We start from the raw sequence: 72,089 nt of genomic DNA, 5'->3' as shown, positions 1-72,089 counted from the left end.
CAATCATGTACCTCATCGCAATGTTATTTTGTGTGGAAGAAAAACAAAACAGCAGAATTTCCAAACAATTATATATATAGCAGTTGCAATGCTAATTCGTAACACAATGAATCTGTTAAGTCCTCATCAATTATGATAAACATCTGATATGATATTTGATATAAATTTATCTTGCTGGATTTTGGAATCGGACCCAAATCTGATAAATAATGCTTTGCTTCTGACAAGCTTACTGGCAATATAAAAACATACTTAGTTACATTTTTTTAAAAATTATTATTTCAATTATTTATTCTTGCCCACACGACTGTTAATATTAAATATTTTAAAATAATCACTTTCGAAACAACCAGTAAGGGGGATAACTCTGTTTGAATTGGAGAATAGAAGCTGTCTACCTAAGTTTTTAAAATGTGCAATCAAATAAGAATTAGTAGCAAACTCTGGACATGCAGCAGTGTCAGCAAAGAACCAAAAGCAATGAAAATATGTCACTCTTCTCGACAGATTTGTTCCAGTTGATTGCCATGGAGACAAGTGAAGTGATAAGCGTTACTTCAACAACCTTGGTTTGTTAATGATGTGACAGACTGGAACCATTATGAATTGACTTCGCTTTACAGGGCTTTAAATTGCGAGTGATTTTTTTGAAGTGGCTACAAGAGATAATAAAATGCTTATCTTTTGGCGATTGTGTTTTTTTCACCGACAATCTTCCAAAGCTTTTTTTATATAAAACAAACAAAATCAAATTATGTAAACAATAAAAGTTTAATAAAACAATATACTCTTATTTTAACAAAGACTTTAAAATATATCTGAAGAAATTCAAATGTTTATACCTTCAAATGTCAACATAAAATTTGGTGTATATTTAGAATTACACTTATTAAAAATAACGTACAGAAAAATCTTTATGATGTATGTACTCGTCATTGAATGAAGATATCACATTCCAAAAATCATGCGAGTTTGACTAGTAACTTTTCTATTTTGCCAGTAAACGAAAATATTTAGTTGTTAAAGGTCAAGTAAAAATAAATTTGTCCATAGAGCTCTGCTTTATGTGCACCTCCCCATCACTACTATTTGTAGAAAGGCCTCGAGCTTGCTCTTGGCCTGCCAAGCCAATAGGACATATTAGTTTTGAAAAACAACATTTTATTAAATAACTATTGTTTTTTCTTACATTTCTGAATTGTTCCTAGTTACATGACAAAATTATATATATTGTTGGTTTTTAATGGGGAAAATTCCAGCTCACAAAAATAGTAATTTTGGATTGGAACAAAATAAAAATTGCCTTGGACTAGAAAGATTTCTCTTTTACTGGCAGAGGACAGAATAAACTAATTGTAGCATCAGAACAAATAACTACACTTGCTTCCTAGCTAAAAAGCCAAGGACTATGCTATATTCCTGCATTGTTATTGATATTGATATCTTTGTTTTTGTTAATTTTTTTCATCTGTAGTTTCAATTTTTGTTAAATTATGTTTTCTTTAAAAATAAAATTTAAAAACTAAAATGACTTCACTATATTTCAAGCAACATTGTAATTCCCTAGTTCGCATCTCACGGCTTTCAAGGTATTCAAGGAAGAATTAAGTGCTAAGATTTCTGAACTTTTTAATCCAGCACAAAGTCATCATGATGCAAGCCACTCTCATCCAATATTTCAGTACTTTGCCGTAGTTCATGGTCTCTTCATCTCAAACCAACCAATAGTACACAAAACAGCTATCTGAATAGCATTTCAGCTGACAAATAAATCTTTGATTCTAACTAGCCAAGTTTCAGCTGTTATGATTATACCATGTTGTTGGCACTATAAAAATATACTTTGCTACAGTTTATTAAAAAGAAATTTGTAATTCCACCCAGACAACTGGTAATATGAAAACAATTTAAAAATATAAAAATTAGCAAAAAAAAAAAAAAAAATCAGCAAGATAACTCATTTTGATTTTAGAATACAAAAATAATTATCTCCCTTGCAACTAAAATTTTATTTATCTTTCTCCATAAGTTTTAAAAAATATGCAAAGAAGTTTAAAAAAAAAAACTTAAAAGCTGAGATAACTTCACTGTATCCCAGACAACATTGAGTAAGTGTAGCTAGTGCTATCATAAAACTCTGCTGGGAGATAACACATTCAGGTAGCATGTTTGTTTCTCTATCCTTTAGAATGAATGTGTTATGTGGGCAAGTAGAAACTATGTAATGACAATGCTTTTATTTTTATCTTCAGTGAAGAGCAACTTGCCTTAGCCTATAACAACCGAGGTCATCTTCGTTATCTCAGTGTTGACTTTCCTGAGGCTGTGACTGACTACACTGCTGGTCTACAACATACCAAACTGCCCGTTACATATTACAATAGAGGACTCATCTATTATAGACTAGGTAAGTAAGCTACACTTGGTTATTCTAGTATTTATTCTTTTATCTCACAATCAATGTATATGTATACAGTGTGTGTGTGCATATATATATATATATATAATGTATAAAATCTACTATCATATAAAAGGAACTTTGTGTCTGAGTTCATTCTTTATAGATTTGAAAACAACTGGGCCGATTTTTATGAAATCTATATCTATATATCTATAAAAGTGAAAATGTCTGTGTGTCTACATTTCCCTACCAAATAACTTTGTCAATTTTCAGTCTACAAACTCGAAATTGTATACATGGGAAAATCTTGGGAAAATCTTTTTAATCGGGTTTCGACCAGAAATTGTGCTGTTAAGAGGTCAAAGTTCAACGATTTGACCTTTGAAAACTCTACCAAACTCCTCCGCCAATTTTGGGTGTAAACACCTGAAATTTTAGATGTAGGTTACTTTATAATTTGATTTGAGCCCAAAACAATAAATACTAAGGGGTCATAATCGGGGTCAAACTTAAAATAAAATTGACCTCTGCGGTCTCTACGAAATTACTTAGCCAATTTTTTATCTAAACATTTGAAATTTTACATAAAGTGTATTCAGAGATAGAGCAAGCTTTTTAATCGATTTTTGGCCAAAAAGTTGGCTGCCAAGGGGTCAAAGTTCAAAATATTTTACCTTTGCAATCTCTAGCAAACTATTAAGCTGATTTTGGGTCTAAACATTTGAAGTTTTACAAAAAGGGTAATCAAACATGCAGCAAGCTTTTTAATCAGTTTTGGGGCAAAAATTTCACTGCCAAGAGGTCAGAGTTGAAAGAGTTGACCTTTGCAGGCTCTACCGAATTCCTCCGCCAATTTTGGGTCTAAACATTTGGAATTTTAGATGTAGGTTACTTGGACATGGGTCAAACATTTTAATTTGATTTGAGCCCAAAACAATAGCTGTTAAGGGGTCAAAATTTTTAAAAAATTGACCTCTGTGGTCCTTACCAACTTTTCTCTATGGAAGCCTATTATATGGAAAGGCATTACAGTATATATGCACACTTTTTAATATATACATATGCACATAAAGTTATGAACAGTACACAGGGCCTGAGCAAAGCCAGGCTGAATTGCTAGTTTTACATAAAAGTACTTTATGTGCCTGGTAGTGTTCTTAGATAGGTTTTGTATTGGAAGGTCAATAAGTTGATTGATTATAGAAATAATCTGATGAAAAAAAGAACAGGCAATTTTGACTAAAGTTAACACCTTACACAGCCTAACATCACGAATGCATTTAAGAAGTTTTATTATCACATAAGCTGAAAGGCCCAACATATAAAATCAACAGTAGGTTCTTTGATATGATAGGGGCACATTCGAAATGAATGTTTCTGTTTAGAACACAATTGCACAATATTACTTGACTTTTTTATTTTAAACTTTTATTCAAGCCATTATATATAAAAAAATTTTATAAAATCAACAGTAGGTTCTCTATTGTGCAATGTAGACTAAATGTTTTGTGAACTAAGTCACTGCGGGGAAGCATGTGAAGTTTCCTCTTGGTGCACTGTGATGGGCCCCCAACTAGACAGACAATTGATTTGATTGAAAAATGGGTGATTTTACCGATTTCGATAACAGTAAAAATATGGGAGTGTGAAACATTCGTTGATCATCATTCAATTCCAGGCTGGTATATATATATATATATATATATATATAAAGATTCAGAACGGAAGCTGCTGAGGAAAAGAGCCGAAACAAAGATGGTTGAATAACCTACAATAAGATCTTCAAACAGCCAGACTTCATTTTGATAAATTCAATTCATGTAACTTGATTATGTAGTAGAGCTGAGATCTATTCAATGTAGTCACCTTCAGCCTCAATCACTGCTTCGATATGAGTCCAGAACTGGGAGCATGCCTTTTACACAAGCCCCAGTGGGAGTTCGGTGAATACTTGGCGGTTGACGGCGATCAGTCTGGTTTTGGTATTGTGGGAAGTCATGCTGGTGATGTTCTTGACATATGACCAAACAAAATAGTCCAGCGGGTTCAGGTCGGGGGAGAAGGGAGGCTAGTGAAAGAAGGGTACAAAGTTGTAGCACTTTTTCTGAAGCCAAGCCTGGGACTCTTTGGATTTGTGTGGGCTGGCCACCTGATTGCACAAGGGGATCACCACACTGTTCAGCATATCCAGGTATACGTTGGTGTTGACTTTCAAGCCGACTTCAAAGATGTAAGGTGGCATGATGTGGCCCTCACTTGAAACCACACCAAGGCCATAACCATGGCCGGAAACTTCATTGAGCTGTGCCCTAAAATGTTGAACTGTCCAGATTTGCATTTTGAGAGCGCTGGCCATGGTCCTGTTATCATAATTTGTGTGACAAGCCCGTTCTGAGGTTAGCTTTGTTATCCGATCGTGATAAATTAATTTAAAAAAAAATAATAATTTCCTCAGGTTGCGTGGAAGAATGTGAGAAGCTACGCGCCAGCCTGTATTTTGTTGACTTCCTCTGCCAAAAAGAGCATTTTAAATGAGGGTAGCAATTATCTGCTCTTCTCAACTTAAAACACAGACTCTAGACTTGCGGTTTTATAAAATAGATGTTAGATGAATGAATAGATGTATTGAGTAATCAGCTATTCTATCGCTGTAAGAAATGGTAGGTCAGAGAAATTTCAGCATTTTAACATGAAAAGACAACCAATTCAACATGTAGATATATATATATATTCTTTTTTTTTATCCTTTTATTTTATATATAATGAACAGAGTCAAAGAACGAATAGGTAATATATACAAATTTCAAAAGATGATAATATATATATAAAAATTCATAAGCCTTTCGTCTCTTTTTCCTTTTTCTTTTTTTTTTTTGTATACATATACATATATATAGATATATATCTTGCATACCAAACTCCCAATAAAAAATAAGAGAAAGACAAATTTATAACAGAAATAATTTACGGAGTTGTGCCCCTTACATCAGTATCTCTTTTTTTTTTTTTTTTTTTATAATAGAACAAGGGAGACTACTTCTGTTGATTTTTCCCTTTTGTTTATTTGTTTTTTATTTCTCCTTTTCCCTTTTATTTTTTTTCTTTCGCGTGATATTTTTTTTTATCAAACTCTAGCAAGATTTCTGAGTTTTTGACATTTAATAGTTCTCTTAAAGTGGTCCGATATATCTTTATAACTGACAAATGAAAAGAGTAAAAGACAAACCGACCATCATTTACGCTGATGGATGCCAAGTATGTTTTCCTTCACATTTCTTGTTTTTATCAGCGGAGTTGTTTAGACGTCTTCCCTCCTTGGAATCTTTTCTGCAGCTAACTTGCATCTCAATTCTTTACGGTTAACTTTCCTCGGTGGGAACGCTGATGATATTTTTCTGTATTTTAAGTATATCAGCGTTTCTTCTTTTTTTTTTTTTTTTTTTCACTGTAGCCGTCGTTGTCATGGCGACGGTTCACTTGGTCATTTTAATTCCTTTGCGTCTCGGAATTTTTACCATTAAATTTATTTATTTTTATTAATACGATATTGACATATCTCAATATCGTCACACACCCTCACACATTTAAAAATAGAAAAATGATTAATTTTTCTTTTACTCCAGTCTCTGGAGCTCAAAATCTTTCACTCGATCTAGTGTTTAGTTTTTGTTGACCACTCCAGGGAGTTCTGAATTTCTCCAAATCGCTTTGATGGCATCTAGATAGGCAGTCTGCTACATGGTTCTTCTTTCCTCTCACGTAGTTTATCTCCAAGTTATATTCTTGTAGACTGAGATACGAGTTCTGTAACCATCTGTTTTTATTCCTCATTCTGTTCAAGAAAACTATTGGGTAATGATCGGTATGTACTTGAGTGGGACTTTTTCCTGCTGTCTTTTTCTATTGCTGAATAGGCTTTTTGATATTTATTTAGTTTCTTGGAGAAATAACTGACTGGTCACAATTGTCCATTCTGGTCATATTGAGATAATACTGCGTCAATTCCATTTTCGCTAGCATCCGTGTATAGGCTAAACAGTTTCTTGAAGTCTGGTGCTAATAGCACAGGTTCGTTACTCAACATATCTTTTATCATATCAAAAGATTCCTGACATTCCGGTGTCCATTGGAATCTTATTCCTTTTATTAAAAGATTCATCAAGGGGGTTGCTATCTCAGAGAAATTTTGACAGAATTTTCAATAATATCCTGCCATACCTAAGAACCTTCGGACTTCTTTTACATTTCTTGACATTGGATATTCCTTTATGTTTTTTACTTTAACTTCACTAGGACTAACGTGACCATATCCTACGATGTGCCTCAAGTAATGCACTTCTGCTTTCCCAAATTCACTTTTCTTCAGGTTGATAGTTAAGTTTGCTTCCTCCAACCGATTAAAGATTTGTCTTATACTCTTCAGATGTGCTTCCCATGTTTCATTATAGATGATAATGTCATCTATATAAACACCATGCCTGTTAAACACTTATTCATTAGACGCATAAAGGAGGCTTGGGAATTTCTCATTCCAAAGGGCATCACATTATAGTGATGTTCCGTCCGGAACTACAAATGCAGATTGGAGTTTAGCTTGGTCTGTCAGAAGTACTGACCAGTATCCTTTCAGAAGATCGCACTTGGTAATAAATTTCGCCTTTCCAATTTGGTCTGTGCAATCCTTCATTCGTGGGATTGCATAGGAGTTTTTAGTGACGTCGTTCAGTTTTCTGTAATCTGCAGAATCAAACAGATACGTCCGGTTTGTCCACCAATACGCAAGGAGACGCCCACAGGCTTTGGCTGGGTTCGATTATTATTTTTCCAACATATATTCGATTTCCCTGCATATTACCTCCCTTTTTCTAGGGTTCACTCGATATGGGTGTTGCTTGATGGGTTGATTTTTGGTTAATTCAACGTCGTGAAATATGGTATTTGTTCTTCTAGGAACATTCGAGAATATTCCTGGAAATTGCTTTATGATCTCGGATAACTCATTTCATTCCTTTTCTGATAAGTGACCCGTTTTTTTCTTCTAAGTTTGCCACTATTTCGGAGTTACATAATTTTATTGGGGTGTCCTTGATCAGAATGCTGTCATCCATCAGTGTGTCTTTGTTCCGGACTGTTTCGACTTGCCCCACGGATGATTCAAGTTCGTTTGTTCGCTCCATGTATTTCTTGATCCGATTTATATGGCATAATTGTATCTTATCCTGTCCGTTTGGGATATTCACTTTATAATTCAGGTCATCAACCTTCTCTGTTATTGTATAAGGGCCTTGGAATTTGGCGTTGAATGGGGACTTTCTCGTTGGTAGGAGAACCATAACCTTTTCGCCCACATCGAATTGCCTGACCTTAGAGCTTTTGTCATAGAGGCGTCGCATCTTCTTCTGGGACTTGCTCAAGTAGGTTTCTGCCATCTACCTGGCATCCTTCAAGTTTTTCCGCAGGTCTTCGACATACTCCGTTACTGGTTGAGGTCACTTTCCTGGGTTATCCCATTGTTTTTTCGCACTCTTGAGAGGATTTCGCATTTCACATCCACAGACTAGTTCAAATGGACTATATCCTAGCGATTCTTGAATTGAATCTCTAGCAGCAAAGAGTATGAAAGGTAATTCTTTGTCCCAATCATCCTGTCTCTCCGTGCAGTGGGCTCTCAGCATACTTTTTAATGTTGCATGGAACCGTTCTAATGCACCCTGGGACTGCAGGTGGTATGGACTTGATATGACATGTTTTATTCCTAGCTTACACAACTGGCCAACTAGTAGATGGTCTGCAACAAAAAAGTTTTCATCAAATGGAAATGGAATCATATCATCTTTTCTAGGGCGACAATTTTATTGTTCCACCCTGTATATATGATGGAGGAAGAAATCCAATGCAGATCCCAAGGAAATGACAATCAATGCTTCAAAGTTTAAAACATTCATGGATTATCTTTTGTAGAGTTTCTAATTACTTCTTTGGATAAAAATAAAGATTGTAATTATTCATAATGTGTATTTATTTGTTTTTGCAGGTAATTTTGATAATGCTATCATGGATATGCAAGAAGCCCTTCACTTGGATCCCAGTTTTGAAAGTGCAGAACACTGCCTTCTCCAATCAACTGAGGACAAAAAGGCACGTGAAATGAAAGCCCAGAATCCCACAGAGAATAATGGACTCTCGTCATAGTTAAAATTCTTGTTGTAAAATATCTTACTGTAAATAAACGTTTCCATCCTTTTATTCTGCTCATTAAACTTTGGTATTTTGAGTGAGTTTTCATTTTTTATTTATTTATTTTTAAATGACTCTAGATAAGCCACTTGATGTAAGGATCTAACAAGAATGAAAGATGATTATTATTGCAAAGACAGAAGATGCCTCTTGACCTTAGTCTTCAAATGACCAAGACTGTAGGTAGGAGGAAAGCAGTCAGCAGAAAGAGACTTCCACAAGCCTGCAGTTCTTTGGAAAGAAGCTACTGGAGTAGGAAGCTGTACTACAATAAGGTATCAAAACAGCAAATTGATGATGACCACTAGACCAACGAGTCAACCAAACAAACAAAGGGAGCCAGGAATAGATCAGACAATTCTGAAGAACACATGCTATAATGGTATTTAGAGAAAAGACTGAGACTAGCAAAATAATATCTGTGAGAAAGAAGTGGTGGAAAAGAAGAAAGAGAGGACCAATCAAATTACAGACGCGTTTTTGTACCTTATCAAGAAACCTTAAATGGGACAAAAATTTGCCAACTCAAATGACAAAAGTACTTCACTAGCTATTTATTTGCAACAGAAATTTAGTTGTTGCTATTCTAATGCAAACTGAGAGGTCGATGTTGATCGTACCTATTAGCTATTGTTATGTTGAATGTGATTAGTCAGAATCTGGAGCGAGTAGTGGAAAAAGTCTTGACTTTTGTCATCATAAAAGAGTGTATTTGCTTGACATTTAGAACTTGGATGCGAGAAAGAACAAGTACTTGCCAGAATGAGAGTATGCAAATGGACTATGACTAACAAATTTTGCCATCCATAAAAGATTGGTTTAATAGAAGTTGCCAGAAAAATTTTAGCACTCAATGGGTTAAAACCATTGAGTGATAGAGATCAGTATTGAAACAGGTGTTGTTGGAGAAAAGTATACTATGTAACAAAGTTCCAGTGAAAAGCAAATTGTTCCTGAGTTTTTTTTTTTTTAATCATCATTTTGTTCTAGCGGAGATATGAGACATATCGAATGACAGACATAACCTACTTTCCAACCAAGAGATCTTTTAGGGCCTTTAAGTGAAATTGCTTGTATTTTTTGTACTTGGTTCACCAGGTATATTTATCAGGTAGATTTTGCAATTCTTTTTCATGAGTCTCGTTGCTTTTATAATTATTGGAATAATGGAGATCTTCCTAAAACTCCCGTTTTGTTTCATGTTTTACATAAGACCTTGGGTATAGAATATGGTGTTTTTGGAGAAAAAATCCACTATGTGATAAAGAACTAAAAATATACCACGTAGCAAACACAATGTTTTCATGAACAAAGACCCATCTTCCTTTCTTTTTCTTCCCTCTTTCTTTTAATTCCTTCAGCCCTCAAGATCTTATTTTGTTTAAATATATTTGCATTTCCTGATTAGTTTTTAATATTAATTCATAAAAAATGCAGGTATATTTGTAATATTGCACTCTGAAATATAAAATGATGAACTCAAAAGCGTTCTAAACATATCATTCAAACACAGTAGTGTTTGAATATATGGTTAAGCAGCAGTTTTAGTCATTTAGAACGTCACTATTCACTCATTTTTTGACCAAATTTGAAACAATTATTACAGTTTATAGATCACCTCAACTATATTGTGAAAAAAAATTTTCAATTTTTGTTCAGAAAACAAAAGTTATGATGAATTTTCTGGTGTCCAAAATCATAAAAAGATGTAAGGAAGTGAGAGACGTTTTTTATGACTGGTTTCCATAGCAACCACGTTGCTTCAGCGACTACTGTTGCTACTAATTCATTGCTGTCGCGAAAAGAGAAATAACAAGTGAAACAGAGAATGAAAGCATGGAAGGGAGATAATTGGGATTTTATTGAAAGATGAGTGCCGTACATTGTTATATGTGTTATGGGGGCAAAAAATAAGACTGAAATTAAACAAGCATGAAAAGTAAAGGACTAGTTATTAAAACTGGAAAAGAAAAGGTCAAGATATTCTAGTAAAAAATATAATAAATTTGTAACTTTAAAAAAATTCTTAATGCTGCAATATCATAATTCAATTTCTAACATTATATAATCAATTCTTAATGCTGCAATATTTTAAGTTATAAATTTATATTTTTTACTAGAATATCTTGTCCTTTTCTTTTACAGTTTTAATAACTAGTCCTTTACTTTTCCATGTTTAAGCTTAACCATATTACTTTTCATGCTCACATTTTTCTATTGTAATAAAGTATGGGTTACCAAATGAGCTTAGATTAAGTCAGTAACCTCAATAAAGTGTGCTTATAACAGGCTTTGTAATGTTACACACTATTTCAACATCTGATTTTTAAGTTTTGTTACTTATGCATGTAGCAAAATGTAATAGGCAAAAATCAGGAACAAAGATAGGAAATAGTCAGTTTCGTCCTGCACCACCCACCTCTAGAAAAGAGGGATTTCTTGGCTGTAATGACCGTAGAGAAAGAAGAAGAAGGAGACAAAAAAAAAAGGGGCAGAAGAAAAACTCGCTTCTTGCAGATTCCTGGTTCGTCACAAAGAACAATCCAACCGCCAGAACCACCTACACACAATCTGCGGGACACTGCCTGACTGCTTCCCAGCGTCCTGCCTTTATAGCGGCCGGGAATTATATATTTGCATAATTGCGTGAGAGCAGACACGATTCTGCAAGAATTGCCTGAGGTCAACGCCGATAAAAACGCATGGATGCCATCTTGGAACTCTCTTCCGCTCGGCCCACAACACAACAACAGACGTATCCGAGATAAGCTCTTTATTTCCCTCCCATTTCAGTTATTGCCAATTCCGCTACAATGTGATACCATTAGGGCACAGTCTGGAGTGGAGTAAGTGCTAGTGCTAGAATTAAGAGTAGATGGAGAAAGTTCAAGGAACTTTTGACATCACTAACCAACAATGTTACCATTGTCAACTAAGGGAAAACCTATCAGTCATGTGATAATCTAGCTAGTGAGAGTTGAGGATATGCATTGCATGGAGAGAAATGATATGATGAATACATAACGTAACTCTTGAAAACAGGCTCAGATCTGATGAAAAAGATTAAATCTGGACAGTATTAAGAGAACAGAAGGCTTTGATGATATGGCCATGTTGAAACAATGGATGAGAGTTTCCAGCTTAGTAGATGTAGAACAATTGAGGTAGCAAGGTGAGTTCACAGGGGAGGACTAAGAAAAACATGAGAGGAAGTAATAAAGATGGACTTGTGAGAAAGAGAGATAAATGAAGACCTGAAAATAGATAGGTTAGCTTGGAAGTCAAATTCTAAAACAGCTGACTACAATATGGTTGTCTTCAAGTCCAATGTAAAGAAGTTCTTGATGAGCCATTCCACTTAAGTTAACAAATGTACCGAATGTCCATTACTAACGATTACTATATTGTCCAATTGACTACTGTACACTCTTTAGCCCTTATCCTCGAGTGACCTCTGGACTTTGATAAGTAGTTATGCCTAGGTAAATAAAAAAAAACTAGCATGTAAACTGAACGTTAAACCAAATATGATGATGATGATGATGATATGTGCGTTTGTTTCCTGCTTAAGAGCACTTATTTCTTTCTAAAGAGTCGCCACTTTTCAAGACTAAAAACAATAGAGGACAAGGGTTAATGAGATGGATAGATTAATACTTGAATGACAATGAATATTCTGAGAGGATTGGGAGCTCCACACACCACTCATTCAAAACAAGAACTGACACAGAAAACAGTTCTTCCTTCTTTATCAGAAGCATTGTTCATGGAATATGAAGTCTAAAAGGACTAAATAGAAGAGGAAATGAGAGTAATGGAATGCAGGGTTTATCAGCGACCATTTTAATTTTGTTCTAACTTAACAGAATGGAAATTAGCTTTGTTTTTACCAAAATATGTGCAATAAGTTAAAACACAAATAAACTTATCCAGGCAGATAGAAAAGTAACTTATCCTGCCTTTGTTGTTGCATATATTGCTTTTGTTTTTCATTTTTTGTTTTTATCCTTTTTTTCGTTCTGTTAGATACAGTAAATAATTTCTTAACAATCAAAGCAAAAATGAAACTGAAATATTTTTTTAGATCAAGGAATATTTAGTGAAATTTATTTTTAAGGGTCCCTGAAGTTGACAACTTGTTAGTATTTAGTTTAGAAATCAGAGCCAAACGATAGAGTGAGTGTGATAGCAACTTTATTCAGGAGACAATAGCTAATAAGAGTTACATCCGGTCCCAGGCAATTTGAGGTGAATAGTATCTGTGTTAGTATAACATATACTGCATAATCATGTTGACACACTGGTTCCCGTGAGATCACCAAAGTTAATCAATGTTGAGCTTGGCCAGCAATAAAATGGGTGTCGATTTGATAATTCCAAGTTGCTGTATGTACTCTCTGCTTATCTCAGCATTGTTTCCAGTCATTCTGAACTTCTTTAACATTGAACTCAAGCAGAGTCAATTCAGGAATTCAGGAGAGGTGTGGTTGGAGATTGTGCAACCCTTGCTTCAAATTTACACTATAAGAATATTCTGAGAGGATTGGGAGCTCCAACAACCTGCAACCACCCTTACAGGGAGTATCCATTGTCTTTTGAGACTGAATGGAGGCTGTACTATAACATTCTTCCTATTTATTTGTATGTGTATATTTGTTGTCTGCTTTCTCTTATATTTATAGCATGTGAGGGTTTTATGAGCTATGGGATACGATCAGTGTTTGTACCATGAGGGTATTCTTATAGTTCTGTCCGATTTAGTTTGAAGTGGGCCATATTTGTTTTTGTCCAGTGAAATTCTGGTGATGTAGGATTTGCTGTTTTCGTTTCCGACATCAATCTCCCTTGGTCTTATCGTGTCCTGTATGGTGTCAGGTTCAGGGATATTAAAGTGAACCTTTTTTGTCACCAGAATTTGTATGGCATGCAAATGGATGTGATTGCAACAGAGTCTAGTTCCATTGAATGACTCTACTATGAGCTTCTAGGTCCTTTGTGATGATGGTTTGAGGGTGTCATGCATGTTTAGAGGAACCTATCTTTTTGTTGGATTGTATGCCAAACTGGAGCACCAGTTTGTGTGTTCCTCAACTTTGCAGATCACATTTTCCTTAAGAAGACTGTTAATTTTCTCCTTCAATTTATCTTTTAGATGCATACTGCATTTGCGTGGAGGGTCGATGAAAGGTTCTGCATCTTCATTTGGTAGGAGATTGGCAATCTCACTAAAATTTCCAATCTTATCAAACTTCTTGGCATATTGTGACATAAGTTGGCTGGTAGAAGAGCTAGGCATATGTAAACATTTTGTAAAAGTGTTTACATGTATAAATATTAACTTCAGCTTTTTGCATGTCAGAAGCACTACAACTACGAGTCCTGGTACTTCTACATAAAATGTTATATTTGTCTATTCTGAGTCCCTATACTAACCTGGAAAGTTTATGATTCCAAAACATTGAACAGTTATCACTGTATGAGGTGAGTTTCACATGTGTGCAAGATCGCAGAATGAAGAAGGCTTTTAATAATGTTCCATATATCTCTTGGAAAGTTCTCAGTAGGAGTGTGTTGCTGGATGCCTCAGAATCGAGTTTCATGTGGAGAGTGTTGTATGTTCTGCATTTCAAGTGAGATCGTTTAATATTCAGGGTCATGTAGGCTTTGTCCCTGTATTTCCTGGTTATACTATCCATGCATTTTACACTAATAGTTAGAGAGTGGAATTGCTATAGGTAATCATCTTTATCACTTCCAATATTGATGTGGTCAATGTTTTCCTTTTGTCTTCTGCGTTCAGTGTTCCTTGGGGATTGGTGCCAGTGATTGCGATATATGCTCCTTTGTCTGCTTTTCTTTCTGTTTTCCCTTGATTTAGTCTTTCTGCAGCACATCACACAATGTCCCTTGCTTCCACATGCAGAGCACTCATCACGGTATGCTGAGCACTGTCAAGACTTGTGGCTTGTATCACAGTTCCCATACTTATTGCTTCAGTTAATATTAATAGCTGATTCAGCTGGTCATTTCCAGTAGTAAGGGCTTCATACTCCTAGCCTTCAGGCAGTACATTGGTTATACCGTAGCCTATTCGTTTGCTGTAGAGCTCATTCTGGAAAGCATCATATTGTGTGGAAAATATGATGAGCTCTGTAAATCTCTCGCTCATCTGTGAAGTCCCATTTTTATGCTAATGTTTTGGCTCATGTAATGAAGTTGTCTAACGATTCATTTGACTTCTGACAGTATTGAATAAGGTGAAGTCTGTGAATCCTAAAATTGACATTCACTTTAAGTTGACTTTCAAAGAAGTTTCATAGGTGCTTGAGTGACTTCTTTTGTGGATCCGTGAGGCCACTAGCATTTAGGTGTATTAAACCTTGGTTCCCAATACTATGACATATTTCCTAGCTGGTTTTGTTTTGTCAGTTATTTCTTTATCTTCTTTGTATAGAGTCATTTTTTTGTTTAAAAAGTGCCATGATTTCATTCATTCTTCATCGTTGGCAGGAGATGTGCCATAATGTTTTTTTTTCTTAATTATTATTATTATTTTATCAAACTATTTTTTTTTTTATCCACAGCGTCAGCTATGCCTTATCTTCTGAGAAGAGTTTTATACTTGAAGGATATGTATGAGGAAAACAATGTTTACTCACGGTTTGCAATATGACGTTGTGTGTATTATTTCATGACGTGTCACATGCTGTTTTATTTTGTGTTTTGTAATACCGTTTGTATATATCTAACACATCCCATCTGTGTTACATGATAAGGGCTGTCCCTTTTTCATGTAAGTATAAAAATATAGAGATTAGTTAGAATGAAAATGAAATAGCAATAGACGAAATTCATACCTCGTAATTTAGGTTTAGAAATAGATTACGTGTGAGAATTTAAAACAAACGATTGCTTAGAATAGAGATCAAATATTTCAAGAAAAGAATGTGCCCTGTCAAAGTTGTTATGAAATTTTAATTGAAAGAATGTAGCTATAAGATAATGTTTTTAACATATTGGAAAAATAGGTTACTGAGTATAGGTTAAAATTCCTTTGGTAGAAAAAGGAAAAGTTTTGGACACGCATGTCCAGAACACGTGAAAGAAGGCACATGTTTTAACATGTGTATGACGTCACGGAAAATAGAAAGTTCTAGTGATAGAGAAAAAACTTTAGAGTAAAAGAAGACAGTCAGTGGGAGCTAGTCAGTGAGAAACTCAGAGAGGGTCTGGGAATTCGAACGTCTAGGAAGCGAGACGATCACTTTGAAACTAAAATGTGAAGCCTTGAATTCTTGATGATGGAAACCACGGCCGGTCGTGAAGAAATAAATTCATCATGTGTTTTGTGATAAAGCTCGTCTTGTCTTATGATTCTTACAAAAAGGTAAAGTGAAAATTGTATTATATATTTGTGTTATAAAATGTCATTACATACACGTCTCGACAACTCATGTCTACACAATGTCTGAACAGTGAACACTATCTCATCATTCTAAGAGCTTTCTTCTTCTACACGTCTAAGGAATGAACTTTTAATATATAAGAATCGTAATAACATGAACAATCTCTTATAAACGAACAATCTCTCTAAGTCTCTTACAACAACATCTCTCTCTAAGATAAGCATCTCTCTCTAAGATACAATAACAAGACTCTCATCTCACTTAAGACTCATATCCTTTATAACATGTAAACAAAAGAACATACATTATCCTTACTAATAAGAACACATTGAAATGTATAACTATATAACATCTGTTCAGTTTTAGTTCATGGTAGGATAGAAACAAAAGAACCACCACCGTTGCCACCATGAAGTAGTTGTTAATATTTAGTTAACAAATCAGAACCGAATGATAGAGTAAGTGTGATAGCAATTTTATTTAGGAAATATTTGACTGGGAAAGGGTAGATCCGGTCCCAAGCAATGTAAGGTAAATAGTATCTGCAGTACTATAACAGTCCCTAAAAGTATAAATTAATTTTAATGGTCCCGTTACACACACTGTGCGTGAAACGTGTCTTTCTTTTCAACAATTGTTCATAGCACTATTATTCGCAGCAACATATAGCTTGCAGTTATCTTTACAAATACTGCTTCCACTTTCCTTACAATTACTTCTCCCATATCAAGAATTTTTTTTTTCCTGAATGATAACGTTATTTTTAGAAAAACCTTTCTTAACATGGAGGGGGCTTTCACCTAAAAATATAATAGTCAAAGGATATTGTAAAAAGGATATTGTAAAAAGTCAATTAAAGATGAAGGAGCAACCGGAAGTGAAGTGGAAACAGTAATAGTAAAGATAACCAGATTTGCTTAAGACTGTTGAAAACCTGTCGGTAACATCCTCCCAATGTAGATCAGCAGGCAAAACATAGCCAAAACTTTGATATTATTGTAGATGGAGACCCTTAGTTAAAAGTTGGTGGAAAAGTGTTTTAGCCTAAAACAATCTTCACCATCCACCATAAAAAATTGAGATTCTACTTTTTAGGTGATTACATATGAACACCTTCAAAAGCTTGGGCGGGAGGAATCAATTATTTTAGAATTAAGAGTGGGGGATCATGTTGCCCCAGCAAGTTCTAAACATCGTATATTGGATATTATCAATAAAAAGCACTTAAAAATATTTAAAATAAGTAAAATGATCTTAATAAGTAGAAAACTTTTATTAGCTTTGGTAATAATTGTGAGAAATTCCATTTACAGCCACCATGTTTCTTGTTTAAGTCGCCTACCCAGTTCTAGTAGACGGCCTGTAATTGGTTAGTTTGAATGAGTCAAGTGAATTGCTTGGCGCCCTTTTTTGTATCATGCTTTTATTTTTCAGTCCACGTGAATCCCTCGGCAGGAAAAGAACTCACAAGAGCGGCTCCCAGGAAAGGCCTTACCAGGAATGGAGCCGCCACTATTTCTTCATCTTATTTCACCAAATTTAACTACTGGCTCCCTGTTTAGGGAGGCAAAACTTCCCCACCATTTTGCAATGGACCAATGACTTTACTTTGTTGTTATTATTGAATAAATTTTGAGTTTGAAGATATAGCTTTTGTAATTTGTGGATTTATTTTGCCTCTGCCAGGGAGTATTGAGTTTATGAGAATTAAATTTTTTTACATAATACTGATTTGTTGACTATTTGTTTATTTCACTCGTTGGAAACCCTTTACAATTAGCATTGATTTTTCTAAACCACTGTAAAAATCTATATTGATAGGAATAATAAAAAAGAAGAAGATTTTTTGTCTAAAATGCTCCACAGAGACTGCTATACCGCAGTAAATAAAAGTTATTTTAAAAAATGAAAAGCACATTAAAATTTTAATTTAACATAATATCTAAAAAATAAACCAAAATAAAATAAATTATTTTTATTTAATTAAATTTGTTGTTCTACATAAAATAGAGAAACTATATTTTTAGTTATTTACTGCGGAATTGGTCACGTAACGAAAGAGCAATCATGGCGGACGAAACGCAACTTAACATGTACAAGTCGCAACTTCAGCAGGTATTTTAATTCTCTTTTTAGTATTCTTATATTAAAAGTGACAACTTAACAACCAGGCTTCAATTTATTTAAACAAATGTTTAATGAATAAAACTATCGCAAACACTGTTCTTTTTTTTTCTCCTCCAATAACTTTCACCGCCCGGATCCTTTTGTGTCGTTGTATTGTTTCTCTATTTTTAACTCGTATTTTCTTTATCATATTCTTAAAAATTTTGTCAGTTTTTATTGCATTTGTTTTTTTTCTCCGAAATAATTATTGGTGTCATTATTAAAAAAAAAAAAAAATCATTTTCATTTAAAAAGAAAATGACACTTTCTTTTAAAACTAATAATAACTTTCAATATGTTATCCCCCTCCCCTTTTATATTCTTAATGTCGAGTATCCATTGCTTTTGTTCTGTTTTGCAACCACGTTTTAAGAAACACTCGTTTTATTAAGATTTTTTTGTTTATCTAAGTATTATCAGTTATTACTGTTTACAAATTTTTATTTTTTCACTCAGATGTACTTCACAAAATAGTGAAATAATTATTAAGATTGGCGCGTATGGCGACATTTAAAATTAAAGAAAATATTGTACCAGTCAAGGGTAAGGGACGAAGATGAAAAATTCCTAATGTCACGTAATTTTATCAAGTATTTTTATTCATGAAAATCAATATTTACTGTTTCGATTAGGGTGGAAAAAGAAAGGAAAGAAAAAAAAATACGGCAAGGGTACACAACTCCAATGAATGTGGAAACTGTCAAAACAATCACTGACTGTCTCCCCTTATATTCTCTATTAAAACATGGCCTCGTCTGTAACTTCTCGGCGAAAATCGACAAATTTATTTTTCGTAAATAATAATAATAACTGCTGATCTGAATAAGCACCAAAAATGGTTGCATTAGGTTTCCATGAAGTTGTTCGTTTGAAAAAAGTACTTCTACAGAATTTGAACTGAATCAAACCGATTTTTGCCAAACTAAACCGGCAATGTTGGCAATTAATGTCCAAGATCAATGCTCAGAAAAATCAAGCTACCTGAAATGGATACAGTTGATTATAGAACGGAACGAAGTACTGGAGTCAAGACACAAAAAACGAAACCGTTTATTTATTTATTTATTTCCTAATTACTTTAGTTTTAACACTTTTTTTATCACGCAAAAAAAGAACAAATGACGAAGGCGGTGAAATCGCGCAAAATAGTCCCATGGTCCAGGGGTTAATACCAAGCAAACGGTAAATTTGCAACGAGTTTGAATATCGGGGTTTGTATTACTATGCAGTGCATAGTCTATGCACAGATTCGAAAAGGTTATTAAAAAACAAATATATGACAAATAAATGTTATCAAAGGCAAGATAAGTTACTTTTCTACCTAACTGGATAATTTTTTTCTGTTTTTATTTAATGTAACATGTTTATTCAGCTTGAAAAACATAGTGTTTACCGATGTATTGGAAAATTTAAAATGGCGCCCGACTCTTTGTTGAACACGGTAAGTTTGGGAAAATGAGTTAAAAATAAAAAAATATACAAAACACTGTTAAAAACCCCACCGAATATATGCCAGCCCATGTTACGGTAACATATATTGAGCGAGTGGAGCTCCGACGGGATTTGCCTCCGCGCTAGCAGACGAATTCCGTTCTAATCACGTGATCTTATTTCGTGCAGTAACTACCAAAAAATGAAATGGAAATAAAGAAACGAAATAAATATAAGAAATGACGCGCTTTTCTTGAATTTTATTTGAGTTTTTACGTAATATATTGTTTTTACGCATGTAATTATGATTTTAGTTACTTTTATATTTACCTGGCTCATTTTTTTTACGATATATGTATATTTTATGAAGTCAAGTGGCTACTCGAGGCGGGAAAAGGGCATATCGCATAGAATTGGTTACTCAGAACTTGACTCGATATGGATGTAACAAGCATGGGTAAGATTTGGGGAACGCATGACGATGCTAAGTCATTTTTAAGAGACAGGGGCATATTAAAAAGGGAACCACCGACGTGTTCCAATTGTCAAAGACAAATGACCGAAATAAAACGGTCAAACCAGCAAATAAAATCCTGGAGATGTCCTTCACATAAAGGGAAATTAATTTCCCTCAAAAGAGGAAGTTTTTTAGAAGGATCAAACCTACCCCTAGAGACCTTCGTCCAACTACTATATTTTTGGGCGTATCAGACCCCCGTTATGAAATGTTCTATAATGACGAAGGTCTCCCAAAGTACAGTGATATGGTATGGGTATTTCCGGGACATTTGCTCAAAGCAATTATTAAAAACCCTATCAAATTAGGGGGAAGTGGTGTAGTTGTAGAGATTGACGAAAGTATAATTTCAAAAATGAAGCATCATCAAGGACGCAGGATACCACAGAGGTGGGTTTTTGGAGGTATCGACACTGCCTCCAAAATTGGGTTTTTAACATTTGTGTCGGATAGAAAAAAAGAGACATTGTTTCCTATTATTAAGGAAATGGTACTGCCCGGCAGTATCATCCATTCAGATGGATGGAAGGCCTATGACGGAATCGCTGGTATATCCGTAACCCCTCCATATGTCCATAAGACAGTCGACCACTCCAAACATTATGTGGACCCGGTGACGAAAGTACACACAAACAATATTGAAAATATGTGGATGCTATGTAAAAGCAAATTAAAAGCCATGCATGGTAGTTCATCCACAACATTGCCTTCTCATTTGGATGAATTTATGTGGCGACAACGCTACGGTCGTTCAGAGATTGATTCATTCAACAATATGCTGCTACAAATTTCTCAATTTTATCAAGTAAATTCAATATGTGTTCCTTTTTGCTTAATTGTTTTTTTTTTTTTTTTGATAAATAAATTGTTCGTTGAAAAATAATTTGACTCCTGTAACTTGTTTCACTAATGATAATATTGCTGCAAATAAACGGATTTGAGGTATGTTTTACAATCCACAGCGAGTCGGAAAAAGTCGTTAAAAACAACTATACAATAATTAAATATCTTTGTCAATAAAAAGTTACTTTGATACTTTCCTACATCATTTGTTGGTATTTTAAGTAGTTTTAAATAATTTTTATTTGTACAACATATCTATTTTGGTTTTGAAAAAGGGGGGAGAGAGAGTAACGAATTAAAAAAGGATTAATATTTGATATGAAACAAACATTTTAAAACTACTTTAAAATACCATGCAGGTAGGTTACAAACTAATTTTTATTGACAAGACATTTATCTGTTGTATATTTGCTTTTAATTTGATTTTATTGTAAATTTGAATGGGAAAATTTTCTTTTGGTTTTCTAGTTAGCCAATAAACGAAATAAAATAAAACTACGTAAACACTAAAAAAAATTTGAAACTACCTAAAAACTCAAATAAATGAGCCAACGTTATTATTTAGAAAACTATTACTTAACATTGGAAGGTGAGGGTGTTTTGTAACTATTCTGTACTTTCACCTAACAATTCAATAAAAAATATATCGTAAAACTTGAAAATGCTATAAAAGTAACTAAAATCATAATTACACGCGTAATTAGCCATAAGTACACGCGCAATTATTTCAAATTGAACAAAAGCTGGAGAACCCATTTATTTGCTATATATTTGAGATAAATGTTTAAAAAAAACAACAACATAATTACAAGCGCAACAAACTACGTAAACACTGAAATAAATGAGCCATAAGTACATTGCGTTTCGTATTATTACCCTTTCACTTTTTTGCAGTCGCTGCACGAGACCACGTGATTAGAACGGAATTTGTCTGCTAGCGCGGAGGCAAATCCCGTCAGAGCTCCGAGCGAGTTTCTTAACAGTATTTTGTATATTTTTTTAACTAATTTTCCCAAAATTACCATGTTCAGCAGAGAGTTCGGCACCATTTTAAATTTTCCAATACATCGGTAAATGTTGTATGTTTTTCGAGCTGAATGAACATGTTACATGAAATAAAAACAGAAAAAAATTATCCAGTTTGGTAGAAAAGTAACTTATCTTGCCTTTAATAACATTTATTTATTTTTTAACAACTTTTTCAAATCTATGTATATAGTAATACAAAGCCTATTTGTTTTATTATTTGATAATACAATAAGTGTTCATTTTTGTTGGTTAAAAGTAATTTTGGTCAACGTGAACTCGTTTGTCCAGCCTCCAAAGGGTGTTTATTTCAAAAGCCGTTCTTAACATGGGGAGGTTGGGGGTGTTTATTCCAAAATGCATTTTCTTATTTTTAACCTCCCCATAATCAACTTCTTAGAGGTAAATCTTCAGGTGGTCCCCCCCCCCCAGTGCGCTTTTGCCGTAATTTTTTGTTAATTTCAGCAAAAAGCAAGCTACTTACTTGTCATGTTGCAATTAAATATTACTGCATTATTACATAAAACAAGTATTTTCATGAGGGAAGCAACTCCTAGTTTGGAATGTTAATAACATTTATTATAATGTTTATTATTTAAGAAAATTAACAATTTCCACTTTATCGTTTTTCATAATATTTAAGTTTCGACATTGGTGTTAATTGAAATTCAATATTTCAATTTTCGCTCAAATTATGAAGAAGCACACAAAAATTAAACAAAACACTGATACTCATTCAATAAATGTCACCAATCATGTAAAAAGATAATATTCTATCAGTATTTTGTTCAATCTTCGATTTTTGTGCCAGATCTTATTAAAGATATATATTCAGAGCTATCACTCTAGAAATAAATCCCCATTGATAGATTCACTGATATTATTGTCAGCATGTCAGCTGTTGATCTTGCGGGTATAAATCCATATAGCTTGTCACTAAGTCGATTGTTTTTTGCTTTTTTTTAATGATTGGCAACTTCTTGATTTATCACAGATTCAAACAGCTTGCTTATGATACACAGTGGTTGGGCAGAAGACCAATGGTTAATACTAGTCTATACTGGGCAAATCGATAAAAATTTCCAGGTAGATGAAAAACAGTTTTTCTTGAAGCAATGATTGAACAGATTTGTAATGATAGGAGCAAGTTCTGACAACAGATTCTAAAACACAATGAGTGGAATGTTGTCAAATCTAGTTGCCTTAAGTTCTTAATAAATTTGGCAATATCCTGAATGGATGTTGCTTAGAGTATTTTCAGTCATAGAAATAGCGACAGCTAAGAGAGAATTTACGGAAACCACTAAAAAGCGCATCGAAGCACAAAAACTAGGAACTCGAGACTTCTGGAAAATCTACAACAGTGTAGTAAATAATGGGCAATCAACAATTCCCCCACTAACCAACAATCACGAGGTTGTCTCCTCAGCAACCGACAAGGCTAACATGCTTGCCAGTCGGTTTGCCTCAAACTCCACACTGGACCCTTCCAACCACCCCCTACCTGACTTTCCTATGCGGACAGACGCCGCACTAGACGATCTGAAAACCACCCCTGCTCAGGTGCATGCTATCATAAAAAACCTTGACACCTCAAAAGCATGTGGACCCGATCTTATCCCAACTGTGCTATTAAAAAAGTGCTCAGCCGAAGTAGCTCCAGTTCTCTCCAAACTCTACAACAAATGTCTTAATGAAGCTTGCTTTCTGGGCTGTTGGAAAACTGCTTCTGTTGTACCAGTATTCAAGAATTCTGGCGAAAGGACAGACCCATCAAATTATCGCCCCATTAGCCTCCTCCCACTTTTTGCCAAAATATTTGAGACCATAATTAACCATGCTCTAGTCCATCATCTTACAGATGCTAAACTACTGACTGACAAACAATATGGATTTAGACAAGCCCGTTCCACAGCAGACATCCTCACTGTGATCTCTGAACGTATATACCATTCACTGGACAAAGCGGGGGAAGGCAGAGCGGTAGCTCTAGATATATCTAAGGCTTTTGACAGGGTATGGCATGAGGGTCTCCTCAGTAAAATCAGATCATACGGTATCACTGGTAGAATACTTAACATAATTAAATCCTTCTTAGATAAGAGAAAAATCCAGGTAGTCCTCGACGGTCGCACATCTAAACAATATGATATAAATGCGGGAGTGCCCCAGGGTTCTATCCTTGGACCTCTATTGTTCCTGATATTCATAAATGACCTCCCCGACAACATTGCCTCTGAGATGGGTATATATGCTGATGACACTACACTCTATGGCAGACACGACAGGAAGACGAATGAACACATTTCTAAAGAAATGGCAGAAACACTAGAGGAAGACCTCCAATCTGTAGTGGGAATGGGGACAAAAGTGGTTGGTCGCGTTCAATGCTGCCAAGACTAAACTAGTTTCATTCAATAATTACAAGAAACCCTCTCTACCACCCATAGCAATGGCCAACGACTCTTTATCTGAGAGTCCATCTTTCAAACTCCTTGGCCTAACGTTCACAGGAAACATGAGTTGGAACAATTACATTGAAGGCATTGCCAGGGCCGCTGCAAGAAAGGTAGGCTCTCTCTACCGTGCTAGAAAACTACTAACACCCGAAAGTATCCTGTACCTCTATAAGGCCACCATTCGCCCATATATGGAGTATTGCTGCCACATCTGGGCTGGTGCATCTGCTACTAGTCTCTCGCTCTTTAACAAGGTTCAAAAGAGAGTCGCAAACCTGATAGGCCCTGAACTGGCATCTAAGCTTCAGCCTCTGTCCCATCGACGAAATGTTGCATCCCTCTGCCTTTTCTACAAGTATTTTAGTGGTGAATGCTCTGACGAACTGCAATCACTTGTGCCCCCACGACGCGAGCACCCTCGACAAACCCGACAGGCTACTAGATCCCACCCCCACACTGTAGAGATCCCTAGATGTAAAAGATCTTTTTACTCCAATAGTTTCTTCCCCAGAACCGCAAGACTCTGGAATTCCATTCCAGGTCACTGCTTCCCCAACTGTACTGACATGCATAAGTTCAAGTGTAACGTGAACCGACACCTTGCTGCCCAAATCCCTACATAGTACCCCAGTAGTTGTTTCCCCTGATAGTAGCCCCCTACACCAAAGTGGCAATTTGCCTTGTTTGGGGTGAAAATGTAATAAAAAAAAAAAAAAAAAAAAAAAAAAAAAAGTATGTTCTGGAAATAGGTGGTCATACTCGCAAAGGATGGAATTTGACGCAAAGTTTGGTTCTTGTCCAAAATTCCCTCTATATTTAAAAAAGAAAATTTTTAATCATGTACAGACCCATGTTTATTTTTATAAAGAAAATCATTTCTCAATTCGTAGGCATTGGAACATAAATCAAGTTTGAGTTATCCCCCTTTGTTTTGTTTTTTTTCCAAAATGATGGGCAAGCCAGTCCCTCCTGATAATCATAAAATTTGATTTTATTTAAAAATATAACTACTTTTCTTTGTTTTTGTTTTGTAATATAGGAAGAATTCTGAACAACAACTTAAAGTTCTATGCAAAAAGTTGGATTCATTAAATGCTAAGCTCACAACTTATCTATTAATGATGTTAGTCTCCAAAACTCATTGGAATCGAACCTCTCTTTAACAGTCTACATTTAACAGATAGCTCATAGGACTGTTTTCCGTTTTCTATAACTCATTTGCAGCAGTTGTTTAAAGGCGACTTTGCTTTCAGTATATCTATTTTACAGAATGCAATTGAAATCGTGGTTGCTGATAGCAATGCCAGCAGCACACTCAGTTGTGAACAATGGTTGACTGTTTTGTATCTCTTGAAATGTTTTAGAGAATATAAACCTCTCAATACTAGTAATTAACTAATTGGATATATCAAAGGTGACCTTGGGCACATTGCTTAAAATGTAAAACAGGAATTTTAGAGACTAAAATCTGAATCTATCAGAATCAGCCCTTGAATACACACTTTATAATGGAAGAGATATTAGAAATGGTCTGGAACCTAGATTTGTTCTAAATGGAGACAACTAAGTGATTGGAAGATCTCAAAGGAGATAGAATGGTAAATGTGAACTGTTCAGGGCAAGTTATCAGGAAAGGATGATGGTTTGTAAATGTATCAGGTGTGCAAATTGATTTGTTATTTTTATTTTTATTTTTTTTACATGGAAGTCACCATTTATCAAGGCCCGTAGGCCACTCGGGGATAAGGGTTATTGCGTGTACAGTAATCAATGGGACAATATCGTAGTAATCGTTAGTAATGGAGATCTGATCAAGTGTCTTACTTAAGGGGGTGGTTTATCAGGAACTTGTTTATGTTGGACTTGAAGACATCCAAGTTGTAGTCAGGTGGGGTACAGGCAAATGGAAGAGAATTCCACAGGTGTGCACTTCTAAGAAAGAAGCTTTGTTCATGGAATCTACATTTTGATTTAGGCTCAGATAAAGAGTGGGGAAAATTACTGACAGTGGTTTCAGTTAGACGGGTGTTTTTCATGAAAGATTGGCGATATGCATCTGAGTCAGCTCAGATGCAATAGCTTTGCCTTCTCTTTTTGAAAGGTGGAGGGAGATAAATATCATATGCAATGGAAAAATCATGATAAAACCTTTACTCGTCACAAGTCTCGTTAGAGTGGACTAGCCATTTCACTTTGTAATTAAATATTAAAATCACTGCAGACATGAATGTTAACAAAAAGGTAAATACGATTTTGTCAATTTTCTTTTTTTAAGATTTGCTCAATTACAGTTAAAAAACTTTCTTTTTTTTTTTTTTTAGGGACCTTGTCAACAAACAGTCAATTATTAGTACATAGTTTAGGGTTGCAAATAAGTCAACCACTTTTAGTTTGATCATTTTATGTTAGGCATCTCTATCTATTTAGAATTTTTGTTCTCCGCTTCTGTTTCAATAAAAGCTTTGGTTTCCAACTAGTTTTGGAAATCTGCTTTGGCAAAATCAGCTTTTGTTTAGTTCAGATTCTGTAGAAGTACCATAAACACTGGAATTTCCAGTGTTCCACTAGATTTTTTTTTTTTTTAAATTCTAAAATTAAAATTTTTTTATTTTAGGTTGAAGCATCTTTAACAAGTGATCCAGATAATCAAGATTTGTTAAAGCTGAAGAAAGATTTACAGGTTGGTACCATTCTATTTCCCTTTACTTTTTTTTTTTTTTGTTTCTCTTTATTGAAGCCTCTTTATATATATTACCAATACTTACTATATACTTAAGTATGTGTGTATGTATTTTAATAATGGATATTTTTATCGCAAATTATTTCTACTTTTTATTTTTTTGTACATTTGTAAAATATTGTTTGGAAAAAAAAAACTATCATGTTGACATTTTTAAAAATATTTTTTATAAGTTTAACCTATCAATTACTTACCACAGATATGATTGAAATAGTAGGGAAGAGTGGATTTTCAAAACTTGGTAGGGTAACTAATCTAAGGTCCTATCGAAGAAAAACAGAAATAACATGACCAAGCTTTATTTTGATAATAGCATTCACAGCTTGCATAGGGATATAGAATTAATTTGTCATGACAGTTCCACTTCAGCTGTAATCATTGCTATGAGTTCATGTTGTCACATATATAATTAAATCTCAAATAACGATGACTAAACTATGTGTATATTGTAATCTCTTGAAATCATTTGTAAATTTCACCAGGGATATATTTACTCCTCCACATTTCAAGGACATATATTAGGTATCCAAAAAGCAAAATTTTATTTTTTATTATAACTAAAAACTAACATGGGCACATAAATCCTTGCAAAATATAAACAATGATATCAATTTTTTTTTTTTTTTTTTTTAAGAACAATTAGCCACTGAATTATGACTGTTCTAAGTTTGTATAAATTAGAAAATTTGCTATTTGTGTAGTATTGGTCCAGAAACGAATTGTCAGATTATAATTAATAAAAATGTGGACTTTGAATAAGTGGAAAATCATTATAAATGTAATGTCATGTTGTGTTCCATAAAAATTAATCATAATGGAAACAAACATTAGATCAAGCAAACCTAAACATTGAGAAAATCTCATTAACTCTAAAAAGATAAAAATACAAAAATGACACAGGAACAAAACTTTGATTTTCCATATAAGATTAATTTCAACAGTTAACACATTAAATCTTTGTATTATAATTTATAGCAGAGTACAGATCATGCTAGATTTTATTTTAATAATAAATTGATAAAAAAAACTTGAGATTTGGGCAATATAAAAACATGGAAACAATCTGATAATGAGGCAAAAATTTAATTCACTAAAGTTTTTAATTTTATGAAAGACAACTTTAAACCTTATTTTAGGCCCACCATATTAGCAAGTGGCCCTTTTTCTTTGAAATGGGACTGTTTTTATATGCATAGACTCATACAATATTGTACACCTGAAGTTGGAAAACATCAACAATAAAAAATAAATTGCCCCTCACGGAAAATTGTAAACTTACTTAACTTGGTGTTAAGTGCAAAAATACTTTTGAAAATTTCACCAAAATATTTTTTTATAATTTAGGATTATTAGTTGTAGTATAGAGTGCCTCTTTCTTCCCCAAAAATGCCACCCATGTAAACATTAATGAAATTTGCAACCCTTTCTGCAATCCAACCTTATTTGGTATAAATAAACTTTAGTCTATGCCTTACTTGTCCACCAAGTTTCAGTCATGAATGTCCAACAGTCTTTGTTTTGTCATTCAATGATAAATACACCTGAATTCAACATAGAAAGTTGTCAATAACTCTGATGTACTTGGCACTTGATAACATTCTACAGTTCAGGAATAACCTGAGAATTATTTTGATAAACACTGGAATTCAGAATCACACCTCCTACGGATGAGATGACCATCAAAGTGTCCCTTGCATTTAATTGAACAATGATAAAACAAAGACTATTCAGTCATTAATGACTGAAATATGATCAAATTGTAGAAAGAATTTGAAAATGTCATTAATAACTGGTAGGGAGACCCCGATGTTGTCCAAGATTAAATAAGGATCAACAAATGTTCCACCCTTCATACTTTTATTGTCATCGAAGTCTGTGAAATTGGCTATTTTTCAATCAAATCTAGTTAGAGACTCCCTTCTCCACAGTGTACCGGAAGGAATCTCCACATGCCTCCTTGCAGTGTCTTAGTCCATAATACATTGTAGTTTACATTGCACTGTAGAGAATTTACTGTTGATTTTATAAAATTATCTGTAAATAATGGCTTCACTTAAAATCAAACATACAAAAGTCAATTATCATGGTTCAATTGTGCTCTAAAAAGAAATATTCACTTTGAATGCAACCCTGTTTTATAAAATCAACTGTAGATTCTTTTTAAGGCTGGACCTTTCTGCTTGTCCGGTGATAAAATTTCTCAAATGCACTTGTGATGTTAGGCTGTATAAAAATGTTAAATTTGGTCAAAATCGGACTTCCTTCTTTCATTGGATTTTTTCAATTATCAATTTTCTATACTTATCTGATACATTCTGATATAAAACCTAGGTAAGAATACTTCCGGGTACATCAAGTACTTTTGTGTGAAATTTAAAAATAATCAGCTTAGCTGTTTCCAAGTTCATAGGGAACAAACTCACACACAAAGTTCCTTTTATGTAATAGTAGAGATTTAATGGGTGCCATTTTTAGGAGGTTGCTCTGTAGCTCTGGTATCTGCTCATTTTTTATATGTGTCAATGCATTTTTATGAGAGGTTTTGTCTGTCAATTAGTATTTTTAGAGGTTACACCCCATATCACAGTAGGGATGTTCTGTTTACCAGTCTGTTATGCTTAGGTTTGAAATAGCAAATTTAATACACATAACTTAAGAATGATATACCTTCTTGTTTTAGTTCTGATTAGTTGGTAAAGATGTGCACTGTGTATATATTTCCTTCGCTCTTATGACCATTGTTATAAAAAGTGTTTAACAACCTTTTTTTTTTTTTTTTAATGCAAGAAAATTTTGTGGTAACTATCTCATTTACATTGCATTCTGTTTTTTTTTTTTTTTGTTCTACTTTTCTTTTAAACATGCAACCAGTCTTCTGAAAACTTAAACAAAAAATTATGCAAAAAAAAAAACAAAACATTTCTGTTTTGTCTATCTATACACACACACACACACACACACACACACACACACACACACACACACATCTACTTCTAATTACTTAATAAATAACTTTTCTAAAAAAAATAAAAAACTGTTTTTAAAAAAACATACTTTTATAGTTAAGGATATATATGAACTCAAATGTACTCAATTGCGATTTACAGAATAGACTGGAAATAGCTGAGCAGTCAATTAGTACCAACATTAAATAAATGTTTTGATTTTTTTCTGACTTAAGATTAGATTTGATTGTCACCATCATGAACATGTTAATTTTATTAAAATTAGATAGTGAATTTTTTTTTTTTTTTTTTTCTTAAGGAAGTTTTTTTAACTTTATTTGGCAAGAGGGACATAAAAAATGTAACTATAACCTTACCTGGCTTTGCATTCATATGCTTTGTGTCATCCGCATAGTAGAGTGTTACTACTTTTGATCAAGGAAAGAATCTTATCAGTTTTGTGTACATGGTGTGATGATATATGAAGGTTGGAGAAAAATGATATGAGAATGATATGATGAATGTGTAATGTGTGTACGAGATATGTTTAGATCTGATGACCTCAGGAAAATGAAATGTGGACATTATAGGGAGATAAGTGCACAATAGGAGACTTTGTTGATTTGATGATGGAAGAATAGATGAGTGTTCATGGATTAGTAGATGTAGAAAAGTTGAGGTAGTCCAGTCAGTTGGCAAAGGAAGGTTAAGGAAAACATGGGAGGAAGTTATAAAGAGTGGACAAGGAAAAGAGGAAGAAAGATCTGGCACAGAAATAGGTTAGTTTGGAAATCAATTTATAAAATATATGCCACCATGTAAAATGGACATTAAACTGAATATGATATTCCAAATTGTAAATTGCTTCAATCATTTTCAGTTTATTCTGTAAACCGCAATCTGAAACCTTTTGAGTTCCCAATAGAAACACCAAAATAAATTGAACCAAAAATCTTTTTTGCTGTAAGTCTAACTGTAAACTATTTGTTTACTTATATAACTAAAGAATAAAAGATTTTGCTTGAAATCACCTTCAAGGGTTGATGTGCTATTGAACAAAGTAACCAAACCAAAATCAAAGTAATATTCTATTAATAAAATCTACAGAATTCTGTGTGGTAAAAGTACAGAATAGTTAACACTCAAGAACTTGTAAACCATTAAAAATAAAAGATACATAATTTACATAAAATGCATTAGGATAAAATTCTCTATTGGGCCAGCATAATATTAACATGTACAAATGAAGAGATTTATTTAAAAATTTCTTTCAAATCGTTCACACATGTTAAAACTGTTCCAAAATTTTGTTTGGTTTAAGAGTTCTTGAATGTTGACTATTTTGTTCTTTTACCAACTCTATAATAAGACCGGTTATTTCCATTTTAATCATAAGATGACACAAGTGGAACAAATAAATTTAAGAACAATTTGATATGACCAAATTTTGTTTCACATATTTACAACACTAGTTTAGGATGATCAGATTCTGACTTGAAATATTGTCAACTGATTAAAATTTCTTCTTGTAAATTACTTTCTCATAACTATAGAAAAAGGTTTTGTCTTTTAAATCAATCCTTTAATGGTTGTATTTCAATCACTGTTTATATTTCCACTGTTTCATATATTTGGATCACTCTATTTTACAAACTGTCTTAATGGAAATTGTCTCTGACCGAAATGTAGAGTATGTGAGTTATCTCATAAAATGTAATTGAAACAATTTTTATTTTTAATAATATTTAAAATGTGATATATATATATATATATATATATATATATATATATATATCTCAAACTTTAAGTCAGCACGTTTTGCATATTCTTTCTAAAATCAAGTGTTGTTTCGACATTTTCTGTACTTAAATATATGTAAGTGAGCAGAAGGTTATGTTGCATGAATGTGTGTGTGCATGTGTAACTTGAAATACGATGACTGAATTATGTGCTACTTTTCCTCCTCCTCCTCCCTCCAATCTATTTTGGTTGAGTCAATCTAATTTGTTCTCAGACTCTTGTATTTCTAGATGAAGGGGCGATACACGCTCTTCGTATGTTTTGAAAGCCTCACAGACGGTGATCCTTGAGTAGTAAGTATATATACTCCACAGTTTGACTACTTGAATAGTAACATTTCTGTGGTGGGATATTGACGTATAGAACATCACGTGATTAATAAATTGTAAAAAAAAAAAAAAAAAAAAAAAATTTTTTTTATATATGTTTTTATCTATCTTGTTCCTCTTCCTGGCCCTCCTTGTTTGTTATTTATCCGACTGTTTCTCGCCGGCTGTACGCCTTCTTATAAATTGCTTTTAATTTCATATTGGCATTTTTAAAAGATGATTTTGTTTTTATAATTTTATTATCTCAAAAGAATGCCTACACTCGGATGAGAACAGTTAATGGGTAGTTTTTATTGTAATCATTTAAATAAAAGAATTAAATATTGCTTTAAAAAACTGATTTTTTTGCATAATATTTTTTGTATCTAAAGTTGTGCATGTTTATTTCTAAGTTCAAGTATTCATTGTTCAAAACCAGGTTTTTACATGGGACATTTCTGCTAATTTAAATAAGAAAATTAGAAATCCTCAAAATACAACAAATGTAATCTAATTTTAATCAACAAAAATTATTAGTACAGTAAGACTACCTCTGTCACATACTTCATTGTCAGCAACCATATCCTGACTGTTGTTTCCTGCCAATATTAGATTTTCATTTACCTCTGCATATATAAGCCATTATACACCTGTTGGGAACCCAGGCTTTATTCATTTACTGGCAAAACCACTTGAAGACTAATATTAATTTATTTAAGAGAGAATAATAATAATAATAATAATAATAATCGAGTATACTTGTTTGCGCAAGAGACAGATGGACAGCTAGTCTCACTATACTTAGTTGCATTTTGTCCCATGGGGATGGCGCTCTGAGCACACATCTTCTCCACTTGGAGTGTCACCTGAAAAGATAGAAAATCTCCATCTGAGATTCACATGGTTTCATCGACTTCCATGACCCTTAAAATATTTCATTCAAATATTTATGTAATACCAATGTTTCAACCTGAAATCTGGCATTTGTCTGGTTGCAGCAATGTGTTCAATAGTTCGATAAATATCTTTTTAAAAAATAACCTGTTTGTCTACATTTCCATCTGCTTTTGTGTTTATATACAGATAACTACAGCACTAAATCTAATATGTACTGAAGCTATCATTAAAAATGCTAACAGATAAGTTTTTATCTAATATATAAAGTGATGCAGACCTTTTTGCATATCTGTAAATGCGCTATAGTCACACTTCTGCACGCTCAATGAAATATTGTTTAGTTATAAATAACCAGCAGACACAAAGCTGTATTAAAAACAAATTATTTTTAATCGGTATATCTAAAGAATACTTCATGTAGATCAGGGATCTTCAAACTACGGCCCACAGGTCAGATCCGGCCCAACAAAGTTTTTAATCCAGCCTGCGGAGCTCTTATGAAAAATGTAAATATCCAGGAAATATTTAAAAATGCAAATGTATGAAAACAGTATGGTGATTTTTCTTTTTGTTCAGAAAATGATTAAAAGAATGAGGTTTTGGAGAACCAGATTCAATAAAATCAAAGCTAATGAGCAAAATCACATAAAACATGTCCAGGTCTTTTTTTTTTTTTTTTTTAGGCCCGCATATCTCTAAAAAAATCAGCATCATGGCCTCTGTTCTAAAAATTTTGGAGATCCCTGATCTAGCTCAATATTCCATTTTTTTCTTACTGATCTTAATAGGAAGTAGGAGGATATTTTACTCATACAAATAAGTATTCTTCCTTCTAATCTCACAAATTCTGAATATTTTCAAATCGTGGAATTATGTAGTAAATCTCATTCTCAAATTTTTATCTTTTAAATATTTAATATATATGTATATGCATACTAGCAGGCTGCTCGGTCGGCTGTAAAATATACTCAAATTTATTATTATAATATATTGGACCCAATGATTTAAAAACTTATAAAAAAATTTAAAAAATGGCTTGTGCGCTACCACCGAGAATCAAAACGAAAACAGTTAGCTTATGATTTATTTTTTCCTTCGACATTAATGCCTGAGCTATGAAGACCTGTTTGATGCAAGACTAAAAATTAAAACATGAACCAATAGCTATTATGTTACATATGCATATTTGTAATGCTGTCGTTCAACCTTCACCTGGCAAATTCCATTCTTTTAATTTTCATATTTTTGCACTGATTTTCCCCGGTAAAAACCCAATTATAAAGTTTTACATGGGTTTGAATACTCTATATATGAAGTTTTATATCTGTAGACCAAAAACTGATAGAGGAGTTTGGTAGGCAAAATTTTTTAAATAAATATATATATATATGCATACATAAATATATATAGAAAGAGGTTTGTGTTTACTGTAATCTTTTTACGCAAATATTATGCAAGTATAAATCATGTAGAATATCTGCATGAATATTATTAAATGTAATAGTTAACTAAAGATGATCATCCCATAGGAAAACTGAAAAGCCTAATAGGGAATTAAAATGAATGTGTAAAAGAATATGCAAATTGGCTAAATCTTTTGCAAATGAATGCAATTCCATGATCCATATATAACAAAGTTGTATTTTCTTTTTAAATAAATAGAAAAAAGAGTTTTTAATATGAATACCAATACACAAAACCCCCTAAATTTATAGTAGCATGGGTGCCCAGGTGTTTGGAGATGTATGTTGAGCAAAAAAAAAAAGTGGTAGTAGGAAGGCAAGCTCAAACCCATACTGTGAAGGAGGAAAAGAACAGGGAAAAAACGTGACGTCTTTGCTGTTACGATCACCGCCAAACCGGAAGTGACATAGGTTTAAATTAAGGCTAGACAATCGAAAAGAGGGGATGACTTTCAAAAATATTGGCAAAAAAAGTGACCCCTCTCTGTAGAAAAGTGCCCAGTTGAGGGTGAAGAAATTAATTTTTTTAGCCAATTTTTCGGTATTTTTCGTCTGAAGGGTCGAGCTTCAAATGATACTGATCTTGTAAAAATCCGTCGCCTCTGTCAAAAGTTTTAGGCAGACATGCAAACATACATACAAACATTTATATATTGATAGCTCAAATTTTCGACCCAAACCGATTAAAAAGCTTGCCCTATCTCTGAATACCCTTTATGTAAAATTTCAAATGTTTAGACCAGAAATTGTCTAAGTAAATTTTTTTAAACTTTAACCCCTATTATGACCCTTAACATTTATTGTTTTGAGCTCAAATCAAGTTAAGTTAGATCCATGTTCAAGGAACCTATATCTAAAATTTCAAGATTTTAGACCCAAAATTGGCAGAGGAGTTTGGTAGAATTCTCAAAGGTCAAATCATTAAACTTTAACCCCTTAACAGCCAAATTTCTGGGCGAAAACCGATTACAAAGAATTTCTCAAATCCCTATACCCTGTATATCAAATTTTGTGTCTGTAGACTGAAAATTGACAGAGTTATTGTGTAGGGAAATGTACAGACAGACAGACAGACAGACACTTTCACTTATATATAAATCTTTATTTTTAATAAGTAGTATAATAACTATAAATATTTGAAGATAAAATGAAGTTTATATCAATTGGAGTTAAAATTTATATTCAAGCAAACATTTATTTTCTTTTATCTATTAAAAAAAAGTTTTAATAGTAATATTTTTATGAATCGGTTTAAAGTTCATAGCCAAAAGGAAGCTCTAAGGTGATTTAATTTAAACTTTTTTAAAATAACAATTAATAAAAATAATCGTCTCATGGATAGCTTGGTTTTGATTTCAATGAAACCAATCATAAATTTATGCAGATAAACATGGAAATAAAACAAAGATTCCTTCTTTACAATCACACCATCAGGAAACGAAGACAGTTTATTATTTCTTGAATAAGCTAATCTTTGGATTGATTATCCAGTAGTTAGAAATTTTTTTGAATCTTGGTGTATTTCAATAAGTAACAAATTTTTTATTTTGGAATTTTTTTAGATGAGGATTAATGATTTCTATTTGTGGGTGTTCATACTACTATTCTCATTTTGGTTATTCCGCAACGTTTTGCACAACATCTGACCTTCATTGAGTGCCTTTTTCAAACTTTGGATTCTACATGCAATTTTGAATTGAATGATTAACAGTCAATTCTAAGTGACAATCTTCTGACTGCTAACAGCTTAATTCTTTCTTCAGGCAATAATTACTAAGAATAATATAAAAATGACACTTCTGTCTGGCTGGCGGAATGAGAATAAGCTACCCCTTGGGATTAAAGTTCATAGGCAGAGAGGATTCCAGGGAATTCCTAGGAGGAATTGATAAAAATTAACCTGAGGAATAAATAAAGACCTGGTCAGAGCTAGATTACTTTAAAAGTAAGTTTCTAAAAGCCGCTCAACACATGCTAGCATGTAAAGTGGACATAAAACCAAGTATGATGATGAGTTTAGTTTGAAATTTCATATTGGTTCCTGAATTTAATATAAAGATTTTCAAATCCAAAACGATGCACATATATATAGAAGGTTGGAGGTTACATCAGCTGAAATGTACAAATGACATTCAAAATCAGATTAGTGATCCGAATAATACAAAACTAGTAAGTAGTTTAGTTTATTTTTCAATAAAATTTTACTTAGTATAATACACAAGGAAGTGATAGGATGGATTTGAGAGAGATAAAGATCTGGCCAGAGACAGGTTAATTTGGAAGTCACTTAAAGCCATCCCACATGCTAGTATATAAAATAGACATTAACCCAAATATGATGATGATTATTATGGATGTTACCATGTTGTTTCTGTATTAAAATCATAAGACTGCATAAGATTCTCACTGTCCTAATGTTTGGAATCTTATTTTTTGTATTTTATGCACATGCACATCTGTGAACTGTCATAATTCTATACAGAAAATATGGCAACACCCATAGTCGTATCATCTAATATGTAAAAGTTTATAAGCAAAAATAAAAAAAGAAAAAGCTGTTATTAAAATGCATCAATATTCTAAGAATTTTTGACTGCTGAGATCCACATACCAAAAATTGGCTTGTTTAAAAAATAAGTTGTTTTCTTCCAATTATAAAGAAGCAGCAAATCAAAAAATATTATTCAATAAAATTTATATTTTATAAGTGTAATTTTTTTTTTTTTTTTTTTTTTATCTGTTAGCTTGTAATGTGCTTGTGTGACAAAATAGTTTAGTTCTTATTTCTATTCCATATCTTCAAAAATGTATTTTCCTCTCCAATTTATGAAAAATATTTCTGGTTTTAATTATAATGCAAAGTCAATTGCAACTAGCAAAAATATTTTCATAAAGAAATTGGGTTGGGTTAAAGAGAAAAAAATCTCCTTAGTGATGCTTTCTGGTTTGACAAATGTGTTTATCAAAAACAGTTACCCATTATATTTTAGATTTTTTTTTGTGGTTGGACGAGGGTTCAATTAATAATTTGTTTTCTCCATTTTTTTAAATTAACACAAACTGGCTTTTATAATTTGAAATTATTTGTTGTTTGTTTATTACGAATAATCAAATCAAGTGGTTTGTTAGAAGATGTATTTTTATTAGACAATTACATGTGGTTTTACAACTTTGTCACTTAGATGTAGGTTTAGTAGTAAAATAAAATTGATTCGCTTGACAAAATATTCATGAACTAGTGAAATTAAAAATTCTGCCAAAATCTAAGCAGTATAAAATTATGAAGGACTTGATTTTGATAAAGGTAACTTGTCAATTTTTGATTTTAAAAGCTGAAACTGTCACCAAGTATACTTTTTTTCTTGAATCAGAATTTTATTTTTATCTACTATTTCATTCATAATGATAACGTTTATCTAAAAGAGAAAAAAATTCTTCAGTTATTTTGATTTTTAAACTCGTGTAAATTATGGACTAGGTCAGTGAACTGTCGTTTACCGAATGTGACCGAAGCAATGATTATCGCGAGAGCAAATGAAAATAGTTGCTTGTCAGACTTAAGCAAACATGTTTAAACTGTTTTTGTGGAAGCGATTGTGCAGAAAGAAAAACAAGAAAAAGGTACAAATAAAAAAACAATAAATGACTATACAAGAAATATTTATTTTTCTACTTATCTATATATATTTTTCATGTGTGCTTACTGATTATAAGACTTATTATCTATGCAATTGTTAGCATTACTTTTACTTAGCCAAGGCAGTATGCCTTTTAAGATGGTCAACAATTTTACGGGGACTTGGTTGCAAATTTCAGGCTTATAGCTAGTAAAAAAAAAAACTTAATGAAACCATAAGCCTAAGTCAATGAGTTGTTTCCAATCTGTTATGGGTAATCCCCTTTTTTTTCTTTTTTTTTAAAATCTTTTAAACATAAGCTTTTTTTGTATTATTGTGATTAATATTCTCATCTTGGCTATTTTTTTTTCTTTTTCACATTTTAACCAATATAATCTATCTTTAGATGCAGCTTTTCAAACTTGTTTACTTTTTATATCAAATTCCATAATCTATACAGAATTTTGAGCAGAATCCTTTATTTAATCAGCAAAATAGATTGTTCTCATTCGGTCACATGGATGCAATAGATAAAAGCATTAATTAACAATCAATTCGAAATGACAGTTTTTTTATAGGTTGAAGGTTCAATCTTCACCACAGGTAATAACTAAGAATAATATACTTATTCAGTTTCCCCTCCAATCTTTTTTTAAAATTTTTTTTTTACTGAGGATGGAGCATCCTGCTGGATGCCAGACATCAACTATTTCAGAAACTCTAACCAAGAGATGTTTTTAGTATTCTAACAGTTCTTTTAAGTACAATTGTTTGAATCTTTCTTGCACTTGTTTAACTGGGTATATTCACTGGGTAGTTTTTGAAATTCTTTTTCATAAGCCTGGTTACTACCATGATTACTGAAATGATGGAAATCTTCCTAAGATTCCAGTTTCTTTTCATGTTGTACATAAGACCTCTCAGCTCTCTTTAAACCAGCATCATTAGCATAAAAAAAATACTGAAACAATTAAATTTCTTTTTTAAAAGATGTCTCTCTGTTAGAATAATAGAAATATTATTCATATAAGGCGAGGAAATCCTTTAATGTTACATCTGCATTTAGCAAAAAGATTTTTATTATTCATCGACCATTTTGTCACCAGGTTTTACATTTTAACAACTAATTCAGATACGATAAATTCTCTGCAATTAATTTAGAAAAAAAAAACCCAGACATCTTCCCTTCTATGAGCCTTTCAACTAATGTTATTGGTTCGATGAGGAGTTTTGTTCTCTTTCTCAGGCATGAAATTGAAAGAATGCACATTGTGTGTGTGTTTATCTCATGAGTGTGTGTATGTGTATCTACTCTAGCAGTGAAGAGGTGTTGAAACTCCCATCTTCCTCATCACAGGGATGCTGACATGTCTGCTCCACTGGCTTTATTACTTTTTATCCGCACTACCTGTTCCTTACGGGTTGTGTTTTCCCAAGGCCCGTTCCAATCCCTTGTTTTCTTTTTGTTTTTCATGATTTTTCTTTGTCTCTGTAAGAAGGCAACCTAACATGGTTTCTTGTCTCCTCAGGAGGTGATCGAATTAACTCTTCAACTGCTGAACATTGGCCCAAATGCTGGTGGTCCAGAGACAGACGACGGTGAAAGCGGCATTGTTTCTGCCATAACAGAAGATGATGTTGATGATACTTTTCATAGTCCTTGGAATCCAGGTGACTCTTGCCTAGCCATTTGGTCAGATGATGGACAGTAAGTATCGTTTGAATATTTTTCTTTATTTACTAAATTATACTTACCTTTTTAATTATTGCTAAACTCACGTCTTAAAGCTGGTTATCATTAATAAGACTAGCAAATATATGCTCTTTCCAATTGAATATTTTTGCTGGCATAAGAAAATGTTATCATGACTAATAAACATATACTACACTAGCCCCAGGACGAGGATATAATAACTGAGAAGATGATTTCATCACAGCTGAACAGACATTACACCTTGATCCTCTAAAAAGGAGATAAGGCCTGGGAGGATGATATTATGATCACAAAACGTCCCCTCCCCTTTGAATTAATATATTAGTCTGAAATAGTATAGTAAACTTTATTGAGCATTAAAAGATAGTACAATTAGTAATAAAGTTTTGGCTTTAGATAGCTACTAAATTTCCATTAATAGTAAATATTAAATCCTTGGGTTTGTATTGAAAACAGGATATTTTAGCATAAGCATAATTACAATAACATTTCTTAAAAAAAAAAAAATGTCAAGATAAAAAAAATTCTAAGAAAAATGTTTTTTTTATATATATTTAAAAATTGTTTTACTGATTTTATTAAATTCAGTATACATTAATGGATCTTATTTATAGTAGTATCTATCATCCACAATTTGATATTTTAGTTTTATTAGAACAGAAATATTACTTTAAAAAAGGTTAGAATTATAAATGCTAGAAAAAAAACTATTGCTTGTATCAAATAAAATAAAACCTAAAATAAAAATGTAAATGATTTAAAATTATTTTTCAAATAAGACAAAGATATTAAAACTTACAATTATAATCTTATCCAAGATTTTATTCCCTGGCCTTTTAACATTGAACACTTTTGATATGTTTGCTTGCTGAAGATCTTTCAGAAGATGAATGGCTGCTTGTGCATTATAATGTTTTTTTAAAAAATGCATTTTAGGTAAAAACACAATGACATACTTATGTGTCATTGCAAAATTAGTAAAAATTCCCAAAATTATGAAAAATGATTGAGTAAAAATAAAATATATTGAATTATAGGTTTATCCTATTGGTTAATGTGGTAACTGCAGTCTATGATTTGACAAATCTGCCATTTCAAAAAGAAATTGTTGACTGCTAACAGGAGAGGCATTCCAAAAGTAATGCCTCCTATTTTATTCCACCTGAATGGATCAGAGGAAATTGCAAAGTTTCATCTCTCTGTTGCAGATATTGACGATATGAGACTCTCAGAAAGCAATACCTATCATGAATGTACATCTGTAGCAGGGATGCATCATTGAATTCCTGGCAAAAGTGCATTAAGAATGGTGGTGACTATGTAGAAAAATAAATTCTGGAGCACAAAAAGTCGCTCGTTTTAATGGTATCACTCTTGTTATCATGTTTCTTAACGTTTTGAGTTAAAAAAGAATAGGAGGCTTTACTTCTGGAACGACCCTTGTAAGATAAAGCGTGCTCTAACACCTATGCACAGTTGTTGTTCATTGCTGGCAAAAGTGCATTGAGAATGGTGTTGACTATAAACAAAAATAAATTCTGGAGCACAAAATTTTGCTAGTTTTAATGGTACCACTTCCATCTTTGTAGCTTTTTAACTGTTTGAATAAAAAGCAGATTTTACTTTTGGAACTACCCTTGTATCTATGTTTTTTTTTTTTTTTTTTTGTAAAATATAATGCTAGCAGATCTTGTACTTTATCATTTTTACTAATTTCGACATTTAGCTAAAATGCATTTTTGAAATGCCATTATATATTACACAAGCACCGATTAATGGTTTTCACAGATTCTAAGTAAATTTTTATTTTATTTATTTTTTTTTTATTTTAGAAAAGATTCATTTGTGATAGAAAGTGACCAAATGGGTTTACTATTTTTTCTTTTAAATGTGCAAAATAAATGATGCTACTCATCGGTGTATATTTCTGATAATTTGGTCAAGCCTACAATTAAATCAGTATCTTTGAGCCACAGATATTTAAAAAAAAAAAAAAAAAAAATAGGTAAATATATTTTTCTTGTGGACAAATTTATTTTTATTCCACTGGTAGCGAAAACTTCTGGAGTTGTTGACTCTTGCCTGATTATGTTCCTCTGCAAAGTTGAGTTTCATTTAAAAGAGCTTCAGGAAACATGATGACTCTTATAGTCTTTCTTACTAATTGTACATTTTTGTTTTAATATATTGTCACCATTTACCTAGACCAAAAGCCACTCAATGATGAAAGTTAATGAGATTTTCAATCAGATGATTACCAATAACATAACTGAAAATGATGAATGATTACTTAAGAGTCCAGTTTGACGAATATTTAACATTGGACTTGAAGAGAATTATATTGTGGTCTGTGGCAAAGCAGGTAGTCCCATGCTAATATGTTGCACAGATAGAATGTTCTTGAAAAGAAACTCTGTTCATGGGAGTTCTGTTTGAAATTAGGTACTCAGAGGAAGAAAAGCAAGTTATTTCAGTGGTGACAGAAAAACAAGTTCTTGCTGTGAATGTTTTACAGGAATGAACCAGAGATTAGAACATAGTCATGGAAATACTTTAGTCATTGTTATGGTTTGGAGAGGACGACCACAATATCATTTTGTCTCTTTTGCTAGAGACAAAGCTGTTTATTAAATGAAGAATTAAACCTTAAATAATTATTAAGAACTTGGTTTTGAAAGCAAATATGCGTTTATTATAGGGTAAGCTGGTTTACTTGTACGGCACAATCATGTTGACACACCAGTTCTCGCCAGATCACCGAAGTTAAGCAATACTAAGCCTGGCCAGTACCAGATGGGTGACCATTTTGGGAAGGATGAATGTGCCTTTACAGCATTTTACAACAGCGATTTGCCCACCGCCTTTTTTTTTTTTTTTTTTTTTTTAATTTATTCTCCCATTTTTTAATACACCTTAAAAACATTCATACATTTTCTTCTACACTATCAGCATAAATAAATGACCCTGAAAATATAGAAATAAAATTATTGAAATAATAACAAAATTTCAAACATCATAAAAAACCTATCCAATAAATAAATATTTCCAAAGTAGTTTTAAAATATTTTTTAAGGTGTTTTCAATATTACTTTAAAAAAAAAAGTGCAAAAAGTGTTTTCAGTAATTCTTAATCAACATATGACCGGAAAAACTCCTCAATTTTAAAAATTTTAAATTTTTTTTAAAAAAAAAGAAAGGTCGGAAAAATGTAATAAAAAAAAGAGAGATATAGGCGTGAGAGAAAAAAAAAGCAAAGGAACTGATTTGCCTTGTCACCACTTCCAGTAGTGCTACGTCGGAAGTATGTTAGTTTACTATAACTGTAACATGTTATTGGGTAGCAATCAGTAGCAGTTATAGTCCCTAGAATCATGATGTGCACTTCTGTAACATACTTTTGCTCATACACCTTTTTGTTTATCTTCATAATTACTGGCCGATAAGGCCACAATAGTATGTTTCTTTGAAGATTAATATCCAAGTTTTGGATCTTTTTCCTCATTAATGACTGGCAAACAAAATACAAACTCATTTTGTTGCTTCTTTTTCAGCTCACAACTGAATAATTGCCCAGGAAAACATCTACTTCCATTGTTTAATGATTTACTTTTTAATTCTAGTCAAGTTTTTACTTGTGTCACTTATAAGTTTTAATTTACATTTCAAATTTTGTTTGTCTTTTAGGTATTATGAAGCTAAAATTGATGAAATCTTATCAGATGGAACATGTACTGTCACATTTGATGGCTATGGCAACACAGATGTCACTCAGGTATGCCAAATGTTGATTTTGTTTTTTTTTAATTGTGGAGGGGGGTCTTTTGGCAGCCTTGTAACTCTTGTTTCCCTTATTTTGTCCTTTAGTTCCCACATTTCATATATGTTTAAAAAGGATGTGTCCTCTATAGTATCAGACCTGACCGAATGGTTACTTGTAGGCATAGACCAATTCATACCATCCAAAAAATTCCAACAAAAACCTAACAGCCAGCCATGGTTCTCCTCTGAATGTGCTGCTGCCATCGCACACAGAAATCACTTTTTCCGTAGCTACCAACGTAATAGATGCACTGAAACTAAAGCTGCTTTCAGGACCGCCAGCAACCACTGTAAAAGAGTAATAAAAAATGCAAGAGAACTATATGCTCAATCCGTTAAATCCAAAGTAGCTGAGCAGCGGCTTGGTTCCCACCAGTTCTGGCAAATAGCAAATAGGATCCTGAACAGAAACATGCGTTCTATCCCAACCATTATCAATGGACCAGAGGTCATCTCGACAGCATCCGACAAGGCCAAACTATTTGCCAAAAACTTTGCGGCAAATTCTACCCTGTGCGACGAAGGCCATCAACTCCCCGTATTTCCTCCTATAACAGACAACACGCTATGCAATATACAAATATCTGTGCGTGAGGTCGCCAAGCTAATCAAGAAACTTGACTCCAGTAAAGCAACTAGTCCTGACGGTATTCCAATTATAGTGTTAAAAAATTACAACCAGAACTTGCCCCCATACTTACCAAACTGTTTAAGCCTTGCCTTAAGGAGAAGTGCTTCCCAACACCCTGGAAAACCTCATCAGTATGCCCTGTATTTAAGAATTCAGGTCATAAGTCCTCTCCCTCTCAGTACAGACCAATAAGTCTCCTGTGTGTCATGAGTAAGTTGCTGGAATCCACAATAAATAGAGAAGTAGTCAATCACCTCAGCAGAAATAACCTTCTTAGCGACACGCAATATGGTTTCCATTCTGCTAGATCTACAGCAGATCTGCTAATGGTTATATCTCATAGGATTAGCGAATCTCTCGACAAAGGCTTCATTTCTTGGGCAATTGCTCTCAACATATCAAAGGCCTTCGATAAGGTTTGGCATAAAGGCCTACTACACCAGATTTCCAGCTACGGTATAACTGGAAATGTTTTCTCGATCATTAAATCATTTCTCTCTGATAGGCTCATAAGCGTAGTGGTTGATGGGCAGAAATCAGAGGCCCACAGTATTAATGCTGGTGTCCCTTAGGGGTCCATATTGGGCCCAACTCTCTTCCTGATCTACATCAATGATCTCCCAAAACACATGCTAAAATCCTTCGTTGACATCTATGCTGATGACACGACCATCTATGGCAACACATCAAAGGCCGTAAATGATGATGTTCTCTCTGATTTTCTCTCCTCTGATCTTGACCGCGTGGTACAGTGGGGAAAGAGGTGGCTGGTTACCTTTAATGCATCTAAGACCAAGCTCCTATCTCTACATCATAAACGCTCTGATCCCTATCTGGCATCAATTGAAATGGATGGCTCTCGTCTAGGGGAGGCCCTATGTTTTTATAAGCTTCTGGGTTTGACCTTTACTCTGATCTTAAATGGAACACATATATCAAGTTTGTGGCCAAGGTCGCTGGGAAAATGCTGGGATCCTTCTACCGCTCCAGAAGATATCTCATTAATGATGCAATTCTCTATCTATATAAGAGCCAAGTACATCCAAAGATGGAGTACTGCTGCCACATCTGGGCAGGAGCTGCTAAAAACAGCCTATCCTGCCTTGACAGAGATACAAAATAGACTTCGTGGCTTAGTGGGGATGCCCTCTTTTCTTCCCTGCAACTCTTTCTCACAGAAGAGACGTAGCAAGCCTGTCTTTGTTCTATCGTTATTTCCATGGCAATGTGCTTGTCTGAGCTCCATTCTCTGGTCCCCCCCCTCGCCAATCTTTTTCAAAAAACACCCGTCTAGCTGAAACCACCGTCAATAATTTTCCCCACTCCTTATCGGTGCCTAAATCAAAACGTTGATTCCACGAACAAAGCTTCTTTCTTAGAACTGCACGCCTGTGGAACTCTGTTCCGCTTGCCTGTTTCTCTCCCGACTTCCACCTGGATGTCTTCAAGTCCAACACAAACAAATTCCTGATGAACCGCCCCCCCCCCCAAGTAATGACACTTTATCAATTCTCCAATACTATTGCTACACTATCCCATTGAGTACTGTACACACACAATAACCCTTATCCCCGAGTGGCCATTGGGCCTTGATAAGTGGTGAACTCCATGTAAAAAAATAAAATAAAATAATAATGTTTATAACAAACGGAGAAGAATTCCTGTTTTCTTGGTCAGAAGCTATCCATCTTATACTTACACATTGGCTGTTTTTTTTTTTTTTACCTTGAAGTAATGTTTTTATATCTTAATATTGAGTGGCTTCATGCTTTGTCTGGAATGATTGCAAAAGAACATTTCTTTTCATGTAAGAAAAAAAGAAATGCAAATTAATGAGTCATTAGGAAATGAAAGAACTAACTTGTAATTAAGTGTATTTTAAAGTTTCTATTGATTTACCTCTACACAAGAGCAAATGTTCTTTCTCATCAAGACTTGCAGGATGACATGACATTTCCGTTTGTACATTATGGTTTGATATTTCTTAAATTTAGTAGAAACCCTTTTTCATTTATTTGTTTTGTTTTTTTATTAAAAATGTACTGAATTATAATCATTGTTTAAAAAGAGGGTTCGAAGTCTAAATTGACATATTTTGCTTGAGTCAGATACTGTTTAAAATCTACTTGGGAGGCAGCATTGGGAAGCAACAATTTTTGTTAGTCAAAATTTAAAAAACTAACTCTGACATTAGAAGTTTTTTAGCCAACTCTCTGCCTCTGATTGTAAGAAGAATGTTTAATACATTAAGGTTGATTTTTTTTTTTTTTTAATTATAAAATTGTTTAGTAATTAAGATGTTCTGTAGATATTGATAATTTATATACAAATGCTTATTGTACTAGATGTAATTTTATAATTTAAAAAATATGGTTAACATTTTACTTTCCTAAGAATAAGGCATAATTTATTTTCTATTCCATAAACTTTGTATAGTATTTTGTGAGATGAATTATAATTTACATAATTGTAAATCAAATTAAATTTCTCATGTTTATTATTGTCGTAATTAATTCAACCTCTGGCTTTTTCTAAATGTCAGTCTAATCAAGGATATTGTGAACCAAAGACATGGACTATAAAGCCAGGTCAGGGATATCAGTCCAATAATAATGTATGTAGTTCATTATTTATTCCAAATTAAATAATTGTATTACTATATTTTCTTGTGTACAATATGAGAAAGCTTGAACAAAAATTAAAGGTAAAAAAGGTTTTTATGATACACATTTTCAAAAAATATTTCTTCTGTTTTAAAAATCTGAGAAATTTTGATTTTACAAATTTTTAAGATTTGACCAATTTTACTTGTTTAGATTTTTTATAAAATTTTCTCTTTAATGAAAGACAATTTTCTCTAATTCAGATTTTATTAATGTAGAAATATATTAAAATAATTTGGACGACATGTTGAATACTGGTGGTAGTTGCGAATATGCTATCGCTGTTCGCTGTTGTGTCGCAAGGAGTTGCCAATCATTGCATCTAGGTAGATTTTAATGCTTGTTCAAAATCCCCTCCCCCATGGAAAAACAAAACAAAAATCTATATGATGTACACACCTGTGATGGAAAGAAAATATTGTATACCAAAAATCTCATAAATTGATTAAGTAGTTTCATTTTTAAAATAAGAAAAACCAAATTTTATGGCTAACCATCAAACGAAGATCTTGCAACACTTTCTTAAAAGCTGTCTGAAGGAACAAGGAAGATAACTCTAAATAATTTTTGACTTTAGAAAATATTCTTAATATAGAGGGGTCATTGGGAAAACTCGAATTCGCTTAAAAATGATTTTCATCGTACAAATAAAACTACTTGATCAATTTATGTGATTTTTAATGTACAATATTTTCTTTACCTCATGGGTATGTACATGATGATTTTTCTTTTTATTTTGTACTGGAGGAGGGGGTTCTGGACAACGGCTCAGATTTCCTTCAGGATTCACCAAGCAGCTGCAAATTGTATGAAAAGATCTCGTCAATTATGCTTAATCAAAACTTAGTATTGATGAGATTATGGATTTTTACACATTCAGCAACTCAGTTGGTTCAGCCATGTACAGTGTACCATCTCTGGCATCAACTTCATAACGCATCTGGATATCTCTGACACTAGGAAGCATGGTAAACTAGAGAAGACCTAGCTCGAGTGCATAGGAAGTGATATAACTACTTGTAATCTGACTGATGTTAACCATTTGGATCGAACTACATAAAGAGCAGACGTGAGACGTCAGGAAGACTCGCAACACCCCTAAATATCAAAAATCAAATAAAGAAAAAGTCATCTAAAACAGAAAAGTATGATTATTTAACAGTTTCAAATGAATTGCCAGATATGTCTAGTTATCAAGTTTCCTTGAAATTTGTTTGGAAATTGAAATTAGTATAACTATCTCGGTTTTTTTTTTTTGTTATACACAAGAAAATGCGGTATATTTTATAAGAAATGATATGAAATGATTCAATCAACTGTTTTCTTTTTCTGTTGAATAGGCAAACTTATTACGGGCAATTGATCCAGATAACGACCATGGAACAGATGGAATGGGACCAGAGGCAAAAAGATTAAAATCAAAGTAAGGCATTTTTCTTTAATTAAGCGTCGTAAATAGTGCATAATTTTATCCTAATTATTTTGAAAGTATAATAATTTGGTTAATTAATAGGATGATGATAACCTTGTTCCTGCATCACCTCTACCACCTGTTACTCTCTGTTTGAAATTCTGCACTGTTGGTTGGGTTGAGAATTCTCCTGATTGGCTGCATTGGGCGTGCAGCAACCAGAAAGGACAACCTTTCTATCATGCATGGTAATCTATGTGATCTGATAATTTTTATCTAAGTGAGTAGAATCTCTGCATAGAGCTCACAAAGGGTGTGTCTCGGTATTGTTTGGTCTGCATGAAATTCTCCTAGTTGGTTGCAGCTATTCGTTAACCTGTCGGATTGCAAATTTTTAACCCTAACATTAACAACAAAACTCAACCCACCCTGTGTGAATGCTGTTACAATTACAGAGTATAGATCTTTTTTTTTTCTTTTTTTTTTAAAAATCTATCTTGTATTTTATTTCAATACTAGCGGGGGGGGGGGGGGTACTCGGCGTTGCCCGGGTTTTTAGAGGCGTGTGTGGTTGGGGGGGGGGATAAAATGAAAACAAAGTGAAGTAATAACCCTGTTTAAATATTATAAAAATAATGTTAAAATTATTTTTAAAAAATCGTGGGTAAAAAAAAACAATTAAAAAATTGAACGTGTTGCAATACGAACGGTCCGGCGGTGCCCCGGTGTTTGAAAAATCTCAAAAAAGTTTGAAGGGGGTGTGGAGGGCTCAAACTCGAATCCTTGAGACGAAAGCGCAACAAAAAAAAAAAGAATGTGCTGAATTAACTAAAAAGTAAATTAGGTCAAATATCAATTCCGCAGTGAAGTTTGTTTTGGTTTAGTTTCAGTAGTCCCGCATCACACTCAAATTCTAAATGATTTTTTTGTTTTCTCGAATTTATTTGGTTTAATTCTAATTTAAGTGTAATGCAAGTGAATTCACGATATCGTTGCGATGTAATAATAAATAGTAAAGAATGAATTCTTTGTGTATAAATAAATGTTGAGTTGAAAGCACTAATAAATAAAGGTCATAGTTAGATTTCACGGTTAGTCGTAAAAACCGGTTGGTCACACAGGTTGCGTCTTACACTAACTAAAAAAAAAAGCTAAAAGAAAACAATAATAATAATTGCGTTTTCGTTTTTTATTTTTTTATTTTAATATGGAAAAAAAAAGCATAAATCAGGGGAAAAAGATATAAAAAACAAAAAAAAAAAAACGGCATAAATAACCCTGTACGATTCCAAACCGGTGTTTCCTCATACTGTTCCATGTGAATGCGTCCGCTGCGGTGTAAATGGGTAGCGGGGAAAGGAGGAATCTAATAGAGAGAAAAGATGTTGCAACTTCTATTGAATCTAACCGATTTTGGCAGTGGACTCTCACCGGAAAAAATATAGAAATGTCCCATTGTCGAGGAACTGTAGAGGTAATAGGCTTATAGCACATCTCAGATAATATGCTACAGTTTGTTTGCATATTATGTCATGATTTTTAATCCTATTAAGGTCAAAGTCGGAGGGGAAAAATAAGTTCATCTTATTTATATAGATAGATATAGAAGATAAGTTTATTCAAGGGGACATAACTCACAAATACTAACATATTAGATCAAGTTAGAAGAATTGGTAAATGACTTCTTTTTTTTTTTAATTTCAGTGAAACGAAAATGAATATTGTTAAAACATTTAAAAAAAATGACCTACCATCTTAATTCAACATACAATTACTCTGAATTTTGTATGTTCTGTGTTTTGAAATGTAACTAATGAGCTATGAATCTAGTTTCCTTTTTTTGAAAAGAAAATACAGTTTTAATACAGAGGGGAAATAGTGTAGATTTTGTTCTTATCTGTCTTTCTAATTTTCTAATGGATATTGTTATAAATTTGTGTTTCTTAGGAAAGATCTTATTGCCCAGGAGCGTGAAAAGAAGAGAAAAAAGGCTCAAAAGAAGGCTCAGCGTATGAAACAACTTGAAGAAGAAAGAGAAACAGAAAAGAACAAATGGTTGGATTTCAATGCAAAGGTAATTATTTAAGCCCATTTCTTATGTAGGAAGAGATGAGATCAACTTAGTTAAATAAAAATTGGACAACTTTAAGAACCGTGCATGGTGAACCTTGTGTTGAAATTTAAAAAGTAACTATTTCAGATGCGAATAGATCAAGTTAACTGTATGAAACAACCATTTTTTTCTTTTCATGTATAAGTTATAAATAATGGGACAGTATATATAACAGGGACAACATTTATACGGAGGATGAGACATTTAGATAACAATGCACATGGCGATGACAACGATTCTTATTAGTTCATATTAATAGAAGGCTGATCTAAGTGAGAAGAGAGACGTGTAATACAGTTCTTTTAAACATGGAAAAGGGAAATACATTATTGAGGAGGGGGACTTAGTTACGCTTTGGAAGGGTGGTGTTTCATATAATGTTCAATATTCAAGATGGCAGATAAAAACACATTACCTTTCAGGTTGAAAGATGACAACGAAGACAAAGGTTTACAAAATACATGATGACATTTATTCCACCAGCCAGCCAGCTAATATGATGATCAGGAATTCAATTGCCTATCAGATATATTTTCTTGTTTCCTTTTCTGGTTGCTTCCAAAGGGGTTTCAGCTAACTTCATTGCTTTCGCTCCATTCTGAACTAACTCCCGAACTCGACTCTGACTGAACTGACTCTCTGAATATATTGTAAATCACCTTTCTTTGTGATGTCAAAATGTGCTTCAGCCATGTGAGAGTCCTCACGTGGATTCTACATATTACACATTTCGACACACCTTTGCAACACAAAGAAAATTCCTAAATTGAATTATTCATTCTCCTAACATAATTAATATATTTACTTATTTCTCAACACAATGGACAATTGCTCTACATTCCTAAAATCGTATCCAAATAGCAATATGTATTCACTTTTAACTTTTGATTACTGGGTTCAATTTTAACCTTTTCCTTTAATAAATATTATTTCAAAACTTATTTACATCGTTCCTTTAATTACTGGGATTTGTCCCCTTCCATATATAACATAATTTTCAATCTATCAAATCCTAAAGGTAGGAGTAACACCTGATTTCCTAGATTAGAAATTTACCTCCTCCCCCATTTTTTTGTATAATACATACAATTGTAGCCCAATGATTACCTCCGTTTTCACACTACAAAAAAAAACAAAAACAACACAAGTTGTTGGTATAACTCACTTGAGCTCTGCGTGTATGATATCACGTAGCATAGAAAAATGAACTCCAAATGTTATCTGTTGATAGCTGCCTGGATGTGTTGTCCTTGGTGATTATCTTCTCAGGCCAACTTGCTCTTGCCCGACTTTTGCTTCAATCTATGTTAGAGGATCTCCAAGTCACCAATTATCATCAACTCCTGAAAACTAAATTAACATAAAACTTCTAAATATATTAACTTCAGGATTAAAAATCCTATGTCCAGATCTTTTCTCTTACTCGGCCACACTCAGCTGACTACCCACCCTCCATCCAATATTCAACTTGTTGCTTTTGTACTCCTTGGTGAATCATTTCTAACCATTGTTATGGTGTTTTTTGTTTGTTTTTTTAAATCTGACAATTTTTATCCATTTTTTTTTTATGAATCACTTCCTAATGGTCCCCAGAGTTTGCATCCGTAGTATCACACAATGGAGATTGTTGCTTTTCTGTCTCGGTTTAAAAACAGCTGCTTTCAGGATTTTTAAGGCTATAAATGGGTTGACAATTTACAATGTTGAATTCTAAAAAAAAAAAAATGTAGAAATGTAAGTAAAAAGAATGATGTATGAAAAATAACAATTTCTAAAATAGCAATGTAAAAAAATAAAAGAAAATGACATTTAAGTGCAATTGTTTGGATTTATCTTGCCTTTAGTTCATTTTTATTTGCCAAGTAGTTTTTCTTTTTCATGAATTTGGTATCGCCGATGTTATTAAAATAATCGTCTTGCTAGGATTCCAATTTCTTTTCATGTTATATAAGACAGGCAAAAGTTTAAAGAAGCTACAAGTAACTGTAAGAAAGACGTAGCGACAGCTAAAACAGTATATACTGAAGCCACCAGAAAATGCATTGAAGCACAGAAATTAAGAACTCATGATTTCTGGAAAATCTACAACAGTGTAGTAAATAATAGGAAATCAACAATTCCCCCTCCCCTATCCAACAATCATGAGGTTGTTTGCACAACAACTGAGAAAGCTAACATGCTTGCCCGTCAGTTTGCCTCAAACTCTACTTTGAACCCAGCAAACTACTTCCTCCCTGATTTTCCTTTGCAGACAGAAACTACACTGATCTGAAAATCGCCTCTTCTCAAGTACATGATATTATAAAAACCTACACATCTCAAAAGCATGTGGACCTGATCTCATCCCGGCTGTACTATTAAAAAAATACTCTGCTGAGGTTGTTCCAGTTTTTTCCAAACTTTTCAACAAATGCCCTAATGAATCTTGCTTCTCTGACTGTTGGAAAACTGCTTCTGTGGTACCAATTTACAAGAATTCTGTTAAAAGAATTGTCCCATTAAATTATCGTCCCATTAGCCTCCTCCCACTTTTCACCAAAATATTTGAGTCCATAATTAATCAAGCTCTAATCCACCACTTTACAGTTGCTAAACTTTTGTTGGGCCAACAATATGGATTTAGGCAAGCTTGTTCTACTGCAGATATCCTAACTGTAATATCTGAACGTATATACCATGCACTGGATAAGGCAGGGGAGGGGAGGGCAGTAGCCCTAGATATATCTAAGGCTTTTGACAGGGTATAACATGGTCTTTTCATGAAAATCAGATCCTATGGTATTACTGGATGAATACTTAACATAATTAAATCCTTCCTAAATAAGAGAAGAAACCAGGTTATCCTCGATGGTCGTACATCTAAATATGATATAAATGCGGGTGTACCTCAGGAGTTGATCTTTGGACCTTTATTATTCCTGATATTCATAAATGACCTCCCTGATAAAATAGTCTCCGAGACGGGCATATTTGCTGACGACACCACATTCTATAACAGGCACGAGGGGAAAACGGATGAACATATATTCAAGGCAACGGCAGAAACCTTAGAGGAAGACCTTCAATCTAATGGAATGGGGAAAAATTGAATGGTAACATTCAATGCTACCAAGACTAAGCTCATTTCCTTTAATAATTACAAGAAACCTTCTCAACCACTAATAGCTATAACTAAAGATACATTACCTGAAAGTACTTCTTTCAAACTCCTCTGCTTAACGTTCACAGGGAACATGAATTGGAACAGATACATCGAGAGTATTGCCAAGGTTACTGCAAAGGTGGGCTCTCTCTATAGTGCTAGAAAGTTACTTACGCCTGAAAGTATTCTGTACCTCTACAAAGCTACCATCCGCTCATGTATGGAGTATTGTTGTCACATCTGGGCTGGTGCATCTGCTACTAGTCTCTCCCTCCTGGACAAGGCTCAAAAGAGAGTTGCCAACCTATTAGGTCCTGAACTGTCATCTAAGATTCAACCTCTGTCCCATCAACAAAATGTTACATCCCTCTGCCTGTTTTACAAGTATTTTAATGGTGAATGCCCTGACAAACTACAAGCACTTGTGCGCCCCTCGGCATAAATACACCAGACAATTCCCACCCCTACACAGTAGAGATCCCTAGATATATGAAAGCCTTCTACTCTAATAGTTTCTTCCCCAGAACTACTAGACTTTGGAATTCCCTTCTGGGCTCCTGCTTTCCCAACTGTACTGACATACAGAAATTCAAGTGTAATGTAAACAGACATCTTACTGCCCAACTCCCTACCTAGTATCCCTGCAACTTATGTCCCTGAAAAAAAAAATGAATCTAATATATAAGAATATTAGCAAGAATCATCAGCTCTTTTGAATTTTTAAGGTTCCAAAGTAACCATAACTATTGTTTGGACTAACAATAACTTGATTTAGTTACTTTCATTTTTATATTTTTACTTTAATTTTTTAAAATGAAAATTAAAAGAATTTTTTTTTTCTTTAGAACTAGTATTTTATCTGCATTATCATCTTATACTTAAAATTATCATTTGAGTTTATGAAAGAATGTTTTTGCTTTTTTTTCTGAAAGGAAAAATTTTCTTCATTAAGCCAAGCACTAAATAAAGGGTGGCATGAAAGTATACAGTTGGCAATACAAGAAAAACTACATATAAAAAATAATGGTAACATGGCGTGTAGCATTACCAAATGAAATGATATCTAATCAAACAAGATTTAGTTCATTTGGAACCTTAAAATACAAACTTGATGAATCATCTTAGTGTTGGCAAAAGTATTGATGAAAAAATATGAATATTTCAATCATTTAAATTTTTTTACTTTTTCCAGGTTATCATTTGAAAAGGAAAATATTTTTTTTTTTTTCTTCTTTAAATAAAAAAAAATATTGAATATGACATCTGATATGATCTCTTATGAATTTTAAAATTATTTGCTTGAACATAAATCTGAACCATTTTATGCTTTATAATTTATTATTCTTACGTCAGAATAGTTGACTCTGACTATTTTATTTTTTATTAAAAAAAGTATTTTTAATTTTTCAGACGTTTTCCAAAACAAACAAAGGAAAAGTGAAAAAGTCGATATTTGCCTCACCTGACAACATCAATGGAAGAGTGGGCATTGGCACATGTGGTACGGGAGGAAAACCTATGACAGAGTATCACCCACAAGAAAAATGGAAGAAATAAGGGGGAGAATAGTTTCACCATCTTCTCATCTCTTTTCTGTTGGACATCCCCTTCTCCTCTACCCACACATGCATAATTTTCTTTCTTTTTATATCCTTTCCTCCTCTTTCTCAACACCATTTTGAAAGCTGGTGTTGTTGCCTCACTAATGTACATAAAACATTTTGATATCTGTTATCAAGTTTCATCTTTTTTTAATGCTTTTTTTTTATTTTTAAGGATTTTTCTGCTGTTTTTTGTTTATGTGCCGAATCCTTTACATCAAAGAATTCTTTCTCATGCAATCGTATAAGTGTAGGTATTGGTAGACTATATATAAATACATACTCTCTCTTTCTGTCTGTCTCTCTCTATATATGTACATACATATAATGTTTCAACGTATTGTACTTAACAGGAAGGCCCAGTTCTTATAATATCTATACACAGCTGTTTCATCATAACAGCTCTTCAGTACAGCAAATCTTTACATATATGTATAAAAACCCGCATTACTTGTTCAACACAACATCTATTTTCAATGTTTCATAAATTAATAATGATGTATTTAATTTAGAAAATTTAGAGTGCTCTTGATGTTTCAAATACTAGTAAAAAGGCAGAAGCTATTCACAATAATATTCGTAATTGCTCCATTAAATCCAGTTACAAATTTGATTTTTCAATTTTTCATGAATATTAAAAACAATACTTATGCATTGGAATTAGGCAATATTAAAAAAAAATTAGTATTTGTGGAAGACAATTCTAGGATGAGAATTTTTAAAAAATTAGTTTACAAACCATAATATCATCTTTCTTTTTCTCAATTTGTTCATGCATTCACTGCCAAATATCAATCTATTTATTATTCATATATCTATTTTTTTAATATTCATAATGCAATTTCAGATTTTAACTTCTAATCTATGGCCAAATTTCTCTTTTGTCTGTAAAATGGTGGACTTTAAATTAATAAGGAGTGTACATTATTGTTGTGGGTTTAGGAACAAAGTTTAGTATCTGTTCTGATGCTACTTATAATCTATTCTGTTCTTGGTCAATGAAGGAGAAATCCTTCTAAACTTCTGCAATTTTTATTTTTGTTCCAATCCAGAGTGTCCCTTTTTGTGAGCTGGATTTTCCCCACATTAAAAACTGATTTTCTGTCTAACTTTGACCACATAAGGAGGCAAGTAAATAGGAGTAATAAGACAGAAAAAATGTAAATGAAAATAATTGAGTCTGAACAAAGCCAACATTAATCAAATGTATTATTTGGATTATTCTTACAATTGTTGCTCTTTTCACATTTTAGCTGATGCAACCCTCAACCTTCAGGTGCATCTGGAATTTATTCCAAATTTCAAACTAAAGTCTTCATTTAATCTATGGAGGTAGATTGTTCTCATTCTGTCGGCCATGACCTGGTAGAAAGTTATCTTTAATATTGTTTAATAATTTGCCTCATCACCGGATTGTAAGAATAAAATAAAAATTAACACTTCTCCCCGCTTATGGCTGATGGAACAAGAACAATTTATGATTGGATATGATAACAGTTTTGTTTAAAATTCTATATAGATTCTGGAGTTTGGAAAAGGTCAGAGATTATATTGGTCGAAACATGAAAATAACCAAGATGAGAATGTTCCTTGGTATCTGTTCTGATATTCATCTTTCCTGTCCTCAGTCAGTGAAGGAGAAATCTTTCTAAACTAAGACAATTTCTATTTTTGTTTCAATCTAGAGTTGCCTTTTTGGATAGAGCTGGATTTTCTCTACATAAAAAATCGACCCTGTCTCTAACTCATGGGAAATTCAAGTAAATAGGAACAACCAAGATGAGAATAGTAGTTTAAATAATGCAAATTATCAATCCATATCTAAAAAAAAAAAAAAAAATGACAAAATATTTAATAAAATAGTTAAAATAAAAAATTATTAAAAAAATTAATATAAAAAAAATGTCTCATCTAACTTCGACATTTGAACATGGATTTTATGAGTTTCAAGTAAATTAAAGAATATTCACTCAAGCAAATAAATCCAGAATATTTTTGAAGATGCCTTCTATAATGACATTAAATACTCTCAGCTTAAAATATCTGAGCAAATCTGAATCTCCAATGGTACGGTATAATCACATTGAAACACCGGTTCTTGTTAGATTACCACAGTTAAGCAACAGCGAGCCTGGTTAGTACCAGATAGGTGACCAATTTAGGAATTCCAAGTACTGTATATAGGAGGATGTCAACATTTCCTAATGTGTGACTGGAGACATTGTAACTTTCATACTCCCATGGAATTTCCTCCTTCGGAGGAAGCCGCTTAGACCCACATACGGTTAGTGCCCTAATTTCCATTTCTAACAAAGCAGAAATAATAGCTTTCTTTATTACTCTTTTTCCCTCACCATCAGATATCAGGTTTTATGGAGGCTAGGTGGTAGGTCTCTTCAGTCTTAACAGATTCCTCAGAAAACAGTTCTTTTATATAACAAGGATGCATTCAAGAATTAATATTCAAGCCAAAAATTACTTTCTAAGCGACGGTTTAAAGGTAAAAAAAATTGCTTTCAAATTTTCAACAGCCACAAAATAAGCACATGCTACTCATGTTTTATATATATATATATATATATATATATATATTACTGAATTAAAAATGGTCAACTTTATTATACCATGACTATTCGGAAGGGATTTCTTTTTTTTTTTTCTAGGAGCAAACCCTATTAAATACTGATATGTCATGTTAAAATTAGTTTTAAAAAATCCAAAAATTACGAAAAAAATGATTGAGTAGAAGAAAAGATGAAGAAACTGATGAAACTGCATTATTCAGTAAATTTTTTTTTTTTTTTTCTTACAATTATTTTTCTGCTTGATCATTTTTTGGAAGTTTTAATTTCGACATGACGTGAAATAGTAAAATGGATTTTTTGAATATCCCTTTAGTTTTTACTATTTGTTAATTTTTTTTACTATTTGTTAATTTCAGAATGACTTTCTAATTTTGAATAGATCATGATGGTAAAAACATATCAGCCATTTAAAAAAAATTTTTTTTATTTAATTTGTTGACTTTTGTATATTGGAGAGATCTTTCAAAATTCAAAAATAATTTTTAAACCTTTAAACTGGAGATTAGAAAATGATTTCTGGCTTGAATTAATGTGTTCGTCAAATCCAAGGAAAACATGGCATGCATCCCTATCTTATAAGAGAACACAAATAACTTGGTCATCCCCCCCCCTTTTTTTTTTGTCAAATTTATATGTATGAAATGGTTCCTCTTATATGTTTACTGCCTTGTCTTGATTCCGCTGTGTCTCTTTAACATAGATCTCTCTCTCTCTCTCTCTCTCTCTCTCTCTCTCTCAATTAGCCAAATGGTCATGGTGCTATTTGTTTCATATTAGTTGTTAGTATACTTACCAATAGTCATTCTCTCATTGATTGCTTCCTTCTTGAATTTTTTCTCTGTCTCGGTCAACACTACCCCACCCAACCTTTTCCCCTATCACTCAACTCGGCAGGTTTGCTAACAGAAACAACTGCATTTATTTTTATTAGCTTGCATGATGGAAACGTTTGTAAATATGATCAATAGTTCTTTTTACTTGAAAATATAAAAAGGAAGAAAAAAGTGCAAATAAAAATAGTTTTCTTGATTAAATTTGTTGCATTTTCTTTTTACTAAAATTCCATTTGATTTTTTTAATTATATATTTTCAATGTTATATATAATGTATGAAGAAGTTTAAAACAAAATGAAAATTGCAGACAAAACAGTATAATTATCAAATGATTATGATTGTAAGAATCAACCGAAATATTTTGTTTCTGTTTTAATGTGTTTGTATCCTTATTTTTAGTCTGCTGCCATGCATATTCACTATTCAATATACTAATTTTCTATATGTATGTGTTTAATATATATATATATACACACACACACACACATAAAATAGTTATCCACGAACGTCCTTCGCCGGATCTATGGCTCATCAAGGGAGATAAATCATGCCAAATTTAATTATCGCTAAAAATAAAACTGACATGCATGCATGCACACACACACACACACTTTTTTTTTTTTTTTTTAAATTCTGTTTGAACTACAGGTGAGTAATTGACCAAATGAACACTGTTGCAGACTATGGAATCAATTACAACTTATTCAAAATCGTGTTGAGTATTGTATTCAATCATGAACTATCCCCTCTTCCTGAAAAAAATAAGAGGATTGACTCTGTAAGCATATTTTGATGGAGTGTATCAGTCGCAGATGTTGCAGGTGATAAATGTTTTGGCCAAAGAAAGGAAGGGGTCCAAAAGAATTGAAAATATCTGGTTGGACTCTGGCCACCCAAGAGATATTTTGTTTATTTGAAGTGAAATGATTCTCATTGAACGGAAAGTCATGCAGGAACCAGCCTTTGTGAGAAAAGCAATGTCCAAGATTATCTGCAGGTAAGCTTTGAATGGAGACTGACCATTATCTTTGATGGATATTTCGAGTGGTCAACCTCTGGATGGTCGGATAGTGACCACTAACAAATGCCAGTGTTAAGTTTTGAGACATTTGTGTTGAACAAAGATGGCGGCTTAGTTCAGATCAGTAACCAAGATGGCGGCGTGGTTCAGATCGGTAACCAAGATGGCGGCGAAGAATTAAATGCGGTCCGTGACGTAGCAAATGGTGAACTGACTGAATCCAAAATTTGACGATTTTTATAATAATTTTGCGACGTTTTGATTGGTTGTTTAGCACAGCCGTTGGTTTCTCATATCCCCCATTAGAAGTCAAAAACTTTTTACAGCCAGAATCAGTCAGAGATGAAGATTCCAGGAGATTGGATAGTGAAGCAATGTCTGATGCACTGTAATTGTCTGTCTGAACTAGAGCATCTGATTGGAAATAACCCTTTGCATTCAAATGAAATTGGTCAGACTATAGTTATTGACCTGTGCATATAATAATTTATAAATATCACAGAGATCAGTATAGTAATGTGTGAAGCATTCTTCAAACTCCAGGTATGTCACAAGAGTAAAAATGTTAAACTATTATTAATACTGCTAATACTAGAAGCACTCATATTCTCCAAAACTTTGTCAGAACTATACCAAATTTGATAGGATGCATTCCTTGCGTTGTATGTTATGGAGGGGGTGCTCAACATTCTAATATGATTTATATAATAAGTTATAGTAAATTCATGTTTGTACATACGTTATCACCCTTCACTCTTTTCTTTTTAAAATATGGGATTGTATAATTGCTTTTCATCTGATGTCAGTATTGTGTCAAACATGAAACTCAAAATAAAATAAATTTTTTTGGCCTCCAGGCTAAGATACAGGTATCTATTATCTGTTCTGTCCAAAAATGGTACAAGAATATTGTCAGGTCTTAGTTTGTGTTGTATATTCATTGCAAATATTGTTAGATTATGCCGGGGCGACACTGGGTTGCTTAGCTGTTATTAAAATGTTAATGAACATTATTATTGTTTTAACTTATGTAGAAAGAGATATGCAGAGAGAATTTTTGAAAGAAGGAATATTTGGTAAAATATTTAGGTTAACTTAGTTACAATCAAGAAAAAAAATGTGGATAAATAAAATAGGTTTAAAATAACAGAAAAACGTGAGTCAAAAGCCACATCTTAAAAGATTTGAGTTGAATTATGTCATAGAAAGGATTAGTTTGAAGATATACAAACAAAAAAAAGGAGCTGAAACGATAGACAGGACATATATATATATATATACAGAGTGGAATGATAAAATTGTCGCGCTAAAGAAAACACTACAGCTTTATTTTAAAACTTTTATTGAAAAAATCTGTTCCGGTAACTTGATTATGTAGTAGAGTAGACAGCTACTCAATGTAGCTACCTTCAGCCTCAATCACTTTCTTGATACGAATCTGGAACTGGGAGCATGCCTTTTCCACAAGTGCCAGCAAGAGCTCGGCAGATGGTGGCGATCAGACTGGCTTTCGTGTTGTCGAAAGTCATGTTGATGATGTTTGCGACGTATGACCAAACGAATTAGTCCAGCAGATTCAGGTCAGAGGAGGAGGGGGGACAGTGGAAGAAAGGTACAAAGTTGTAGCAGTCCTGAAGTCGAACCCGGGTCTCTTTGGACTTGTGGGCCGGCGCCGAGTCCTGCTGCAACACCCAGGGTCTGCCAGCAACCACTTGATTGCACCAGGGGATCACCACACGCTTCTACATATCCCGGTATACTGGTGTTGACTTCCAAGTCGACTTTGAAGATATGATGTGGCCCTCACTTGAAACCACACCAAAGACCATAACCGTGGCCAGAAACTTTGTTTTCATCACCTTAGGCACGTCCCTGTTATTCGTGCCAATCCAGCAATGATTCTGGCTGTTGTACACCTAGTCCTGGCTGAAGTTTTTTTTTGTTTGAAAAGAACCAGAGCATGTTTGGTTTCTTGGGATGCTTCAGTTTGTTGAGCAACATGACGAACTCGATTAACTTGACAAACTTGAGGTTCAGTTAAGAGCTGGCTTGTCTGGTGCCTGTAGGACCTAAACTTCAAGTCTTCCTTCACACATGCATTCACAGTTGTCTGAGATGCCTAAATCTACGGCAATGTGCCAAATAGGCCACTGGGAAGTTTCATCAATGATTGCCTGGACCTTTTCAATGAACTCCTTGGTTCAGGTCGGTGTTCTCAGCCTTGGGCTTTTGCTCCACCGCCTCTAAAATATCATCTGATACATTGAGCTGTGCCATCAAGTGTTGAACCATCCAGATTTGCATTTTCAGGGTGCTGACAATAATGTCATAATTTGGATCAATAGAGAGCATGAGTTGTACAGTGGCACATCTCTGATCTCGCTTGTTAAACATTGTGTCACTTTTAGACATGATAGAAGGCCCATATCGCTCTTGGGATTTGTACACAACTGGCCAACTAGTGGATGGTCTGTAATGAAAAAAGAAAATCGGTTTCCATCAAACGAAAATGGAATCCTGTTGTCTTTTCTCGGGTGACAATTTTCTCATTCCACCCTGTAAATAAATATTATTCTCTTATTTTTTAATTTTTCTTACTAATCGCGCACTCTGCTGTGATTTTCTCCTAATAAACTAAAAAAGTATATATATGCACACACAGAAAATAAATGGTGCAAATTAACATGGAATAAAGAAATAATCATTTGTATCTAGTATACTTTGTTTTTGAATAATAAATTTTGAAAATGTTAATCTGTAGAATCTAATTTTCCTCATATACTGATACTCTATCCTGACTATTGAATATTTATTTCAGGATAAGATTAAACTCGAAATATTGATATTTATATTTACTAGCAGAACACGTGGAAATTCCACCGTAGTTGAAAACATCATCACACAGGCAAATAATAGAATAAGTGTAATATTAGTTCTGATTGGACCGTGAATTAAAAAATAGATATTTTTTGTAGACAAATATGGATAACTGCTTAAGATATATTATTACAAGAAATAGAACTATAGTAAGGCATCACTTTTTTCTAGAGATATAATTTAATCAAAGTGACTTGTAAATCAGTAATAACTATGCCACAATCTTTTCCTGATAATCTGATAATTTATGAGGGGCGTGCAATAAGTAATGCCCCTGACCCACTTCCAATTATCTGATTTAGCTGAAATTTTGCATGTGCAATGATTTATATCTCTACGGGTTATATGGCAAATTACAGCTCTGAACTAATTGTGGTTTCTGTTTTACAGGTGTTTGAACTGAGTCAGGTGTGAAATGGAGCATGTTGAATGTCGAGCAGTAATTTGGTTTTTATATTTGAAAGGACGCACATCACAGGAGACTTTTGATGAAATGAAAGAAACTTATGGTGATAATGCCCCATCATATGACCTTGTAAAACGCTGGCATCGTGAATTCAAACATAGCCGGAAGTCTGTGCAAACAGCTCCCAGACCTGGTCGCCCCTCCTCCTTCTGCCATTGATGAGGCATCTGTCCGTCAAGTTGAGGCTGCCATTTTGGAAGATTGGCGCATTACTATTCGCCAAATAGCCCAACATGTCCAGATTAGTACAGGGTCTGTGGAAACTATCATTTATGACCATTTGCATATGCATAAGGTGTCTGCCAGATGGATTCCCAGATTGCGCACACCATTCCAGAAGCAAGAACACGTCGAGTGCTCGAGGATGAATTTAGAGATGTGCCAAGAAGATGAGTCAAAGTTTTTCAAAAAACTGATTACACAGGATGAAACCTGGGTCCATCATTATGATCCAGTCAATGCAGTGGAAGCACTTGGACACCACCTCCAAAGAAGGCAAGGGTGCAGCCCTCCGCTGGCAAGGTCATGCTCACAGTCTTCTGGGATCAGAACGGAGTAGTGATGACAGATTTCCTGGCAAAGGGTACCACAATTACAGGAGCCTATTATGCTTCACTTCTGAGGAAATTAAGGGAAGCTATCAAAATCAAGAGGCGGGGCAAGATCAGCAAAGGTACCCTCCTGCAGAACAATGCTCCGGTCCACAACTCGCATGCCGCCAGATCAGAAGCACGGGCATGTGGTTATGAAATTCTTCCCCATCCTCCCTAATCTCTTGACCTTGCACCCTCTTACTTTCACCTCTTCCCAGCCACGAAGTTGTTTTTGAAAGGAAAGCATTTCCCAGATGATGCAGCCTTGATTTCTGAAGTCACGTCGTGGTTGGAGGACCAACCCAGGGTGTTCTACAAAAACGGTCTCCAGAGCTGCATCAAACAATGGGAGAAATGCATAACTGCGGGTGGTTCCTATGTAGAGAAAGACTAATAAGTGTGCCAAGTTTCGTTGCTCTACTGCTATGGGAAGTGGGCCAGGGGCATTACTTATTGCACACCCCCTCGTAGCTTGTAAGTCATAAGATTTGTTAGAAACATGTTATATGTCAACTTTTGCAATTTCTCATAGTGGCAAGAAAATGGAATCGACCAGTAATTGGTAGGATTTGATTAATGAAAAAATAAAAGTGTATGATGTTGACAGATGATATGGTTATACTTGTGTATATATATATATATATATATATATATATATATATATATATATATATATATATATTTCATAAAATAAATATTCTTAATTCATTAATTTCTTAGATGAACTAAAATGATCTTTAGATCATAAATTGCTTAAGCCATTTTCAGGACTGACTCCTTATAGTGCCCTCTCTCTTAAAAAATATATATGAAATACAGTGATGTTTAGATAGTAAACTACGTCAGCAATTACCGAAATTACACTAGACAATCCACTCTTCAAAATATATATGAACTAAGTGATTTTAAGATCGTAAAGTGCTTCAGCCATTTCCGTGACCGACTCCTTATACCCCTTCTGTTCTCTCCACCCGTTTTCATAATAATATGAGGAGAAATAAGGTACTTGTATAGTATTCTACCCATATTAGAAAACAATGAAAAGTCATACTACTCAATGATTTGACGTGATTTTCGGTTTTAAAACTTTTATGTACATCACAGGTTGTTTTTCATATGAGTGCTATATCGTACAAGTACCTTATTTCTTGAGTCGATTTCTGTCCTAGTACCTTATTTCGTATTAAAAATGAAACTTTAATTATTTTCTGTAATTTTCTGTCGAACTAACTTTTCGGTACGTTACGGCTAAGAGTTTGCTTGTTTTTAATGAGTGCTATACGGCACAAGTACCTTGGTTATTATTGAAAAGTTTTACTATTTGATGATTTGATGTGATTTTCAGTTTTAATAATTTTTATATACATCAGCGGTAAAAATTTTTCGTTACTGCTAAGGGTTTTTTGTTTTTTTTTCATATGTGTACATGTCACATGTTAACCATTACACAACAAAGAAACAGAAAAATGAAGGGGATAATGCATGGGAGATTACATCGTAACCACAAAACAGATATTACTTCTCTTACCCCTGCCTAAAACAGGTTTGGAAATCCTAGACGGTGATAGCATTTGTGTTGGCGACGGTGGTGGATGACGGTGGCGGCAGCGCCGTTGGTCAGCACGATGGTGGCGATGGAGGTTGCGGTGGCAGCAGTGGATGTGCTGCCTAATGTGGTGGTGGCGGCAGTGGCAGTTGTTGTGATGGAGATTCAGACGGTGGTGATGGTGGATAGTTGATGGTGACGGTGGTAGTAATGGCGCTGGTGATGATGATGCATTAGAATTTGTATTAATTTACACATGACATATTACTAGGTAATAATGTTTTCAATTGAAATGCAGAGATTTAATTATAATTAATCAGAAAAGGACATTTCCAAGGCATTTTATAATTAATTAGAAAATGGAACATTTCCAGGACATCTTATAATAAATCAAAAGGGACATTTCCAAGGCATTCTATAGTTAATCAAAAAGTGAAATTTCTAGGACATTTTATAATAAATTAGAAGAGACATTTCCAGGATATTTTATAATTAATCAAAAAGAGACATTTCCAGGGCATTTTATAATAAATTAGAAGAAACATTTCAATGATATTTTATAATAAATTAGAAGAAACATTTCAATGATATTTTATAATAAATTAGAAGAGACATTCCAGGGCATTTTATAATAAATTAGAAGAGACATTTCAAGGGCATTTTATAATAAATTAGAAGAGACATTTCAAGGGCATTTTATAATAAATTAGAAGAGACATTTCCAGGGCATTTTATAATAAATTAGAAGAGACATTTCCAGGATATTTTATAATTAATATAAAAGAGACATTTCCAGGGCATTTTATAATAAATTAGGAAAGACATTTCCAGGATATTTTATAACTAATCAAAAAGAGACATTTCCAGGGCATTTTATAATAAATTAGAAGACATTTCCAGGACATTTTATAATAAATTAGAAGAGACATTTCCAGAGCATTTTATAATAAATTAGAAGAGACATTTCCAGGATATTTTATAATTAATCAAAAAGAGACATTTCCAGGGCATTTTATAATAAATTAGAAGAAACATTTCAATGATATTTTATAATTAATTAGAAGGGACATTTCCAGGGCATTTTATAATAAATTAGAAGATATATTTCCAGGGCATTTTATAATTTATCAAAAAGAGACATTTCCAGGGCATTTTATAATAAATTAGAAGACATTTCCAGGGCATTTTATAATTAATCAGAAGAGACACTTCGCAGGCATTTTGTAAATAATCAGAAGTGAGATTACCAGAACATTTTTGAATTAATTAGAAGAGACATTTCCAGGCCATTTTATAATTAATCAGAAGAGAGACTTCGCAGGCATTTTGTAAATAATCAGAAGGGAGATTACCAGAATATTTTTTAATTAATTAGAAGAGACATTTCCAGGGCATTTTATAATTAATCAGAAAGGACATTTCCAGGGCTTGTAAATACTCAGAAGGAACATTTCCACGGCTTTTTGTAATTAATCAGAAAAGGCACTTCCAGGGCATTTTGTAAATAATCAGGAGGAACATTTCCAGGGGATTTTGTAAATAATCAGAAGAGCCATTTCCAGGGCATTTTGTAAATAATCAGAAGAGCCATTTCCAGGGCATTTTATAATTAATCAGAAGGGACATTTCCAGGGCATTTTGTAAATAATCAAAAGGGACATTTCCAGAGCATTTTGTAAATAATCAGAGGGAACATTTCCGGGACATTTTTTAAAATTAATCAGAAGGGACATTTCCAGAGCATTTTGTGAATAATCAGAAGAGGCTCTTCCAGGGCATTTTATAATTAATCAGAAGGGACATTTCCAGGGCATTTTGTAAATAATCAGAAGAGCGATTTCCAGTGCATTTTATAATTGATCAGAAGGAACATTTCTAGGGCATTTTGTAAATAATCTTTTTTCTGTTGTTCTTGGCCTTCGGGCAAAGATCAAAGTGTAGTATTTATTCTTCAGGTTCTGCACTACAGGTTTTTTTTTTGTTTCGGGTAATGGAGGAGAAATCCTTCATTACTAATACATTTTTATTTTTGTTACTGAACAGAGTGCTCCTTTTGGGGATCTGGTTTCCTCCACATTAAAAACCGACCTCATGTCTAACTCTGCCCTTGTGGGGAGACAAGTAAAAAAAAAAAAATAATAATAATAATCAGAAGGGACATTTTCCAGGGCATTTTATAATTAATCAGAGGGGACATTTCCAAGGCATTTTGTAATAAATCAGAAATTACTTTTCCCAGGCACTTTTGTAATATTAAAACTTTGTTACATTAAATATAGTACCTATTTACAATGCCTCCCCACGGGACAGATTTAGACACCAGGGTCGTTTTTTTATGTAGAGAAAAGGAATAAAAAAGTGTCTCAGTCGTGAAGGAGTTCTCCTTCACTGAGAGAAAACAAGAAATTGAAATGTAGCATCTGAATAACAGATACTACACTTTGATCTTTATATTTAATTTATTTTGTGAAAATGAAAATTACAATCAAAATAATTCAATGTAAAATTAAAATAAATTAAAAGCAAAATTCAAACTTACAAAACAAATTTAGGCACAAGGCCCTTTAAGATCTGTGTGGGAGAGTGTTGCAGGGTTTTTGTTACTACAGTGAAAATGGGGTCTTTGGCGACTTTACTCTTGACTGGCAACATTTACCACAATACCTCATTCACTCACTCTGTGGACTCTGAACTAATTTTTATTAGCTTTACGTTAAAAGCGACACCAAGTTTTTGTTATTTTAAAGGGGGGTGACAAGGTTTATTTGGAATATTCCACTTTCCTTTTTTAGGGGTGCACAGCATTATAACGGCCGAAGGGAATTTAAATATAATATATTATGAAAGAAAAAAGTCAAAACGATTGAATTGCATTTTTTTCAATTTTTTTTTTTTTATTGATTATTCTTTTAGGTTTTTCTTTTTATTAATTGGCTTTATAAGTTTCACCATCTGGACATCATATAAAGGAAGCGGCTTGTCTTTTATTTATTTATTTTTTTCAAGTTTTCTTTTTTATTAATATTCTAGCAACAATGATACATTCAGACAAGCTTTCAAAACAATTTAAAATCTCTTTTTGGTTGAGGTCTTTCAAAATCACTGAGTTTTTTTTTTTGTGGGGAGGAGGGGAAGTCATTTTTTTAAATCATAGCCTATGATAATCTTCTATATAAATAAACCAGTAGATGTGTGTATGTGTGTGTGTCTGTGTGAAAATATTTAACCAATCAACTCTTAAACTATTAGTCACATAACACTGAAATTAACAGGAAAAAGTAATCATACACCAAGTATAGTAAAAATCTTTGTTTAGATGGACGAATAACGCGTACAGAAATATGTTGGCAAGTTGACATGCAAAATGTTCATTTAAACTTGCCAACATGATTCTATTACTTGTGTGCATGCACAAATTCATTCATAGCTTGAAGTGGTTTGATTTTGAATTTTTCTTATCTATCCATCGATAGCTCAAATGGTAGTGAACGTGGCTGGAGCGCTAAATGTTTTGATTTAGATTTTAGCTGATGGTATCCCAAGTCATTTTTTTTTTTTTAACTTTAGAAAGTAGTTCTATATATTAGGTACAGTATAATATTCAATAAAGGATTGGCTCTGTAATAATACATACAAAATCTGCATGAATTAAAATATATTTTATGACTGGGCAAGCCCCCCCCCCGTATCTATATCTATATATCTATAAAAGTGAAAGTGTCCGTCTGTCTGTGTGTGTATCTGTGTGTCTACATTTCCCTATGCAATAACTCTGTCAATTTTAAGTCTACAGACTCGAAATTTGATATACAGGGTACTGAGATTTGTGAAAATCGATGCGATCGGTGTTTGGCCAGAAATTTGGCGAGTAAGTGGTCAAAGTTCAACGATTTGACCTTTGAGAACTCTACCAAACTCCTCCGACAAGTTTCAGTCTAAACACTTGAAATTTTAGATATAGGTTCATTGGACATGGTTCTAACTTAATAACTTAATATGAGCCCAAAACATTGAATTTTAAGGGGTCATAATAGAGGTCAAAGTTAAAAAAATTGTCCACTTTTTTTTTGGCTCAACATACATCTCCAAGTACCCGGGCAACGCCGGGCTTAAATGCTAGTATATCTATAAAAGTGAACGTGTCTGTGTATCTGTCTGTGTGTGTATTTGTGTGTCTGTCTGTGTATTTGTGTGTCTGTGTGTGTATCTGTGTATCTGTGTGTGTACATTTCCCTACGCAATAACTCTGTCAATTTTAAGTCTACAGACTCGAAATTTGATATACAGGGTACTGAGATTTGGGAAAATCGATGTGATCGGTGTTCGGCCAGAAATTTGGCAATTAAGGGTCAAAGTTCAATGATTTCACCTTTGAGAACTCTACCAAACTCCTCTGACAAATTGGGGTCTAAACACTTGAAATTTTAGATATAGGTTCATTGGACATGGATCTAACTTAATAACTTGAGTTGAGCACAAAACAATAAATGTTAAGGGGTCATAATAGTGGTCAAAGTTTTAAAAAATTGACCTCTGCGGTCTCTACCAAATTACTCAGACAATTTCTGGTCTAAACATTTGAAATTTGACATAAAGAGTATTCAGAGATAGGGCATGCTTTATAATCAGTTTGGGTCGAAAATTTTTAGTTATCAATATATAAATGTATGTATGTTTGCATGTCTGCCTAAAACTTTTGACAGAGGCGATAGATTTTACCAAGATCAGTATCATTTTAAAGTCCGACCTTTCAGACGACAAATATCAAAAAATTGGCTAAAAACATTAATATATTCACCTTCAACTGGGCACTTTTCTAACGGGGGGTGGGGTCGCTTTTTTCGCCGATATTTTTGAAAGCCATCCTCTCCTTTCAATCGTCTAGCCTTAATTTTTAAAAATGTAAAGTCTGGTTTGGCGATGGTCATAACAGCATAGACGTCAGGTTTTTTCCCCATTCTTTTCTTCCTTCGCACTACGGGTTCGAGCCTGCCTTCCTACTACCACTTTATTTTATTTATTTATTTTTTTGCTTTTTTTTTTTTACTCAACAGACAAATCCAAACACGTGGGCAACGCCGGGCTTAAATGCTAGTATATCTATATATCTATAAAAATGAAAGTGTCTGTGCGTGTGTGTGCGTCTGTCTGTGTACATTTCCCTACACAATATCTCTGTCAATTTTCAGTCTACAGACTCGAAATTTTATATACAGGGTTCTGAGATTTGGGAAAATCTTTGTAATCCGTTTTCGGCAAGAAATTTGGCTGTTACAGGGTCAAAGTTCAACGATTTGATCTTTGAAAACTCTACCAAACTCCTCTGACAATTTTGGGTCTAAACACTTGAAATCTTAGATATAGGTTCCTTGGACATGGATCTAACTTAATAACTTAATTTGAGCCCAAAACACTAAATGTTAAGGGGTCATAATAGGGGTCAAAGTTACAAAAATTGACTGCTTTTTTTTTGTTTTTGTTTTGCTCAACATACACCTCCAAACACCCGGGCAATGCTGGGCTGAAATGCTAGTATATATATATAAATAGATATAAGTAAGAAATAAAATGCAGTAAGCTTTAACACTTTACTGCAGTTTTACACTATCTGATCCTCAGAAGTGAAGCATGGATTTTTTTTTGGGGGGGGGGCAAGGTAAAATTTTTAGATGAGAGTTATCTACCCTTAACTATATTTTTAATTTATGTGTTACTGGTGGTTTTAATCTTATGCTTTTTTATCAGCAATAGAAACTTATATATGTTCTATACACACACCTACACACCAACACCACCACCCATATATATATATATATATATATATATATATAATTAATATGAAAAATATGTTTCTCTATCCTATTTGTTGACTATAGAAATACAAAATGTCTTAGAATATATTGTTCTAAGAGCAAAATTGTACGTTCCTTTAAGGTATTGAGAAGTATGTGTGTGTATGATGGGTCTTGGTAGAGTACTGCCAACAAGATGAAGAAATGTGTGTGCGTTCATTCCAGCATCTTCATGCTTAAAGAGGTCAATAACATATATATATATATATATATATATATATATATATATATATATATATACAATAACGTTACTGATCTCTTCTATATATGATGATTTATGAAAAACAGCATATAGATATAACAACCCCCATCAGTCAGGCTACTCATGCTGAGCCCCACTACATTTAAAAATAAAACATATATTTTAAATCAATCAGAAATATCTTCAAATTGCCTCTATGAAAAATTTGCTCAACTTATGAAAATATTTTTTTAAATAATGCAAATTTAATTTATTTTATTTTATAGAATACAGAGTTTTATTTACATTTTAAGATATAAAGAATAAATTTATAAAAAATATGTTTTACTTATGCAAATCATTGGTTAAAGCAACATTTATTTCTATCTCATTTATTATTTTCAATCACTAGTGGGCGGGGGAGGGGGGATTGCCCGATCATAAAATATGCTAAAATATATTTTAATTTGTTCAGATTTCGTATATACTATCGTAATTGTGATTTCATAAGTTAAAAAAAAAAGTATTTGGCTGCCATCAGCTAGAATCGAAACTAAAAGCAAAACTGTAGCATTCAAAGATGGTAGCATTACCACTGTATCAATGTGACACATATATAAACTGATTAAAAATAAACTAAGATGAATATACAAAATGTATAACGATTTTTTCAATTTTGACCCCTTTTCAACCCCCTTAAAAACTATTTTAATCAGCGAAGGCCCCATAAAAGAACGGTCCATAAAAAATACAATCATTTGAGGCCCCTTGCACCACTCTGCGA

The 72,089-nt window shown here is 33.3% G+C and overlaps 2 protein-coding genes across 2 annotated transcripts in view; both read left to right on the top strand.

Annotated features, from left to right (window-relative positions):
• LOC145279842 (uncharacterized) overlaps positions 1–8,675 on the top strand; it is a 17,688-nt gene extending 9,013 nt beyond the window's left edge. The window contains exons 2-3 of the mRNA XM_080131283.1: positions 2,253–2,407; positions 8,436–8,675. Coding sequence (XP_079987409.1) covers positions 2,253–2,407; positions 8,436–8,593 — 313 coding nt within the window. The 3' untranslated portion in view covers positions 8,594–8,675. The remainder of the gene's footprint in view (positions 1–2,252; positions 2,408–8,435) is intronic.
• Positions 8,676–18,086: 9,411 nt separating this feature from the next.
• Positions 18,087–55,483, top strand: LOC145279841 (survival of motor neuron-related-splicing factor 30-like). The gene is made up of 7 exons (XM_080131281.1): positions 18,087–18,159; positions 27,101–27,166; positions 39,786–39,964; positions 43,655–43,742; positions 48,424–48,506; positions 50,442–50,568; positions 55,160–55,483. The coding sequence occupies exons 1-7, from the start codon at positions 18,112–18,114 to the stop codon at positions 55,304–55,306; spliced, it is 738 nt and encodes a 245-aa protein (XP_079987407.1). The 5' UTR covers positions 18,087–18,111; the 3' UTR covers positions 55,307–55,483.
• Positions 55,484–72,089: the final 16,606 nt, after the last annotated feature.

Source organism: Euprymna scolopes, chromosome 7, assembly GCF_053919585.1.
Source record: "Euprymna scolopes isolate OS-2025 chromosome 7, ASM5391958v1, whole genome shotgun sequence".
NCBI lineage: Eukaryota > Metazoa > Mollusca > Cephalopoda > Sepiida > Sepiolidae > Euprymna > Euprymna scolopes.
The sequence above is the reverse complement of the archived record's forward strand: the minus strand, read 5'-3'. Positions and strand labels throughout refer to the sequence as shown.

What these genes read in the sequence shown, in the direction of transcription:
- LOC145279841 (XM_080131281.1), top strand. Translation starts at nt 18,112, where the DNA reads ATGGCGGACGAAACGCAACTTAACATGTACAAGTCGCAACTTCAGCAG. An exon ending in ACAAGTCGCAACTTCAGCAG is followed by an intron (nt 18,160 to 27,100) that starts GTATTTTAATTC and finishes TTTTTATTTTAG; the next exon opens with GTTGAAGCATCTTTAACAAG. An exon ending in GGTTGGATTTCAATGCAAAG is followed by an intron (nt 50,569 to 55,159) that starts GTAATTATTTAA and finishes TTAATTTTTCAG; the next exon opens with ACGTTTTCCAAAACAAACAA.